At 32.5% G+C, this 63,960-nt stretch overlaps 3 protein-coding genes across 3 annotated transcripts; all 3 read left to right on the plus strand.

Moving 5' to 3' along the window:
* Positions 1-7,362: 7,362 nt before the first annotated feature.
* On the plus strand, positions 7,363-20,331 carry LOC139529744 (nucleoporin NUP35-like). The gene is made up of 11 exons (XM_071325616.1): positions 7,363-7,482; positions 10,408-10,517; positions 12,520-12,635; positions 13,427-13,532; positions 14,078-14,135; positions 14,474-14,585; positions 15,959-16,012; positions 16,684-16,753; positions 17,861-17,989; positions 18,419-18,577; positions 18,977-20,331. Exons 1-11 carry the CDS (start codon positions 7,455-7,457, stop codon positions 19,052-19,054), a joined length of 1,020 nt encoding a protein of 339 aa, XP_071181717.1. The 5' UTR covers positions 7,363-7,454; the 3' UTR covers positions 19,055-20,331.
* Positions 20,332-23,621: 3,290 nt separating this feature from the next.
* On the plus strand, positions 23,622-44,722 carry LOC139482567 (uncharacterized). The gene is made up of 2 exons (XM_071266479.1): positions 23,622-24,968; positions 42,582-44,722. The coding sequence occupies exons 1-2, from the start codon at positions 23,622-23,624 to the stop codon at positions 44,508-44,510; spliced, it is 3,276 nt and encodes a 1,091-aa protein (XP_071122580.1). The 3' UTR covers positions 44,511-44,722.
* Positions 44,723-54,510: 9,788 nt separating this feature from the next.
* LOC139529746 (uncharacterized) lies at positions 54,511-57,759 on the plus strand. Its single transcript, XM_071325620.1, has 2 exons — positions 54,511-54,604; positions 55,532-57,759. Exon 2 carries the CDS (start codon positions 55,532-55,534, stop codon positions 57,434-57,436), a length of 1,905 nt encoding a protein of 634 aa, XP_071181721.1. The 5' UTR covers positions 54,511-54,604; the 3' UTR covers positions 57,437-57,759.
* The last annotated feature ends 6,201 nt before the right edge of the window (positions 57,760-63,960 follow it).

The following is a 63,960-nucleotide window of genomic DNA, read 5'->3' on the forward strand; positions in this document are numbered from 1 at the left end:
TGAAAACTGCGCAGACTAAGAAATATGTTTACAAGTGCAAAATGTTCTATGATAGATAGAATTTTGTCAGACACTTTTCTTTTTTTGATTTGGTTCTTATAACATGCCAAAAATCTGTATATTTGATAGAGTTTAACATTAAATTAAGCCTTTTACTCTTAACAGACGTATAACCAACCCGATTAACAGACCAATCGCCCATATAGCCGCATACTCAATATAGATTAACCGACCAATCTCTCGGTTAGCCGAGTGTCGGCCGTGTAGTTGTCGTATGTTGATGTAGTTCATACATGTTCCTCGTTTCTCGTTTCTCGTTTCTCGTTTTTTTATTTATAGATTAGACCGTTGGTTTTCCCGGTGTTTTTTTTTTTTTGTTTTTTTTTTTTGGGGGGGGGGGGGGGGGCTTTATAGCTTGCTGTACGGTGTAAGCCAAGGCTCCGTGTTGAAGACCGTACCTTGACCTATAATGGTTTACTTTTATAATTGACTTGAATGGAGAGTTGTCTCATTGGCACTCATACCACATCTTATTATATCTATCTCTCTCAAAATCTGTCAAAATCAAAGTTAAAGATGTCTAAAATGTTTTCTTTTGAAATAAGATACAACGTATTATGTGCACATAAAAAGTATAACAACATTTGACCAACAAATAAAGGTACTAGTCCACACCCCACTATGCCAGACATATTTATTAGTAATAATGGCTTATTAAAGTTACTTAAACACTTAAATCCACACAAAGCCACTGGCCCTGATAATCTGCCAGCATATTTTTTACATAATTTTGCAGAAGAATTGTCTCCATTTTTGACATTCTTTTTCCAAAAATCTATTGATACTGGTAAAATCCCAAATGATTGGAAGCAGGCTAATGTTGTACCAATATTTAAAAAGGTGACAAGCATAACGCTATAAATTATAGACCAGTTTCATTAACTGCAATATGTTGCAAAATTCTAGAACATATTTTAACAAGCAACATAAGGAAACATCTTACACTTAATAATATGTTAAATGATAGTCAACATGGGTTTAGAAGTAAAAGGTCTTGTGAAACCCAACTTATCATCAGCATACAAGATCTTGCAAAATCATTAGGATATGGTAACCAAATAGATGTCATACTTTTAGATTTTTCCAAAGCTTTTGATAAAGTTCCCCATCAAAGATTAGCCCAGAAATTAGAATTTTATGGTATTAGAAATCAAAATTTAAATTGAATAAATGACTTTTTAGCTGACAGGCAACAGCAAGTACTATTAAATGGTGTTAAATCTTCAAAATTAGCTCTCTGGTGTGCCTCAGGGAACAGTTTTAGGCCCAACATTATTTTTACTCTTTATTAATGACCTACCCGAACATGTAACTTGCAATGCAAGACTTTTTGCAGATGACTGTTTATTGTATAGAAATGTAAATAATAGTTCTGATGCACAATTACTCCAAAAAGATTTATCTAGTTTAGTAAAATGGGAAGAGGACTGGCAAATGAATTTAAATCCTGAGAAGTGTTATGTAATTCATATTTCTAAAAAAAAGTAAACCTTCCTCTTTTGATTATATATTGTACAATCATGTTTTAGAAGCAGTAAAAGACAGTAAATATTTAGGCGTAACTATAAGCCATGATCTTGATTGGGGAACACATATAAACAATATTACTTGTAAGGCAAATAAAACCTTAGGTTTTCTTCGTAGGAACCTGAAAAACTGCACACGTAAGGTTAAAAACCTTACGTACACATCACTTGTCCGTCCAGTCGTCGAATACTCTTCCCCTGTCTGGGATCCGTACAAAAAACATCACATCACTCAGGTTGAGCAGGTACAGCGTAAGGCAGCCAGGTTTGTCTTCAATGATTATAAAGACAGATTACCTGGTGCAGTTTCAAACTTAATCAAATCTTTGGAATGGGAAAATTTAGAAATAAGAAGGAAAAAAGCTAGATTAACTATGCTGTATAAAATAAATTGGGGGTTAGTGGAAGTTCCTAAGGACAATTTAACAATATCTGATAGACGTACCAGGGGGAAACATAAATTTAGGCAAATATCTACAAATAAAGATTTCTATAAATTTTCATTCTATCCTCGCACTATTTCGGACTGGAACTCACTACCTGAAGCAATAGGTATGTCTGACACCCTGGAATCCTTCAAAAGTGGCATATCCACTCTAACACTTGAAGGATCCACAACAACTTATTAATTTAAACTATAAAGCCACTGTACATAATCACAGTGTAGATACTATTCTGTACGCAATCCGGAAGTCGCGATTTTCGAAGCGATGATTTCCAACTGGCTAACAGAACGGTTTTGCCTACGGTAACTTTTCTCATCATTTGTTTACTTCTATATCTATAAAGTGCTTTGAACATCTTCAAGGTATGTATAGCATCATAAATATGAGTTACTGTAACAAAAACATGCATTAGAATATAAAATATACGTGTGCATCACATCAACTTGGTAGAAAAAAGTGAAATCGATGGACAATTTTGCTCTCGTAGTACAAAGCAAATAATCTTTTATTGCAAATATTTGCATCAGTTTACAGTTAAATATATACTGTTTCAATATTCTTTTCGTATTTAAGTAGAATATTCGTATTTCCCATAAAAAAATATGTTTTCCTTGAGGATCCCAAAATAAATTACTGTACGATCAGTCTAGAACTGACTGTATTCTAGAAGCGATTTCAGATTTTTTGACTGTATGACCAGTCGTGATTTTGAAGAAAAAACAACAGCAATTTGAAGGTATATACGTGTATACATATGTGATATTATGAACTATCCAGGGAACTGTAACGTGTAATTACTTTCATCAGACAATACAAATATATATCTGATGAATTTTTTAGACGGCAAAATAATTGTATTTTTGTTCCATCAGTCTTATTTAAAATCAAATGCCTAAAAGGTAATACATGATTCGCTTGTGGACTTTGTAATAGTGTATCGTTACAGTTATCTGTTTAGCTATTACATTTTTAAAGATTATTTACACCGTCCGCCGTTGACTCCAATTGATGATAACATAAATCAAGCTTGTCTTTTAAAATAACAAAAAATGGTAAAAGACAGCTTTGCGTAGGGGGATAATTCATGTGATATAATTTTGGTAAGTTTACAGAAATAGAAGGTCCACAATGCATTAATCGAGTAAAAATGGAGCAATTTCAGAAAACTTTAATGATTGGTTTAGGAGGTGTTGGAAATACCTGATGGGTGCCCCCATATAATTTAATGTTCAAGTCCGTATCTTATATAAAGTAACCCCATTAAAGATTTTTACTAAAAATCGAAATAGACGGTACACAATACAGTCATTATCATTTATGATAAGGAATCCGAATAAGATTAATTAATAGTTATATCAGTGACGGATTCAAAAAAAGGGGATCCGGCAGTTTGAAACCCTTTTTAACTATCAATTCATTTGTATGGGAACATATATTTGGAATCCCCTTTTCTCCTGGATTGGACCCCTCTCCATTTAAAAATGGCCGGAACCCCCAATGTATATTAAGTGGTTTATGAGGAGATGCGCTTACAAAACCGGCGGAACATATTGTACCGGTCCAACGGACGAACGGAAAGACGGACTTCTTTATCACTATAACCCTCCGCTTGACAAAGTGGTGTACAATTGAGTGTCAAAGAGAGTTTTCTCGTTTGAATTGTTTTACATTGTCTTATCGGGGCCTTTTATAGCTCACTATGCGGTATGGGCTTTGCTCATTGTTGAAGGCCGTACGGTGACCTATAGTTGTCTATGTCTGTGTCATTTTGGTCTTTTGTGGATAGTTGTCTCATTGGCAATCATACCACATCTTCTTTTTTATATAGCTCTACATCTTAAACAAAGTGAAGGAACTGTGATCAATTATAGGCCTCAGTAAGGCCTCGAATGTGTGTAAATACATGCATTTTTATGTAACAACTAAATCTGTGTGTTTGTACAATTTTAAGTATAACGGAGGACATTTCTGAAACTTATATACTAGTATACATCAAACCTTCCTCTTATTTTAGCAACATTTAAACATCCTTATACTTAAAGTAGTAAGTCGAGTACACCCAATCAAGCTAAAACATGTTTCATAAGTTTTCAGGATGTGAATGTATTGAAATATATTTGTGTTATTTAGAAAAATGCCACCTTCTAATGTATCGTAAATAACTTTGAAATCACCACTAGAATACAGTGACATAAAGACTGATCATACAGTTTTAAAATAAACAAGCGAGACTGATCGTACAGTGAGAAATTCAAACAAGTGTAATTTTCTTATTTCTGGCTTCAAAGATCTGGTTGAAACTTTTACCACCACTTGAAATATACTTCATTGAGTTAATTAAGTCTGGTTTTACGTTAATTTGTACACTAAGAGGGTAAAAAGATTGTTTTTAGGTTCGCCGACTGATTTTTCTTAGTGATGCACTTGAAAATCTCTTGATTAAGGCAAAGACACGGATATTGAATGTGCGGAATTTAATTCTAAACCATTTGAGAATATCGATGTCGGCTGAATTAATCATTAAGCAATGTACAGATGATCAACTTACCGTTTAATTCAGTATACCCATCAAATTTAAAATGTGATCCAAAAAGTTCTCGCTTCGAAAATCGCGACTTCCGGATAGCGTACAGAATAGTATCTACACTGTGTAGTGTATATATGTTATTGTTAATGATTTTTCTTTGTCATATTATTTTTAAATTAAGTCCATATGTACATAGCACACAAGTTCCGGGAAGTTTTACACTCCTACCTAGGAGTCTACTCCCGTATTCGGAAGAAGAAGAAGAACTTCAAGCAGATGATGTATTTATTTACTCAATTGAGTTATTGGACATATCGATCCATATATATTCTATAGTCATTTCCACAACACGTCAAATCGTCTCTAGACAGATATATAAAGCGTTTTAGCTATCACGTCTAATCATACACCTTGTCATTTTGTAAAATTGCCGGAAATTCTTAAAAATTAAATTGCGTGAGTCATGAGTTTAAAAAAAAAGAGTTTTGAGTGAAATGTCTTCCTTGTACTGTTGCCTTGATAACTCTTTTAGACTATCTTGTTCCGCCCTTATACCACACTCTTGATTTCATTCTCTATGAATAATCTTCAATAATTCGGAAGGATCGCTAGAAAATTGACAACTAATAGTGTTTGGCGAAAGGTGCTTTATTATAATAATGCAATAATATACAATTATACCAAACATGGTATCAATAAGCAACAATGAACAAGTGTGAATATGAAGCACCTTAACCCAAACGAAGTCGCCAAACAGGAAAGAAAAAAAAACAAAAAAAAACCCCAAAAAAACATGTGTGTAATCATGATCCTGTTTAGTCTGACAATTCAATAGAAGAAGGATACCCTTCATACAGCTTGACATTGTACATGATAATAATTTCGTTAATCAAGCAAATGACAAATATGTAAAACTAAAATTTCATCAACAACATTGTAATTCATGTGTAATTCATGTAATTATTATCTTTGACAACAGTATCAAAATCAGTGCTACATCATGCATAATAAAGGCATCAAAAAAAATATGGATAATTTCAGTCATAAATAAACACCCTTGTAAATACAGCGGAGGGAAAGGGGGGACTTCTACACTACACAATCATGGCACTAGTGATCACACTATTAAACACTACTTAGTCTAGGTGAACTTATCGTCTCTAGACAGATATATAAAGCGTTTTAGCTATCACGTCTAATCATACACCTTGTCATTTTGTAAAATTGCCGGAAATTCTTAAAAATTAAATTGCGTGAGTCATGAGTTTAAAAAAAAAGAGTTTTGAGTGAAATGTCTTCCTTGTACTGTTGCCTTGATAACTCTTTTAGACTATCTTGTTCCGCCCTTATAACACACTCTTGATTTCATTCTCTATGAATAATCTTCAATAATTCGGAAGGATCGCTAGAAAATTGACAACTAATAGTGTTTGGCGAAAGGTGCTTTATTATAATAATGCAATAATATACAATTATACCAAACATGGTATCAATAAGCAACAATGAGCAAGTGTGAATATGAAGCACCTTAACCCAAACGAAGTCGCCAAACAGGAAAGAAAAAAAACCCAAAAAAAACATGTGTGTAATCATGATCCTGTTTAGTCTGACAATTCAATAGAAGAAGGATACCCTTCATACAGCTTGACATTGTACATGATAATAATTTCGTTAATCAAGCAAATGACAAATATGTAAAACTAAAATTTCACCAACAACATTGTAATTCATGTGTAATTCATGTAATTATTATCTTTGACAACAGTGTCAAAATCAGTGCTACATCATGCATAATAAAGGCATCAAAAAAAAATATGGATAATTTCAGTCATAAATAAACACCCTTGTAAATACAGCGGAGGGAAAGGGGGGACTTCTACACTACACAATCATGGCACTAGTGATCACACTATTAAACACTACTTAGTCTAGGTGAACTTATCGTCTCTAGACAGATATATAAAGCGTTTTAGCTATCACGTCTAATCATACACCTTGTCATTTTGTAAAATTGCCGGAAATTCTTAAAAATTAAATTGCGTGAGTCATGAGTTTAAAAAAAAAAGAGTTTTGAGTGAAATGTCTTCCTTGTACTGTTGCCTTGATAACTCTTTTAGACTATCTTGTTCCGCCCTTATAACACACTCTTGATTTCATTCTCTATGAATAATCTTCAATAATTCGGAAGGATCGCTAGAAACTTAAAGAAGAAATTTTATAGATAGCACCTGTTCTACTGACATATCGAAATAATGGATATACTCTCCAAAGAGGCGGGGATTCAAAAAGGAATAAGTTATCAAAGGTATCAGACTTTTAATTTAATAGATAAGATTAGTACTTAAAAAATAGATTAGTTCATAAAAAATAGATTCTAAACATGCTAAAGTCAGACAAGCTTTTTGGAAAGCATTTACTTATTTCTGTTGTATAAACATTTATACACGATGAATATTTAAAGATCACCTTCAACTTAGGACTACTCCTAGTTATGTAAATCAATGGTCAATAATAGACGTATTTACACTTGTATGCAAATTTGTCCGCCATTACGTAAAATCACACAGGTTCCCGTAAACTTTTACATCATAATTTAAATTATTTGACGTCACAATTTAAAAGTGATTGTTGCTTGACGTCAAAAGGTGATTTGGAGTAGATCTCAGGTCATTCGGAGGCAAGATTCAGCTAAATACCAAAAGTGTAAATACGTTTATTAACTAGGAAATTGCAATACAAATGGTCAGAAAATAATCCGGATAATTTTGCATCTCCATACCGACATATTTTTTACAGATTTCATTTCCTCCGCATGCGCACAAATTTCTGATCGAAAATTGAAAGTTCAAAAGAAAATAACTTTATTATTTCTTTGGATTGCTTATTAATAAGGAAATGATGAGTCATACTTTTGACAGTTATGGTAAAAAAACATAGACAAATTGATTTTTTATTTACTTTGTGATATATCGGACAACACCAAACAGGCACTGCACTGTCAGAGACAGAATGTTTGGCTGTCAATCATTAAGTCAACAATTTATGCACACTACATCCCATGAAAAGACATGTAGTGATGTAAAGTCATTATATGGTTTACTAGATACTAAACATACTGGTACTGAGCGGTTCCAGCCATTTTAAAAGGGGTTCCCAAACCAAGAATTAAAGATAAAAGAGGGGGTTCAACCATATGTCCCCATTCAAAATTGACAAATACATTGGTCTGTGACGGCATCACAGGCACTTGTTCAGTGTTCCAGCTAGGCCGTTTTCAGAGGGCGCGGCGCCCTGTGCCCTTTTTACAGTTTCCAGGGCGCCCTGCCTTTTTTGAAGATCGATTGCATATTAATTTGCGTATTGATATGATACGCTAATTACTAAATTTTACCTGGGGAAAAGATTATGACTTTGTTTACCACCCCAAGCTAATCAATGGTTACAACTGGTGTCATAATCTGTTGTTATAGGTAATCCGTTTATCGGATGGGTCATTAATGATCATCAACATTAATTCGTTCAAATAGAATCGGTCAGTCGGCAATTATCTTTGAAGAAATGTGCATACAACAACTTGGGCACAATTTGCGATGTTTACCGTAGTTTCATGGAAGAAACGTAATGACAGAAAGTTGGAAAACCATTATAAACTCGTTGAAGACATTGTTTTACTTGTTTTCTGTAAAATAAACAGAAAATTCAGACGTATTTGTCATTGACTGCCTTCATTTTTGATACGAAAATAACAAAATCGGCTGCCATATTGTGATCATATTTGCATCATATTTACGTACTGTTTATAATCCTCCAAAGAAGGAGCACACCCGAATAAAGAAAGATAACTCAATCTGATTTTTTTCCTAGCATTGAGTAACCCATTTACATATTCTAAAATGTGTCTCCATACTTCTTGCTTAAGAATATGTATGTTTAGGTATTTATTTAGAGTTATGAGAAAAGTTAAAGAGGGTCTTAGTAGCAGTGTTGGTAGGGTGCCTTGGTCATCTTTTTCTGTATTCTTTATTTTTGATACTATTTTTCACTGTTGCTTTATATCATGTATATCCTAAAATTGTGAATTTACTGAGCACAGCTGTTTTGTGCTGTATTGCCATCAAGCACAGCAGGGGTAGAAAGGTGAAACTGGTAAAATGTGGTAGAAACAGTATGAAACAGATCTCCTTTCAAAACATTCTGCATATAAAGTTCAACTGTGCCAAGCAATGATAAAAAAACTTGTGTGACAAGCTGCTTGACAAGTTTTTCAGCCTTAAAAGTAGAAAGATAGAGTTCTATATGGGCTAAAGATGTTGTTCTTGTATAACCTGTGATTCAACGAATAAACACAAATGTTTGATTAACATCTTTTATTAAAATATGCCCTTTTCATATTATCATATCGCGCGTTAAATGCCCTTTTTCAGGATTGGCACCCTGCCCTTTTGAAAACCTAGCTGGAACACTGTTGTTTCTATCCATACGAAGGTCGACTATCCATATAAATAGAAGAAGGTGGCTAACGAAATTTTTTTTAGGTCACGACAGTCTCCGCTTGGGACGCTTTTTCTACCCTTCAACTTAATGCTAAAAATCCCTACCTTATATGAATCGATTCAGTGAATATTTTCCTTTAACACTAAACTAATTTCATAATCCCCACAGTGTTCCTCTTCACGGTAATCTACTCTCAATTCACTAAACCATGTCCAAAAGTTCAACTACCATCTTTTCAATGTATCTACTTCCGGTTGACATCGCAGTAAATTTATTTCGTTTTCATTGACTCAGTTTCTTTCCCCTAATTCTTATGAATCTGAATACGTTTTTTACCTCCAAAATAAAAGATCGATGAAATTCTTTAGAGTTAATACCATATACATTCGGAATTCTCTAGTATTATCGAATTCATTCAAATTAGTTTCTGATTTTCTGGCTTTTTTTTATAACAACGATAAATGTACTTATTTCGGTGAAATTTCATCTTTAAAAATATATTGATAATGAAAATAATAAGCTGGTAATTTTACAGAATCATTTCGTTTTTAAAAAGATAGCATTCTTCCCACAACCGGAAGTAGATACATTGAAAAGATGGTAGTTGAACTTTTGGACATGGTTTAGTGAATTGAGAGTAGATTACCGTGAAGAGGAACACTGTGGGGATTATGAAATTAGTTTAGTGTTAAAGGAAAATATTCACTGAATCGATTCATATAAGGTAGGGATTTTTAGCATTAAGTTGAAGGTTAGAAAAAGCGTCCCAAGCGGAGACTGTCGTGACCTAAAAAAAATTTCGTTAGCCACCTTCTTCTATTTATATGTATAGTCGACCTGCGTATGGATAGAAACAAGTGCCTGTGGACGGCATTGCTACCCTTAGCTAGTAGATACTTAGACAGCTGTTAACGGTCAAGTTAAGGAAGTACTTCTTTAGCTCAGGAGGTTCAAGTGCTGCCTTGTAAGACGGATATTATCATGAGTCCTGGTGGAGACGAGCAATTTGGTAATAATGAAATTCATGCTTTTCCAGTTACATTGGGGCCCAACTGAAAAACCCTCAGTTGTTAGAGAGAAATTTAAGCTGTGGTATGTGTTTACGAGTCATAATGATACATGTATGATGCCACTAGAGGTGGGGGGAAGTGTGACTGGATTGCTTCCCTTCACTAGTAGACACTTAGTCAGCCGTACAATGTATTAATCAATCATGTGTCAGTCAGGGGCAGTGATTTCAAGATCACTTGAATAATTCAAATTATGACATCAAGAAAAAGACAAATTTAAACATACATTTGTACTTCATGATCATGTTTATCCTTTATTGTTTTACATTTTGATATATTTGCAGGAGAATCCAGTCCTATGATGATGGGATCTCCTAATAGTCCAGCTAGTCCCCACCAATCCCAGTTCCTGCCAGGTTTTCTTCTGGGTGAAACCTCACAACACGCTGGATCAGTAATTATCCTATAATCATGATATTAAACATACATTGACTGATTTAAGTGATTGTACATCATTTTTTTAAGCAATAGTCTAGATATAAGCCCAGGATCAGTTTTCAGTGGGTGCAGGTCGTTTCGTAACCTGGTCGTTTCGTAACCTGGTCGTTTCGTAACTAGTCGATTCGTAACTTACTAGGTCGTACCTGAGACGTTTTGTAACCGTATATATCAATATATAATAATAATATGAGTCGTAGGTTATACTTAAAAAATAATAAAAAGACCTATTGATGTACATATATATCTATATTTATTTATTAAATAATTGATTGCACATAATTTTACACTTTACAAGTACAGTTTTGCACACATGCGAATAGAACAGAAGAATTTGAATTGGCCATCATCATTTAGATGTACCCAGTCTTTATCAAAGTATTTAGTCTTCTGTCACGTGCTTTGATGTCTCTAATACTTGACACCACTCATCTTTATCATGTTTATGTTGCTGAGTTCTTTATTAATCTTTTTTTTTTTAATCATATGTTGTTTCTTTCATGTTTCTTGTTTTTAGTCTGACGATATTGGAGCCTACAACTACAGAAGGAACACCTAAGCTCTTGACATCTTTTGCAAGTTGTACAATCTCTAAATGCATTATTGTAGACCAACCCTTACCAACTGAACAACAACCTAGACCACTAAGTCTTGTAGCATACAGTGATTCAGAATCAGATCATGATTTTGTCTCACAGAGACCAGCCACACCTGTAGCCCATTTCAACGACTCAGACACAGGTTTGATGTTAAGCTTGCCAGATATAATATTTGGCAAACCAAACATTTTCAGTGACTTTGACACAGGTCAGGTGTTAAGCTCGCCAGATATACTTATTGGTAGACCAAACATTTTCAGTGACTGTGACTCCGACACAGGTCAGGTGTTAAGCTCGCCAGATACTTATTGGCAGACCAAACCTTTTCAGTGACTTTGACACAGGTCAGGTGTTAAGCTCGCCAGATATACTTATTGGCAGACCAAACCTTTTCAGTGACAGTGACTTCGACACAGGTCAGGTGTTAAGCTCGCCAGATATACTTATTGGCAGACCAAACCTTTTCAGTGACTTTGACACAGGTCAGGTGTTAAGCTCGCCAGATATACATTTGTACTTATTGGCAGACCAAACCTTTTCAGTGACAGTGACTCAGATTCAGTATATTGTTAGACGCTGACCACCACCTAGAGTCATAACTGAGTGTACGAGGTAAAAATAACAGGTGTCCAGCAGTGGTTAGCCAAATAGGTGACAACTTTGTTCCAGGCAAACTACAACATAATCATCCTTCTACACCTGGTTCAGTGGTTACAATTCCATCAACTGTCAAGGCACAATTGGCATTACAATATTGTTATTATTAGATGAACAATTTGATCATTTATAAATAATAACTTTAACTGTTTCATTTAAACTAACACTTTATAACCATATATAACTACACCAGGTACGAAACGTCTCAGTTACAAATCGACGTAGTTACGAAACTATCAGGTTACGAAACGACATGCATACTTTTCAGTATCATCAGCACGCAGTTGTCATCTCAGTCTGTGGTTTTGTTATATTAAATGTTTTTCTTTTTTCTATTGATACGATGAATTAGAAACAAATACCATTATGACTGCATTGAATTTGATAGTTGTTGCTAACCATGTACATGTACATTTTAGCATGGTTTTTAAATTTAAACTACAATTTAAAAATAAGAGATGTGGTATAATTTCCAATGAGACAGCTCTCCAGCATGGCAGCAGATACCAAATGACATAGAAGTAAACAACTATCATGTTTTTTTCTTGTGTAAACATTGATAAATGAAAATGAGGAGATGAGCTCAATATTATGATAGCCTTCAATACAAGAGAACTGATATATTGTTATTTTTGTACTAAATAATATGAGTATACAATTTGTAAATGAATATAACATGATCGTGTATACTTTTATTTACAGCCTAGTACACGTTTATGGTCAGCAGTTACAAGCCCAAGTCCTCCTAAGTCAGCACACAGAGGTAGCAATATAACTTCACCATTGAGTGCCAGTTATATCACATCACCAGGACCCAGGTAAGACATGACTTGACCCCTCTCTTGGTATAGCTAGATAATATCCATGTGCAATAAAATAATTATGTAAGTTCTAGTTGTTTAATGTCAGAAAGACCATGGCAGACAAGTCATAATCTGATAGTCACCAACACTTTGGAATACAGGTAAAATGTAATTTTGTCCTTTTTTCGTGTTTTGTATTGCTGCATGACCAAGGGATACTTTTAGGGTGTAATATTTGAAAAAGAAAGTTATATGATGCACTATCTTCATGACTTACACGTTGAAATAGGAACAAAGCTTTTATTACTTTTTCTTCTATAGCCTGCTATAAAATATTCTATGCCTTTCTTACCTGGTTCTTACCTGACATTGGTCAGGATTTAAATGACCTGAAGACATAAAAGATACCAATAAAACTTTTTAAAAAGTTTTAAAAAAGTGTAAAAAATGTATTATACTCAACTGAAACACTACAACCTAATACCATGAATACCAGACTATTCAAGTTATGTGTCTAGGAGAATGGTACGTTTGAACTAGCAAGTTAAAAATATGGCACTGCATGTCATTTTAGAAAAGGAGGGTTCATTTCCAAATGACGTCATCATATCCACCTGAATTTATATGAATTAGCCTGCCATTAAATGTTCATCAGCCATCCATCATAAAAGGCTGAGGTTAACATCAATGAGACCGCAACCTTACAACATCAAGAATAGACCATGTAGACATATTACATGTAGATATGACTGATTAGAAAGTGTGATTTAACCCCAGAAATAATGATATAATCATGATAATTGTAGAGAAACAATCAGACCAAAAGAAAGACCTGGTGCACCACCTACAAAGAGTTTGATGTCATATAGCAGTCCATCCACAGCTAGTCCATTCGCTACTTCATTCCATCAGGTAATTATTATCAATAACAAAAAGTGTGGGGTAAGAAGCAACCCAAGGCTGTGTCATACAAAATAGAAAAAAGACATCTTGTAAGGACTCCAACAATCATGGCAATAGACAATATGTCAAGTTATAAAACATCCTCAGTATAAAAAAAATAGATGAGAGAATTCAACTAAGACTATCTTGAATCAAAACACAGAATTTCTCACAGTACAATTAAAAAAAAATATATGATAAAAGCATACAGCCTTTAAGAATGAGAAAAACCAATACCTAATAGTTAGAAAAAGAAAAACAAGAAAACTGATAGTTTAATTTATTACAATACACAACTTACCAAAAAAAATATGACAGACATGAATCAATGACAACCACTAAATTATAATGTACTGGTATGCATGGCATGATGTAGTTTTCTGATGGAATTCCTCATTCTTAATTTGATTTTATACAAAACCTGAAGTATTGGAACAATTGATCCTTATTAACTTTAAGATAATGTTAAGCTGATTGTGTACATGATCTGACATATTGCTACATTTTATTTTCAGACACCTTCACGAGGATTCCATACACCTGGGACAAGTGCTTGTGCCCCACCACTATCAGGTATACTTTATTTAATGTAGCACGTTCTTTGGAATTCTATTTTTGTATTGTAAACCTGACCTTCCTATTAACATGATTAAAGTGAAGTTAAAGTTAGTATATATCATATATAACTTTATGCACAAATATAATTGTTTGTTATACATTGTAGTAGGATAAGAATAAAGGTTAGTAGGTCAGTTTATTTTTTATTTAGATGTTTTATAGAATTATTGTGCTAATCTGAAAAATACCATAATATCAGGTTGCCTTGACTTGTTTCAAAGTTAGGGCTACATGAATGATTTTTTTGTTATATCTTAAAAGAATAATTATTCTATTGATATTATTAATTTCAGGTCTTTCCTCCAGTATAATGGAAAATATGAATGACACGTCACAGTTCCATTTGGCAGCAAATACTAAACTACCCCCATCTCCTGCTCAGATGGACCCATTCTATACTCAGGGGTAGGTAAACCTGCTTAGATGGATTCATTCTATAATCAGGGGTAAATTAACCTTAATGGTGAATGTGTCAAAGAGACAACAACCTGATAAAAAATCAGAACAGCTGAAGCCCAGAAAAACAGCCAAAAGCTACCATTGGATCTTCAACACAGCAAGAAAATCCTTTACCCAGGGGTTGGCTTTAGCTGGCCCCTTATTTAAATGTGTACTAGTTCAATGAAAATGGATTTCACACCAAACTTCAAAACATATAAATTACTTCATATTAGAAATAAACTGGTCAGATTTATCAAAAGATTAATCACCCCCAAGGGTGACTGGGGAATAGAAATATGGTCACTTGGTCTTCTTCCGACCGGCAGTAAACGCTTGTCGAAGTGGGGCGTCTGTTTGGCTGTGAGGGATATATCAATTTCGCAGTCACGTCCGGTCAGATTAGGGACGTTAAATCTGATGCCTCGTGTTAGGAGAGTGCCACGCTCTTTGCACGTTAAGAACCCTTGCAACAACTCTTTGAGGGGTCCATAGGTGGCCTGTTGCAAGGGAAAATATCTGTCCCTATCCAATATACCCTCATTTGCCAGTGGCAGTCCAAATTTTCCCAACCATCATCCCAGATGGCCTCTATTATTTCAAGACCTACCTATTGTATTTATTGTGAACTTGTTCTCGTCCTGAATATGCATGAAATATTTGCCACTGGACGTTAAGCAACCAACAATCAATCAAAAGATTAATCAATGCTACTTTCACGCAAAAGTTTCTGCTCTTCATTAAATAAAGAATTTTTAATTTTCAGAATGGATTAAGTTTTTATACCCCCGCCGTGTGGATGGAGCATTAAGTTTTACCCTTGTCTATAGGTACATACATCCCAAAGTTGGTTTCCGTTCTCTAACTTTCGTTTGCCTCGCCCAAATGTTATGCAACTTATACTCAATACAACAAAACACAGATCTTTTGGTGGTGTCACTTTAAACGTTCTAGAGTTATGCCCCTTTTCAAATGGAAAAATTGCTGAATTTTTTGTTTCCATTCTCTAACTTAAAGTATGTTTACCTCAACCAAATGTTATGAAACTTATAAACAATGCCTATTACCACAAAACTCAGATCAAGTACAAATTTGAGAAGTGTCACTTTTACCGTTTGTCAGTTTTGTCCCTTTATAACTTTATATTATATGCAAGCAGGGGCATTATCTGTTTATTTACAATATGTATCACTTCAATTTTGTAACCATTCTTTATGGTATCTAAAATCAAATGGTCTGTGGTTATACTTACTGAAATATCAGAAAATCCTGCTACAAATTCTTGCTTCTACACAAGCCATAAACATGATTTATAATTTTTATATTTATTTGTTTTAAAGGGAAAGTTTGACATCAGAAGATATTTTAGATGAAACCTGGATTACAGTTTTTGGGTATGTTAAATTGTGATTAATGTTTAACGAAAATATTATCTAAAACACCGATAATAATGATAATAGCTTACCATTTTTTGATATTATGTGATTTTTTAGCTAAAACTCAACAACTTTCTGTATTTCATCCTTAGCTTTGACATAAGGTCTGTCAACTTGACAAATTAAGTCAGATTTACAGAATGCTAGGTCACAAAGTGACAGTTCACATGGACATATTTGATTGTGTTTTGACAAATTGTTGTCACTTCAAGCTAATCATTCTTTGTTTTTCTTCCCTTTTTCTTTGTGGTTTGTTGAGCATTTGTTACCATCAAGTCCATTGTGTAGGTTATATAGCCGACTAAATTAATACAGAAAGTATTGAAAATTTATCAAAGGTATGTTTTTTATATCTGATTTTTTGTTTGTTAATTTATATATTTGTGTAAAGAGCACAATATCAGGGGAGTTGATTTATCTTTTTAATGTATTGATAGAAGCAGAATTGTCTGGTATAAAAATAGGCATTCTTCTAGTGATAAGAGAAGCTTAACAGGGAAGCTAATTTATCTTTTCTGTATTTTGATAGCAGCAGAATTCTCTTTTGTACATGTTGTATACATTTAAATATGTTTTCTGAGCTATAAAGCCTGGATAGTTTTAACAGGGAGATAATTATTTTGTTTCAGTTTTCCACCAGCAGCAGCATCCTTTATACTCCAGCAGTTTTCTCAGTATGGAAACATTGTCAAACATGTGGTAAGTGATGAATAATAATGCTCAAAATAGTTTGATTAACTTACAAAAGTGTTTGTGAATATCTGAACCTTTGATTTCCATTTTTGTTGAGCCTTCAACTTTAGTCGAAAAAGCGAGACTAAGCGATCCTACATTCCGTCGTCGTTGGCGTCGTCCACAAATATTCACTCTGTGGTTAAAAGTTTTTGAAATTTTAATAACTTTCTTAAACTATACTGGATTTCTACCAAGCTTGGAAAGAAGCTTGTTTATGATCATAAGATAGTATCCAGAAGTAAATTTTGTAAAAATGAAATTCCATTTTTTCCGTATTTTCCTTATAAATGGACTTAGTTTTTCTGCAGGGAAACATTACATTCACTCTGTGGTTAAAGTTTTTAAAATCGTAATAACTTTCTTAAACTATCCTGGGTTTGTACCAAACTTAGACAGAAGCTTGTTTACGATCATAAGATAGTATCCAGAAGTAAATTTTGTAAAAAAATAAATCCATTTTCTCCGTATTTTTTTTAAAATGGACTTAGTTTTTCTGCGGGGAAACTTTACATTCACTCTGTGATTAAAGTTTTTAAAATCTTAATAACTTTCTTAAACTATCCTTGGTTTGTACCAAACTTGGACAGAAGCTTGTTTATGATCATAAGATAGTATCCAGAAGTAAATTTTGTAAAAAATTAAATCCATTTTTTCCGTATTTTACTTATAAATGGACTTAGATTTTCTTCCAGTTAACATTACATACAGTCTGCAGTTAAAGTTTTTAAAACATTAATTAGATTCAAAAACTATCCTGGATTTTTACCAAACTTAGACAGAAGCTTATTACAATCAAAAGATAGTATCAAGAGGAATATTTTTATTGATTTTTTTCCTCACTTTTGTTGAGCCTGCGATTTACAGCAAAAGTAGGCGAGATACCAGGTTCCGTGGAACCCTAACAAATTTTATTCTTAAGAATTTCAGAATAAAATCAATCATGGTCAGTTAAGTAGACGAGAATTTTGAGCGTGTGCACTATTTGTTTATTACTGATTTTAATTGTTATTTTCAAGTATTATTTATTAACACATATTGTTATGTATTTACATTTTAATTCTTGATTTGCAGATAGCTACTGAAGGAAATTGGATGCATTTACATTACCAGTCCAAATTACAGGCAAAAAAAGCTCTAAGTAAAAATGGTAGAATGTTTGCTGGTAATATAATGGTTGGCGTTACTCCTTGCATTGATAAAGTAAGTGTATTTTCATCAAAACTACTTGGGGGCTCCAAATAGAGAGAAAAGTCAATCTCAGTTAACCAAAATGAAAAACCCATTATAAAAATAGGGAGATGTGGTATGATTGCCAATTAGGCAATTATTCAGAAAAAATTGTGATGATGCTTCATTTAAGATTAAAAAAAATCTGCAGATGTTTCATGTATTTCAACCCTAGGCTCTTTTTTTCTATCCTTGTTATACATTTAAATACATGTATAAAGTATCAAGTCAGATTGATTGAACCAAATATACAAAGAAAACACCTTGTGTATGTAGTATCTAATTAATATCACAATCTAAGGGAAAGCATTCCTTCTTATATATCTAATTCATATCAAGATGTTTCCATTTATTAGGAACACATTATATATTTAGTATGAAACCAAACTTGTTTAATTTCAGTCTGTGATGGAAGATAAGGAGAATCCTTCTTTCTCTGGAACACCTGTATTAGGATTAATGGATACACCTGTAACATCAAAAGGAACACCTGGGACATCAAAGGGAACACCTATCAGACCATTGACAGCAGCTTATAAATCAGCAAGGAGTGAAAATGATGTAACTATAGGTTTTTTTGTATTTGTATTCAGTTCCTTTAACATTTTGAATTAAAAATATATTTATTTAGATTAGAAATCAATTGTTTGTCAGAGAAAAATTAAAACCACAGAATATTCAATGGTTGTGCAGCTTCTTTTAAATTTTTACAAAGAAACTATTTTTCTTGTATCTTCATCAATATACTCTCAAGCATAATTAAATTAACTAAAATTATATATATAAATTTCAAGATGTGCCAAAACCTTTTTTTATTATATATATTTCAGGTAAGTGAATATGAGTTGACATGCATATTGCCTGCTCTATGGTCGGGTTGTTATAGCTTTGACACATTCCCCATTTCCTTTCTCAATTTTATTAAGATTATTTCAAAATCTTTTTCTTTATTTTTTGCAGGTAGTAAGAAACAACCAAGTTCCTCAGAAGTCCAATACATTTGCCTCCAAGGCTATGGAGTATATGTTTGGTTGGTGACGAAGATAACACGGTGACATTATCACAGGGTTCTGTGCAATGGGGAAAAGTTAACATCGAAAACACCTTGATCTGCAAACTTTGTATTGTAGTGAAAAATGTCAGCTGAGATTATATATTATCATGTAAATCAATCAAAAGTATGAAGAGTTGATAAAGGGCTTTCATGTATTGCTAGAGTAGGACTAACCATGTATCAAAGATGATGTAAATAATGTTTAGTTGAATAAGATCAAATGAAGCAAGTAATAATGTATTAATGTAAACATTTCAATTATATAAGTATTGATTGATGGACATATCCTTTGTCAGAACTTTAATGCTGTATGCTGTTTTTTGCTATGTGCATCATCGATCATCATGGGTGTATGTAAGGGTTGGAGGCTGAGTATATAGAGAACTCTTCTGTTTACTGACCTTTCGTATGTTCACACATACTCATTAAGTTTTGCATATATTGTAAAGAAGCTACAGTCCATGTAAAAACTAGGTCAATTTGATATATATTTCATGCTAGAGTAACTCTTATAAATTAATGTCAGACACTGAGCTGTTACTTAATTGTAACTTGCAAGGGGTTACACCTTGTCCCTTTGGCACATTCCCCATTTTCATTCTCAATTTTACTTATTGAGAATTTTGTTTTCTTTTATAGGACAGTTGTGTCTTCGGCAAACATACCACATCTCTTTATGTTTTTAGTATTCAAATTATAATAGGTAATTTAAACTTTTTTCATTTTTCCCTGACTAATATGTTCGTAACACTGTAAGATGTACAAATAAAACCAGATGTATGGTATACATAAATGAGGGTTGGCTCATGGAAAATAAAACATCTACATTCTTTTTGCCTCCTAATTTAATATTTTATATTATTAAATCATGTATATTTTACCCAAGTTTACGTATTTCTTGATGTTAAATATGACAATATATTTATCATTCTTCCTTAGTTCATCTCATATTGAGGTTAATTTCCTTGGAAAATTGTGTAATTTATGTATGACTTTCCCAACTGTTGCTTAACAGTTTTTATACTTTGCTAACATTTATGGGTAAATCACCAGTAAGTGATATTTACTACACGTAAAAACCATATAACAAGAAAATATTTTTTATCTGATAAAACTTTAAATTTATGCTGGCTTAGATAGTATATATATAGCTATATTACTATACGAGGAAATAATGATTATTTGTGATAAAATATTCTTTTATATTTTAATGTATTGTATATATTTGAACAAATAAATGATTACCCGGTATATGAAGTAATATATCTCTTTGAATGTTCATAGTTATGGCTGTGTAGCAAACACAATAAGGAGAGGGAAATAAGGAGAAGAATATGTGTAAATAATGATAATGTGCTGTAAATATTTCTTAGACTGATTTTTGTTGGGGTGTAAGTGTAATGAATTGGCATTACAGGATGATATTGAGAATTGAAGAGCTAATTCTGAGTAAATGGTGACAATATTCACAATACATTCAAATTCTTTATTAATTTTGAGCCTCACAGCTCATCAGTGTATTCAAATGCAAAATAAAACTATACCATACTACCATTATACTGCAAACATCTTATGATACCAATGATGATGAGTACCAGTATTGTTTCTTTTATTCTGTGGTCTAAATTATCTATTTTACTGTTAATTAGATTGAGATCTCTAAGGACATGCAGGTTTATGTACATGATCTACGTCAGGAAACTTGCAAGTATTTGTCTATTGTCATATCCAAATCCTCTTTTGTAAGATATCGGATAGTTTTGATCAAGAGTAACACAACAGATGTGTCTTAGTGGATCATGAACTGCTGACTCTACAAGTGATCAGACATCACATCTGTTTTTTGCTAGGTTCATACTGTTCAATATTTATTTTTATGTGTAGAATTTGGCTATTGTTGTTATTTTTCTCATTATTCTTAGAAGGATTGAAACTTTCCCTAAGGCAACATTTTCTTCTTCCAAGATCAAGCTTCGATATCAACTGAATCTATTTACTCCGAAAAGTAGTGTTTTTTATTCTAGGTAATCAAGACTTTCCTCTACTCCTTGTTAATGTCATTAGTATGAAGGAAAAGCAGCAATACCATTTCGATTTATTTTATTTGATTTTTTTATACTTTTTAAGTAACTTATATATAAAGAAAGAGATGTTTTTAATACATCAGGGAGATAGCAGTTTAAGATCAAAAGACCAAGGGTTTGATTCTTGTATTATTTGTTAACATCATTAACTTTAATGACGTGATGTTTTGTACACCAGACAAGTCGGAGCTTGTCACTTGGTAAAGACTCATATTTTCGTCTAAAGACTGTTGGTGAATATTAGATGTGAGTTTTTAAATGTTTTTAAAAATTCTGAAACAGCATTTGCCTTGTCGTTCCTCCTTGTGTCTAATGCATTTTCCAGACTAGGTAAATGACATGTTAAAAAAAAAAAGGGTGCGTTGAAAAATGGCACTTTTATTGCAATGTTATAACACTAAGATGACAACATTTCATGACAAGAATTCAGTAAAAATAAATGCAAGAACATTCAGGTCTGAGAAATAAACAATACAATAGTCCATTTCGACATGCTAACCACAGAATAAAAACGAACACGTAAAACAACATAAAACAGCACAAAAACGCAGCACCAGATCTACAAAATATGTTACTTGTCTTACAATTGAAAAATGAACAATTATATCAAAACAAAATATGTATATTACATTTGGATCCAAAGAAAGATGGGGTTCATACTACCGTTAAATGTAATTAATACAAAGATCAATTATGCACTTCTCTATTCAGGCTGTTCATTGGGCTTATATCATATCTATTTAAATCAATTATACAACTGTACATTTTATTAATTATTTTGATCATTGTATATGGTGTCTTTATGCGATATCGTGCGTTTATATTTTGATAGATAATAGATCAAGTTGTTTGTAAGGTATGCTATATATTTTTTATAGTTTTCAAAAAATCCACTCATGATTTTAATTCATCGTTCCATGTGTATTATTTTCAATCGATCGAATCATTCAATGAATTGCAAAAGTGTCTTCATAATTTGTATTTTCATCGAGATTAAACCGTTATCGTAGGATAATATTACTGTCTTATATTGTATGAAATGGTTGATCTTTGAGTGTTCGTAAATTGGTTTAAGTGTATATCCTTCAAATGTTTTGAAAAAGCCATCTGAAGGTAAAATGGAAAGGGAGAGTGTGTCAAAGAGATAACAACCTGTTAAAAAACAACCCAATGTCACTAATGGCTCTTCAACACAGAGAGAAAATTCCTCACCCGGAGGTGGTTTTCAGTTGGTCCCCTAACATCTATATACATGTCTACAAATTCGCTTATTAGTCATTACACTTATTTCCGAAACATAAGTATGAACCATTTAGAAAAAATACACAAGACTAACAAAGACTCATGGGTCCTTACTTAGGTTAGATAAAAAGTTTGTGTCTGGGTTAAACATAGTTTGTCAGATCTCAACCCTCTCTCCTCACATCTAGCAAATTCGGAACAAACAAAAACAGACAGTAAATCCCAATAAAAATTAAATTAAAGTCCGATGTTAGAATAAAGAGATAACCCACTCAAAAACAACCCAATGCCACTAATGGTTCTTCAACGTAGTGCAAAAATTACTGACCCGGAGGCGGCCTTCAGTTGGTCCTTTTTAAAACATCTATATATACAAATTCGCTTATTGGTCATCACACTTATCTCCGAAACATAAATATGAACCATTTAGAAAAATACACAATAAAATTGAGAATGGAAATGGGCAATGTTTCAAAGAGACAACAACCCGACCATTGAGCAGACAACAGCTAACAAAGACTCATAGTTCCTAACTTAGGTTAGATAAAAAGTATGTGTCAGGTTAAAAGATAGTTTGTGAGATCTCAACCCTCCCTCCTCACTTCTAGCCAATGTGGAACAAACAAAAAGCACAGCAATACACACAGTAAACCCCTTTAAAAAGAAAATCAAAGTCCGATGTTAGAAAAGGCAAAACAAGAGAGTGAGCAAAATGACAATGATCAATATAAATATTAGGAGACTACTGACAGTAGCTTACATGCCAGCGTCAGATATAATTCTATAATTCTTTTTAAGGAAAAAAACTAGGACTTAAAAAGAATGTCATTAATGTATCTATTAAGCATACACCAATGGCAGTAAGTTCTTAGTATTGAAGACCTTGTCACTGCGATAAGCCACTAGTCTTAATGCCACCTGTTTAGAATGTCGATAATATAAGCTCGTTACATAGTGTTCTAGTTAACTAATACGACATGTATGGGGGTTAGTAAATTTCGATCTCATCTTATATGAAATTGAAATTTACTAACCCCTTTTGTATCGTATTAGATCACAAGAACACTATGTTACTAATAATATTTAGTGCCTCGAAAAGGAAAGTGTAAAACATAAATTTGTATGGTTTAGGAAAAGCAAGAGTAAAATATAACATGCAATCTGAACCAAAGCCGCAAAGACTGAAAAAATAAGACTAATAATATAAATAATTTATATATTGTAGATGTTAAGGCAAATGCTGTTCAAGAATTTTATCCACTTCAAAGAATTTCAATTGTTGACTTTTGAGAATGGTTCACATTTTTTCATTGGGGCTAATTCTTCAGGAAAAACAAGTGCATCAGAATTAATCAGAAGATGCATGCCATCCGATATCAACACTTCAATATCATCGTCATATGACGAAAATAAAAATGCTTATGCTTTTTGTAAATTTGATGTACCATCTGCTACAAGAATAGAAAACTTTAAAAACATATCCAGCGTCTACTCCGGTGTGGTTAAAACAACAGATAAAATTCATGTCAAAATAATATGCCTCCAAAAGCAGAAGTTCCATGGGTCCGTTATTAAAGTTATCGCTCATACTATCGGGGACAAAGACAAGCTTACAGAAATATACCAAGTGACAACCAATGCGGAAACATCGAAAAAACTGACTGAAATTCTAACAAGCATTTTCTCATCTTCGACAACAAATAACCAAACTTATTTTGAACAAAACTTTATCAAAATAATTTTTGGGTCCGGAGAGAATCTGCCGTCAATAACAGACGAGGAAATAAAAAGATATTGGACAGAAGGAAATATAACTGTTAGGAAATTCAAAAAGAATTTGGCATCTATGCAGTTTCTAGAAGATATAGAATCAATTTATGTTGCTACAATGGCTATGAGAGCCATTGGTCCTCTGCAATGGACGAAGAGTGATAAAATTCAAAACAAAGACGAAAATTATCGGGAGACATGTGTAAAGGCCGAAATTCTTAAAGAACTAATGACGTCAAAAGATGTCCGTAAAGAAAAAGAAAAGCGCATATTTAATTTCCTCACTCATCCATTTCAATACGTGTTTACTCTAATGCCTACAGGACTAATAACTATAAGAGAAAAACATTCTAAATTTGAATTTCCTCTCCTGAAAACCCCTGAAGGTATTATCGAAGCTAAACAGTTCTCGCTTATAATGGCGAATAAAGTTTTCCACACAATTTGCCTAGAAGAACCTGACCGATGCATGCATCCACAGATGGTCGAAAGGATGCGAGATACATTCCAAAGTGAAAGTGAGAACAAAGTAGTAATCATTATATCCCGTAATCCTTTCCTTATATACAGCATTACTGCAAAAACTACTAGTGTGTTCTTCCGAAAAATCCAACAAACGCCATCTCAAGTTCAATGTGGTATTATGTCAATTGAAGATATTAGTAGACAAATAACTGATGTGGATAATCTAAAGAAATTATTATTCGCAACTAAAGTGTTGTGCGTAGATGGTAAAACAGATAAAATACTAATTGAAGGTCTATTTGACCTTATTTCTAAAAGTCAAATTACAAACCCAATGAAAAACACGATATGATTAGCCATCAACTGATAGTCCTTGGGTCTAAAACATCTGATTTTCCAGTCAGGAACTTTTGTAAACAGACAAGTATGCCTTGTAAATTAGTTTTCGATAGGGACATCTATGTCCAATTGTACAACAGCAAAAACCAGACCAAACCAGTTAAAATTCACCTACATGGGGATGCTGAAGAAGACTACTCAAGATTTTTTAACAAACCGATTCAATAGTTTCTTGATCATTCAAATGGTTTCCATAAAATGTCAGAAGAATTATACAAAAAGGGATTTTCTTTTGGAAATTTGGCGATTTGGAGGACACTATCGTGGATGTTTTATTCAAAGTAACTCCAGAGAAACAAAGCCATATATTTGATGAACATTTCCCAGGATTGACCAAACAAAAAATTAAAAAGAAACTATAAAACATCACAGGCGACAAATTAGAAATTCTCGCGAATGCAGTTATAGAGAGTAAGGAAGGTATCAGTTTTCAAGTTTTCTAAAACTTTAATTAATTAGAACTAACGATAAATAAACTCGTCATAGATACCAGGACTAAGTTTTGTATATATGCCAGACGCGCGTTTCGTCTACAAAAGACTCATCAGTGACGTTCGAATCCAAAAAAGTTTAAAAGGGCCAAATAAAGTACGAAGTTGAAGAGCATTGAGGACCAAAAATCCTAAAAGTTTTGCCAAATCCAGCTAAGGTAATCTATGCCTGAGGTAGAAAAGCCTTAGTATTTCAAAAATTCTAAATTTTGTAAACAGTATTTATAAATATAACCATATCAGTGATAATTTATGTCAGCACAAAAAGCGCTGACTACTAGGCTGGTGATACCCTCGGGGAAATAAATCTCCACCAGCAGTGGCATCGATGAACGCACGCTGTAATTCAATCATTATTGGAACAAGAATTCGTCCAAAAATGCAACAAGTCCTCCAAAAAGGGTGGCATGTATTAATGAGCAAAGTAGAGCTAATTTAAATCCAAACCAAACAACTGTAATACTTGAAGAGATTACAATTACTAACAATTCACTTAACTGAAATTAAATTAATTCAATATGATTTAAAAAAATCTGGGTGCATATTGGACCGAGTATATTGTATATCTGATATAAAAAAAGAAGATGTGATATAATTGGAAATGAGACATTTCTTCACAATGACGATGAAGTTAATTGAGATTGTTATAACACAGCGTTAATAAAATTGAGACTGGAAATGGGGATTGTGTTAAAGAGACAAATGTATACTCGAATTGCATATAATGTTCAATAGAATATGACAAACTTGTAAGAGTTGTTGTGAAAAGGAATATTAAACCAATTTTAAACCTTTTTGTATCACAATTATTGTGAATGAAAAGTAAAATCACAAAAATACTGAACTCTTTTTCTTTTTTTCTCATTATCGGCTTATTAGTTAATGATTATATACACATGGAAAAAAGTATTACAACACCAAATTGAAATTCAAATTAAAAAAAAACTCTTTATTTTTTTTGTGATATAAATTGTTGAAATAGAACTAGGTAAATATTATGTAAATCTCACCTGAGTTTAATCAATAAATATTGAATCGATAAGTTCTTATCTGCACATGCAGCAACTGTACCCGTAAACAATAAAGATGTTTTTATCCTCATTGCTTTCAATATTTCAATAACCAAGTTTATAAATTTATGTGATTGACACCTTGAAATTGGTCTTATACAACTCTCAACTGCAGCAAGATGGCAGATTATCAGCATGAGAGAAGCAGCTATGTCGCTGTTACAATTGGACGTATTATTGGTCATCACCATTCCACTATAAGTCGTCTTGAGAATACAAATTAGGCAACAAACGATGTTTAAGACCTTCCGAGATAAAAAAAAAAAAGAAAAAAGACCCCGATAACTTCTGCTAGGGAAAATCAAGCATAATGAAAGTTAGTCAGAAGGAGTTCGAAACCAATACAATCCTCAAAAGAGAGTGGTAGTCATATAGGAGTCTTTAAACAAGAACTATTCGAGATCTACTCATCGCGACTGGTTATCATGCGATAAGACCATTTTTTAAACCTTTGCTCACGATCAGACACACAGTTGCCCTTATCCAATGTAGTGCAGAGCTCGCCAAAGGTGGAAATTAGCATCGCGGAGGAAGATCCATTCTTACAATGAAATTCTGTTTATCTTCCTTGGATCGATCGTAACCCGGATTTGAACCATATCGAGCATTTATGGGACACTATTGGGCGTAAAGTGCGCGTAAGGACAACCCTGTTCAAACAAGTCATGACATAAACAATGGCCTTCATCAGGAATGGTTGCTGCTACCTAAGCAACAAATAAGTCGACTTATGACATGAATCAGAAGACGTTAAGAGGCGGTTATCCGTTTGAATGGAGGCTGCTCACAAAGTACTAATTCTTTGGCGTATAACGATCAACGATGATGTGAACAATCATCTTAAGATTAATTTTGAAATATCTGAAATTGTAATGTTCGACTACAGTAAAAGTTGCAAAATGCATTTTTTTGTACAAAAAACACTTCCATTTGCTATATAAATTGTTGTTAGATAAACACTTTTTTTCATAAATTGTTTTGTTAGTTTTAATGCCAATGTTATCATTAACTTTGTTTCAATATCAATTTACAATTATTTTATCATATTCCATCCAAAATAAGAGGCTAATTTTTCATGTTTTAAAAATTCAAGGTGTTGCAATACTTTTTTCCATGTGTATATTTACTAGTAAATCTACTGTCCTGTTACTTTTAATCATGCCCACAGTGTACCCATAATAACATTAACGGTATCAATTTTTCTGCACCAGATGCGCATTCCGACAATACATGTCTCTTCAGTGATGCTCGTGGCCAAAATATGTAAAATCCAAAGCTTATATAACTGACTGTTGAAATGCATGTGTCCCATTGTCATCTGTGCCCATGATCCAGCAGTTTACTTAAATGAATCTGTAATGATATTGAAACAAACTTTCTAATCGATATGAATGAGGATTATATTTCCTTAATGATTTTTGCCGAGCCTTCGACTTTAGTCGAAAAAGCGAGACTAAGCGATCCTACATTCCGTCGTCGTCGGTGTAGTCGGCGGCGTCCACAAATATTCACTCTGTGGTTAAAGTTTTTGAAATTTTAATAACTTTCTTAAACTATACTGGATTTCTACCAAACTTGGACAGAAGCTTGTTTATGATCATAAGATAGTATCCAGATGTAAATTTTGTAAAAATAAAATTCCATTTTTTCCGTATTTTACTTATAAATGGACTTAGTTTTTCTGCGGGGAAACATTACATTCACTCTGTGGTTAAAGTTTTTAAAATTTTAATAACTTTCTTAAACTATCCTGGGTTTGTACCAAACTTAGACAGAAGCTTATTTATAATCATAAGATAGTATCAAGGAGTAAATTTTGTAAAAAAATAAATCCATTTTGTCCGTATTTTACTTTTAAATGGACTTAGTTTTTCTGCGGGGAAACATTACATTCACTCTGTGGTTAAAGTTTTTAAAATTTTAATAACTTCCTTAAACTATACTGGGTTTGTACCAAACTTGTACAGAAGCTTATTTGTGATCATAAGATAGTATCCAGAAGTAAATTTTGTAAAAAGATAACTCCATTTTTTTCTGTATTTTACTTTTAAAAGGACTTAGATATTCTTCCAGTTAACATTACATACAGTCTGCAGTTAAAGTTTTCAAAACATTTATTTGATTCATTAACTATCCTAAATTTTTACCAAACTTGGACAGAAGCTTCTTACAATCATAAGATAAAATCAAGAGGAATATTTTTATTGATTTTTTTCCTCATTTTTGTTGAGCCTGCGAAAAGTAGGCGAGACACTGGGTTCCACGGAACCCTTACAAATTTTTTTCTAGTTGCAATCAGATACAAAAGCTTTTCAAACTCAGCTTGATAATATAACCGAAGACGTATCATCAGAAATTAAAGATGTTTGTGCGTTTAAAGGGAGCGTACGTACCTTACTACTATCTTGTATCTGCTATTGATAATTGACTGAGGATTGGAACATCCACTAGCAAGTACGTTTTAAAAAAAAGTTTGAATTTATATTGTCAATATAATAGACTTAAATGGGCTCTTGTATATGTGAGAGGTTTAGCTATCTAAAATAGCAGTTTAATCCACCGTTTTCTACATAAGTAATTCCTGTATGTACCAAGTCAGACAAATACACCACACCTTCAGAACAAACTGTACAAATCGGACGAAATGAAGAAGTTCATGGATTTAGTTACATCTCTGGTGAAAAGTGGTTTCATTGACCATCATATTACATTTCTTAATTTTTAAATTCAATCACCAGATCAATCAACATTATTTGTTTTTCGTATATTTTTGTAGTTAAATCAAGTTTGTTTTTATACTCTTTTGAATTGTATTTGTACCCACTGTTCCAGGAAGGGTAATGTTGAGCAATCATAACCATGTTAAACCCCGTCATACTTTATATGTGCCTGCTTTAAATAAAGTACCTGTCATGTATTGGTTTTATTGTTTGCTGTCTACCATATCTGTTTTTTATGAATTGGGTTGTACGAATATAAACAAAAACAAAAACGCAAAGTACCGTTCATAAGAACGTCAGTTACGTCAACATTCTTTGCAGTATTTTCTGTCTGATTCAACGCGTAACCCATAGTAAAACTTTAAGTAATGCTGGCTTGTAAGATAATATGTATAGTTGTATTACATTACAAACAACAAAATAATGATGATTTGTGTGATAAATAATCTTATTTTTATATATTTAAACAAAAACATATTTATATCAGTTGAATGAATTCGTATTAGGGGAGGGAAGTAGACCTCCATGTCTATCTTTTCATAAACTCAGAATTAAACATATGGTAAAGAAGTTAAGTCTTTGATAAAAGACCATCTGGTGATCTTTTATATGTGATTTTTCAAATGTTTCCCGAAAAAAAATCAGATATATAGTCTTTGCATTGTGTCTTAAACTTTCCTTTATTATACTATCTTCCATAATCAAAAGAATCTTAAACCAATAAAAGAACTTTTGAAGAGGATGATTAGAAACAGATTGATCTTTGAACTGTTTTACTGAAGACGTATATTTTTAGATGAAATCTAATATTACTAAATATCAATGTGCAGTTTGGGGAAGGAATGTTGGTTATATATCTTCCTGTTTTATTCATTTGTTTGAACTTCACCTGTACAGCACAAAAGACGCACCTATTGTCGCACGAAGAATAATCTTTTAGATTTGATAGTGTTTAGTTCCATATAGTTTTAGAAAACTTGAAGCATTTAGAACATTGCACGATCCTTTCCTTTAAATTTCATTTATTGCATATTAAAAGTCAAGTGATAATTTTAATTTGACATTTTATTCAAACACACGTTGTCCGGAATACAAAGACCTTTTTATAACTCCTCATCCCAAAGTGATTCCAATGAGAATGGGTTCTATAATTGGAATTTTAAAACACGTGATGAAGAAGAAAAAGAAGAAGTTGGTCGATATTTTGATATGTATATCTTTATTTTAAATTGTTTGTATAACCGTAAAGTAATTTTTATATCAGTTGTCAATATTTAAACAGCTTGATACCAATAATATGTCAGTGATCTATATTGCAGATCGACATGTACATTGTACCTCATATTACATTATTAGAAACAAGGACTTGTTTATAATAACATTGACCTTGATCACTTCATGTTTACTGCGCATTTCACAGTTTTAGTAAACAAGGCAAATGTTAGCTTATTTTCATTTTAGCAATATCAGGTTTTACGCAAAAAGGAGCAACTAAATTATGCCCAAAATGTTTACACTCGCCACTGTACACGTATAGCTTACAACAATAACATAGCGATCATTGATCTACAATTTATTGCTCGAAAAAGGTAAAAAAAAAAAAGGCCTAATAAAGTACGAAGTTGAAGAGCATTGAGGACCAACATTCCTAAAAGTTTTGCCAATTACAGCCAAGGTAATATATTCCTGAGATAGAAAAGCCTAAGTGTTTCAAAATTTATAAAGTTTTGTAAACATACAATTTATAAAGTTTTGTAAACATACAATTTATAAATATGACCATATCGATGATAATTCATGTCAGCACAGAAGTGCGGACTACTGGGCTTGTGATACTCTCGAGGAATCAAAACTCTACCAGCAGTGGCATCGACCCAGTGGTTGTAAATAAACTCATCAAAGATACCAGGATTGAATTGTGTACTTACGCCAGACGCGCGTTTCGTACAACTGTGTGTGAGCAAAGCATAAGAATGTGAAAATGGTTTTTTTTTGTATTTTGATTTTCAAAAACAGATATATTTTCTACATTGGTTAGAGGTATAGGGGGAGAGTTGAGATCTCACAAACATGTTTAATCCCGCCGCATGTTTGCGCCTGTCCCAAGTCAGAGCCTCTGGCCTTTGTTAGTGTTGTATTATTTTAATTTTAGTTTCTTGTGTACAATTTGGAAATTAGTATGGCGTTCATTATCACTGAACTAGTATATATTTGTTCAGGGGCCAGCTGAAGGACGCCTCTGGGTGCGGGAATTTCTCGCTACATTGAAGACCTGTTGGTGACCTTCTGCTGTTGTTTTTTCAATGGTCGGGTTGTTGTCTATTTGGCACATTCCCCATTTCCATTCTCAATTTAATATAATGTAAGTGAGGGATATTTGCGAACAATACCATTCAAGGACATACCCTACCATAACATGTTATATTTCTTTAATTACAGCGTATATATTTTGATTGACACTCTCTGTACATGTGAAAGGAAATCATTATTTTTACTTATAAGCTGAAATCAATAAACATGATTATGCATTCTTTTCAGGAGTAGTAGAGGCTATCAAAGTACCGCAGGAATTATATATGTACGTATATGCATTAGCGCTGTCTTTGTTTAACGTCATATCCAATATATACGTTAGTTTATTCTTGTATAGCAATTCAATTGAACATTCGAATGGAGCAAGGTATGCATTTTACTATTGTTACGTTGAAATTAATTGTTTGCAATGTTCACAACGTTACAGCATGTTTTGCTGAATATTAAAAAAAACAAGAAGTTATATTAGCAGTAAAACAACTAATGAGACAACTTTAAGTAGGATATTGAATGACCAGTATATACAACATGTGAAATGATTCAAAAGAATTAAGAAACTAACATGATTTAAACTAAAAAAAAATAAACGAATATCGAATATAGTTGTTTGATCTGGTGATTGAATATAAAACTTAAAGAAATATAGTATTATGGTGTATCAAACAACTATTCACTAGTGATGCAAACAAAGTCATCATAGATTTCAGGAACAAAATTAATTTTGCGCCAGACGCGCATTTTGTCTACAAAAGACTTATCAGTGACAATCGAATAAAAAAAGTTAAAAGGTCAAATAAAGTACTAAGTTGAAAGCATTGAAGACAAGAAATTCCTAAAAGTTTGCCAGATACAGCTAAGTAAATGCACTTCTTCATATAGGCTGATTTTTATCAATTTTTATCAATCTATCAATAAGAAGTGTGTGGAAAATTTGTTGGTTATCTTTCTTTCTGTTTTATTCATTTGTTGTTGGTCGATATTTGATTGACATATCTATCATTTAAATTATTCTTATAATCGTAAAGTAATTTGTATATCATTTTTCAATATATAAACAGCTGAGTTTCAATACTTCAAACTGATATATATTGTAGATCAACATGCACATTGTACTTAATATGTCATTATCAGTAACAAGGACATATTTCTGATAATATTAGCCTTGATCACTACATGTTTACTGCGCATTTAAACAGTTTTTTATTAATAAAAAAAAAATCTCACGTAAGCTTATGTTCTATTAAGAAATATAAGGTTTTGCGTCAAAAAGAACAATTAATGCACTAAGTATGTCCAAAATTATTAAACATTTGCCACTGTTTACCATATAGCAATTTCAGAGGGATTACAGCAATTGCACCTACTCAAAAAATTGTAGAGATAACTTAAAAAAGAAAAAAATATCAAATCTAAAAACATTCAAATCCACTACAAAAGGTTTTGCACCCAAATCTACTGCATTGCGATGTGAAATTTCATTTAAGAATGAGACAGGTAGAGTAAAGATCCCAAATTAACTTTATATGTAGAATGATAAGATAGCAAACCTGCCTTTGGCATTGTAGTTCATACACATTTAATTATGCATTTATTTTAAAACAATCTTTATCATGTATATTATTTATCAACCATTTATATAAAAATGTAACATCGATACGTAAATAAAATGGGGCAATATTATCTCAATGCAACAAGTAGAGCAAGGAGTACGCCGATGTGTTGCTTCTATATTAACCATCAAATTCTCAGTGAAGAAATCGGACAAGCGACCGGTGTTGGGAAGATCTTAATTTCAGTTTCCAAAATTGATTCACCAGCATTGATCATTAGTAATCAATATCGTTAACTATTTGTTTAAAGCTTTACGCTTTAAATAGATGACATAGACTGGTTGCCTTGTATTCATGTACACCTTATGCTACGACTGCTTGAAAAGTACAGTCCTTTTGTTATGCGAATTTCATACTTATTGTGAGAAATAAGATAATTAAATTTGGTAGATGGGTATCGTGCAATATTTACATGACCGTCAGACAGGGTAACATTACTTCGAACTGGAATCATGGTTCCGGCATAATTCCATATACCATATACAGATGACCCTTTGCTTATAGTATCTCAGAAACGGACGTAATCGCGTAACTTGAACATGGTTATGTTTTTATAATTTAGTATGTATTTCAATTTCTTATAGAACAGGACAACCATATTTTGATTATGGAATAATGTCAGGTGTACCTGTGAATCTGGCAGGTATCATCCGACATTGAACTAATTTTTGTATGGTTCATTGGTCAACTTTGAGTCCTTGTGTATTGATATTTTTTTGTTTTCAATAACCATAAGCAATATTTAAACCAACTTTTTACTTCAAAACTATAGAATTTTATTTTATTACAAAATCATAACAACATATAGTTTTAATAATAACAAAATGGAATTATGACATGTAAGAAGCAACATGCATGTTTGTCACTCATATTCACTATGACTTTCTTTGTATGGAGCGCAGTAGGGTCAAATTGCGGAAATGAGTATAGTGTTATTTATATTAATTTCTCGTCCATGCTCCTCGTGCATCGATAACGGATTGGCAAGCACTCCAGTACCTGCCCTTAGTCAATGCACTACTCGTGTGGTCGGAATAAACTTGTCACGTGTTGACGTTAAGGAAAGGTAGCGCTCCTCCCTTGACGTAAGTTTTTTGGGTATGCCAGATCTTGGCCTTTCCTGCGCAATTTGTCGATATCTGTTTGTTAGTCTCTAAACTGTTGACTTCTGCATAAGACTCATCAGTAACGGTCATATCAAAATAGTTATAAAGCCAAACAAGTACAAAGTTGCATTGAGGATCCAAAATTCAAAAAAGTTGTGCCAAATACGGCTAAGGTTATCTATTCCTGGGATAAGAAAATCCTCAGTTTTCGAAAAATTCACAGTTTTGTAAACAGAAAATTTATAAAAATGACCACATAATTGATATTCATGTCAACACCGAAGTGCTGACTACCGTCGGGGACGAAACGGCCATTAGCAGTGACATCGACCCAGTGGTGTAAAAAGTTATCAAAGGTACCAGGATTAAAGTTTGTACGCCAGACGCGCGTTTCGTCTACATAAAACTCATCAATGACATGTACAGGTATAGAAGGTAAAACATCAATTACGCGTGCAAAGCGTAAATTTTGCGAAATCAATCACCCGGAAAAAAGTACGACTGTTTAAAATCAAAGGTAGACCTATAGAAGTATATCAATGGTGTGTATTTATTTTTTTGTCAGAAACAACATAAAAAAACATTTTTAAAAAAAGGGTTGCTAAAGTTTTTGGGCTCAGTATATAGTTGATGTATGGAATAATTGTAAGATGTACATGTCTGTTTATCAGGATTTATCAGGATTTATCTGACATTGCCCTCACTGGCATGGATTTTATTTTTAAATGTTAAGTTTATGATTGTGATCGACATTCGAAGTATAACATTTGGCCATTAAAGTAGGCGAATATTTCAGCATGCGCACTGTTGCTATATATATTGTCACACTCTTGATACAGGTATTTTTTATGTGGAATAAGTCAAATTAAAAATTTTCGACACTATTTGCGAGGATGGTTTTTAGGAACGTTGACAGTCCGTTGGAAGGAGACGATAGATAGCTGGCCCTTGTTATGAGAGAGAAATATTTCTTGCACGTAAAAGAACCTTTAAAGATGTCGCAAAAGAGCAGGCTAATGCTTCTACAAGGCAACACTCGAACTCTCAAAGTGGAAAGGGGGTTAAATTAAATCAATAACTTGTTTTCCAGACTTGTTTTTGTCTGTTTGCTAGTCTAAAATGTGCACACTTTTTATCTTTAGTCAATGCATAAACATATTCTGTCAATTGCTTATATAGGTAATCTATATTGAATATATAGGTAATCTATATTGCATATATAGGTAATCTATATTGCATCATATATGTACATTGTACTATAAAATTGCATTATCAGAAACAAGGACGTATATATAAACATCTGTCTTTTCACTACATGTTCATCTGCACTTCTACTATCCGCAATACAGAACATTCGAAAGCAGCAAGGTATGCATTTTACTTATGATATGTTTATATTGTCTGTATGCAATTTTTGAAACTAAAAATACCTAAGCGTTCTTACAAAAAGGCCTTACTTTCAAAATCAAACATACAAAATATGCTGCGTTTGCTGCAACTGTAGATTTTATGAAATCAAAATAACACATTTTAAAACAGAGGACATATTTAATTTAAATGTATTTAATGTACACTAAGATTAATAAAGCACATAATTATACGGGCTGCATATTGTGTCTCTGGCATAGTGATTTAGATTAGGAATACAATGCAATCGAAATTAAACTGGGAGTATATTCTTAATGTGTCGGATCATCCTTGTGTAAAAAAAAAAGAATACTTTCCAGACGATATTGTTTATTATCCTTGCTTAATTCTAACGTATTATAAACGCGTACACCAATAGATGATTTAGATAAGAAGAGAAAGTGTTTATTTTACTTTTGATGTCAGTTATGATCGCTTTTCCGACAAAATACCTTTTTTTAATCAAAGAATATCAGATTAAATATTGTTCGATTTGCTAGTTTCAAGGCTTTGTATAGTCTAACTATACAAATCCTTGCTAGTTTCAAACAATCTTAAACCAATGAAAAAAATAAAGGAATAGTTTGAAGAATATGGATTTTGAGTCTCATGTTTAAGTTAAGATATCGTCCCTAGCCTGTTGCCAAAAAATATTTTGGGGATTGAATCTAGTTGTGCAGAATGAAGTAGAACGGTTGGTTATTTTTTTTTGTATATCAGTTGTCAATATTTCAACCAGTTTGATATCAATACTATTTAAGTGATCTATATTACATATCAACATGTACATCAAACCTTATATTTCATTATCAGAAACACGGACATATTATATAATATATACCATTGATCTTAATAGCTGCGTGTATTCTCTGTACTTTCACGGTTATGATTAACAAAGCAAACATCACTTATTCGTTTTAGCAGTATAAGGGTTTATACAGGGAGGAGTAAATTAGGCACTAATCATGTTCCTTTCATTTTTTTGTTTATTTACACATTTGCAACTATAAAGTTTGTCCGTGGTGAGCAGAAAAAAAGCAGGTGGTCTTATTGCAAATGTGACAGGGATATATAGTTACAACAATGTTAAAAGACGCAATCTATCAAAGCTTCTATATTTTGGGTTTATTTTGGTGGATCTGTAGTATTCCTGCGACAAACAGATGTTCACCTCAAGATTGATTGGAAATTAGTTTCTATTTATTTGGGGAAAATTTAGGATGAAAGTTATTTGCCGTCCAACATTTAAAATTCGTCCGAACTCCTAGGAATATCCAATTCCGTATCCAAATGGCAAAATCACAGGCTCGAACACATCAAACGAAACTACTTTAACTTGAACTTTCAAACTCAAAAATATATAATTTTTTTGCAAAAAAGTGCTAAACTATGTAAAGGTGGTAAAACTAGTAAAAACGAGAGAAAAAGGAAAATAGTTCCTCTGCAGTGTGTCAGTATATATTTAGGATCTGTATCGTAGAGGACTCAATTAGTTGTCCTGTCCGTTAACAGAAAGTCCTTTTTGTTTGATGTTAACTTGTCTTTTAAATTTCCCTCTTTGTTTTTATTTTTGCCAAGAATTGGGTATATTTCAACATAATTTTAATATAAACATTTATTTTCTGTTTGAAAGTTTCAAATTTAACAAGCACCCGTTAATGAGATCCGTGGTGTTGTGGTAAGTGCACCGGAATACTAACACAAAGGTTCCTTGTTCGATTCCTGTTCCGGGATGAAAATTTCATGGACTGAATTTTCGGCTCTTCCTTGACACCATTTGCGAGTGTGGTCTTGAGGATACGATGATGGTCCGTCTGGAGGGGACGATAAGTGTCTGACTAGTTTTAAAAGAGAGAGCCATATCTGTTGCACATAAAAGACACCCGTGTCGAAAATGACAGGCTAATGCCGCTACAAGGCAACACTTGCACCTGCAAAGTGAAAGGGGATTGATATAAGTTGTAACAACTTGTTTTCCAATCTACTATAAGTAATTATGTTTAAGCTAAATTAAACCAAGGATTTGTATAGTTAGATATACAAATCCTTGCTTAAACTCTAACTATACAAATCCGTGATTAAACTAAATGTAATCAGCACACTTTTTGAAATTGACGTATTTTGTATCTATTGTAAATATTTTAAAAGTTTGAAACACCACTTTTAAGCTAATCTATAATGCAAATCTACATGCACATTGTACTCAATATTTTATTATCAGACTCAAGGACGGATATCTAAACACCCGTTTTTAAAAGTTCACGCACATTGTGCACTCTCCATACTGTTTATACACAACTGAAAATTTAGCACTTCAAGTGTACATCCAGAAGGAGCAAGGCATGGACCTAATCATGTTTCTTTCATATTTTTTGTTTACAATATGTGTCAATATACAGCATTTTTACTAGTTGTATATAAACTCATCATAGATACCAGGACTAAATTTTGTATATACGCCAGACGCGCGTTTCGTCTCCAAAGACTCATCAGTGACGCTCGAATCCAAAAAAGTTAAAAAGGCCAAATAAAGTACGAAGTTGAAGAGCATTGAGGACCAATATAAAAGCAATGGTATGATTGCCATTGAGGAAATTTTTCTTATTTTTTTTAAAGATGAAACATGTTAAATTACATAATGCATAGTGAGGCAACACATAGTTGCTTGAACTCATTTCTTTTGCTTTCCGGTGGATATTTGTGGCATTGTATAATTTTCCTTATTTGATGCATAAGGAAAACTTTCAGGATAACTTTCTTTTTTCACTTTTAAGTATTGATTAGCAGTAGAATATCATAATTTTCTTGTCATAGATATGAAAAATACTATTGTACAAAAAATGAATGAAAAAGTAAAATAACAAAAATACCAAACTCCGAGGAAAATCCTAAACGGAAAATTCTCTAAGCAAACGAAAGAAACATTTATGCGGTTGTCTTGAAATATTTGTGTATGGAAACAATGCAGTAGGGCTTTTAGCATCATGCCTTGTTCTTTTATAACGGTCAGGTATTTTGATGATTTCCTCTCACTCAATTATTAAAAGTTGTTGGTACTTCCTTTTTGTACATGTACATGAGTCGACAAGGTTAAAAACTAAAAATAAAAGAAACGTGTCCATTATCTTGAAATCCGCTATGAAAAGAGGAAATCTGTCTGACTGTAGAAGCAATGTTAAAAATGTTGAGGTCTACTACATTGTACTAGCAGTCTTTTATGTAAAAAAATTCAGACAAGTTGTTGACCTGAAACACCTAATTTTTCATATATTTCTAATTTTTGTCCCTTTTTTAAACTACATTGAATATTATCAGAAAACGATGAGCAAGACAAGACATAAAATAAGTCAATATGCTCGAATTCATCTTTAGTTGACTTTTCATTGGATTTTATTTCCCTTAAAGATGTATAAAATTGAGAATGGAAATGGAGAATGTGTCAAAGAGACAACAACCCGACCATAGAAAAAACAACAGCAGAAGGTCACCAAAAGGTCTTCAATGTAGCGAGAAATTCCCGCACCCAGAGGCGTACCTCAGCTGACCCCTAAACAAATATATACTAGTTCAGTGATAATGAACGCCATACTAATTTCCAAATTGTACACAAGAAACTAAAATTAAAATAATACAAGACTAACAAAGGCCAGAGGCTCCTGACTTGGGACAGGCGCAAAAATGCGGCGGGGTTAAACATGTTTATGAGATCTCAACCCTCCCCCTATACCTCTAGCCAATGTAGAAAAGTAAATGCATAACAATACGCACATTTAAAATAAGTTCAAGAGAAGTCCGATGTCAGAAGATGTAACCAAAGAAAATAAACAAAATGACAATAATACATAAATAACAACAGACTACTAGCAGTTAACTGACATGCCAGCTCCAGACTTCAATTAAACTGATTGAAAGATTATGATTTCATCATATGAAGATCAGGCACAATCCTTCCCGTTAGGGGTTTAGTATCATACCATCATAACATATATGAGAAGAACACAACCCGTGTCATGCCAATAACTGGTTTTTGAATAAATGTGTTTAGTTCCGATGCAAAGACCTTATAAGTGAATCAATATTAACGCCAAAATATGCAATCTTTAATGACCTGACAACAGTATTGTAACTATATCCCTTTTTAATAAGTCTATTTAAAGGTTTTGTTAGTTTCTGAGGTGAATACTGACATTTTTGTGCTTTATAAAGAATATTTCCATAAAAAATTGGATGTGAAATACCTGAACGTATAAGAAGTCTGCATGTTGAGCTATATTTACGAATGATGTCCTTATACCGATGATAACATTTAGTAAATGTATTGACAAGTTTGTGATATCGAAAACCCAGGTGTAATAATTTTTCAGTAATACATAAATTTCTCTCGTTAAAATCTAAAACATTGTTACATACACGAGCGAATCGTACAAGTTGAGATATATAAACACCGTAAGATGGTTACAAGGGAACGTCACCATCTAAAAACGGATAATTAACGATAGGAAATGAAAAATCATCTCTTTTATCATAATTTTTAGTATTAAGCTTTCCGTTAGTGATATCAAGATCGAGGAAAGGGCAGTGGTCATTGTTAGTACTAGCTTTATTTAAAGTAAGTTCAACAGGATAAATTTCTTTAGTATACATACTGAAGTCGTCATTATTGAGAGCCAAAATATCATCCAAATATCGAAAAGTATTAATAAATTTGTTTATCAGATGTTGTTTCGATGGGTCTTTGCTGATTTTTGTCATAAATTGAAACTCATAGCAATACAAAACCAGGTCCACAATAAGTGGTGCACAGTTAGTCCCCATTGGAATTCCGATAACCTGACGATATACGGAAACTCCAAAGCGAACAAAATGTTATCTAGTAAAAATTCAAGGGCATATATAGTATCAAAGCATGTCCAATTGACATAGTTTTTTTGTTTTTTGCAATTAAAAAATGACCTAAAAGAGTTTGAACATATATATTCACATTCTGACTTTTTAAATGCCCATTTAATTAGGTGTCTGAATTTTTTCTTAACGAGAATGTGAGGCAATGTGGTATACAGGGTAGAAAAATCAAAACTTTGAACAGATTCAAAATCACCAATATAAGCATGCATCTGGTGCAAGAAAATTGGTACCGTTAATTTTATTACTACCACTGGGTCGATGCCTCTGCTGGTGGACTATTAGTCCCCGAGGGTATCACCAGCCTAGTAGCCAGTACTTCGGTACTGGCATGAACATACGGATTTTCTGTGTTATTAAAATTTGCTGTTACAAAATATTAGAAATTATTATAAATTAAGGAATGTATCTCCCTCATGCAAAGCTCTGATTCCTTTTTACAGATTTGGCTATACTTTTTGGACCTTTTGGATTATAGCTCTTCATCTTTTATATACGCTTTGGATTTCAAATATTTTGGCCACGAGCATCACTGAAGAGACATGTATTGTCGAAATGCGTATCTGGTGCAAGAAAATTGGTACCGTTAATTTTATTATCAAGTACTTCCAACGAGTTCTTGACACTCATAAAGTAATTAATTCCACTATTTTCGAAGGCCTTATTTGAACAATTTATTATCAGGTTTTTGATTGTACCAAGTGTACTGGTAAGGAGAATAGACAATTTAGTAGTGGAACAATGGCTTGAAGACGAAATAAATCTATATTTGTAAGGGGTTTTGTGTAGCTTCGGAAGCCAATACATAGTTGGGACTTTCATTGTATTTAGTTCTGCTTGTAAAGCGGTAGCTAAATGTTTATGTTTGTTACAGATGTCGTTTTCTGAAAATGGAGTCAGATGGAATGTTGGTGAATTGGTAATTTCTTTTTTCAGAACCTCAATGTAAAATTTACGTCAAACAATAATAATATTATTAGCAGCTTTATCGGCCGGGACAAAAACAAATTCCTTGGCTAGTTCTTTGAGTTTATGTTTGATACGAGAAATAGGTTTATTGTGGTTATTGTTAATAGTAAAATGTTCTTTAAAATGTTGAATACGTATATCAACTATCTTCATTACTGAATTAAAAAAAGAGTCCAAAGATTTTTTGTCAGCTTTTTCCCGTTTTATCCATTTCATACAGTAAGTATGGAGTGAGTCGTGGATGATATTACGACACTCATTCCAATTAATAATAGACGGGGGACGATATTTAGGTCCTTTACTGAGGAATGATTTTAACTCTCGGTCTTTAACGATGTTAAGTAGGTGTATTTTCACTGATATTAACATCTTTACACAATTGGTTACAATTAAACACAAATTTCCGAGTAGTTAGATTTTTTGTAAATATAACAAATAAGAGGGAGCTCAGCATTGTCAAAATATCCAGTTCGTTTTTGAAACACGAAGGCTGTTCTACCTAAGAAATAGATTATCTTAGCTGTGTTAGCCAAAACTTTTAGGAGTTTCTAGTCCTCAATTCTGTTCAACGTCGTGCTTTTTATACTTTTTTTTATTCGAGTGTCACTCATGAGTCTTTTGTAAACAGAACGTGCGTTTGGCGCAATTGATTTTTTTTTCAATTGGTGTAGTTTTCGGCCTTAATCTTGGAAAGTGTAATAGATACAAATGAAAGATAAAACTTTTTAAAAAAACAATGATCAACAAGACATGACTAAAATTGTCAGTTTACTCTTTATAGAGGTATTGTCCGTTTATGGTGATCAACAAATTGCTTTTGTAGAAGATGCAGGTGCGCGACACGTGCACAGGCTCTTGATAAATTATGGTTTGTGTGTATATGACCGATGATATCAAAATGAATTCAATTGAAGACGGTAGGTTATATATTTATAAATGTTAATAAATCCCTGTTTTTTGTAGATGTTACGGCAAATGGTATTCAATAATTTTATCCAGTTTAAAGATTTTCAAAGCTTATCATTCAAAGATAGTCCACACTTTTTCATTGGTGCCAATTCTTCTGGAAAATCTAGTACATTCGAAATACTTCGAAGATGCATGTCAACTGATATCAACTCTACAATGTCATCATCCTATGACGAGGCTAAAAATGCCTACGCATTTTGTCAATTCGAAATCCCTCGGTCTAACAATTTAGACATCTTTAAAAACATATCTACCATATGTTCAGGCGTTGTTAAGAGAACAAATAAGACCTTCTTAAAAATTGTCTGGCTAAGAAATAGCATGCTGCCCACATCATCACTGGTTCAGGTCATTTATTACATCATCGATGAAAATGGCAAATTTACAGTAAAAAAGCAAAAGGTAGTTAATGATTATAAATCGATTGGAGAAGAAAAATTAAGTACAACAATGGACAAACTTGTGTCCACTACAATAGAAAGAGACCAGGAGAATTCACAACGTAACATGATTAACAAACTTAAGAATGATCTCCTTGAAATTATTCTTGACTCGGTAGACAAAATGTCACCTATAACAGATGAGGAACTGAAAGCGAATTGGACATCGAATGTCGATGATTTCAAAAAGAAGTTAGAAAATATGAAATTCATTAAATATTTAGAATCAACATACGTTGCGACAATGCCTATGCGAGCAATTGGTACATTACAATGGACTAGAAGTACAAAAATTGATAAAAAAGAAAAGAACTATCAAGAAGCGTGTGAAAGAGCCGAAATTATAAATGAACTCAGAACATCAGATGAGGTTGATCAACCGAAAGCGGAACGTATATTTAAATTTCTCACTGGTCCATTTAAATATGAATTTTATACGGATCCACAAAAGCCAGGACAAATATTAGTAAAAGAAACGAATTCAGCTGAATTTCCTCTTCTGAAGACACCAGAAGGTGTTTTCGAAGCTAAACAGTTCTCACTGCTGATGGCACATAAAGTTTTCCACACAATTTGCCTTGAAGAACCCGACCGATGCATGCATCCACAGATGGTAGAGAGGATGCGAGATATCTTTCAAAGAGAGAGTTTACATGAGAACAAAATGGTGATTGTAGTATCTCACAATCCTTTCCTGATCAACAGCATTACTGCAGAAAAAACTCATGTATTCTTCCGAAAAGTTGAACAAATGTCAACTAAGGTTGCCTGTGATATCCGGGCAATCGACGACATAAACAGGCACATAACAGATGTTGATAATCTTAAGAAATTAATTTTTGCTGCCAAAGTACTGTGTTTGGAAGGAATAACAGATAAAATTATAATCGAAGGCCTTTTTGAACATCACTTTAAATATTCTGATGACGATGACAATGTTAAAAATTACATCCACAGCCATCAACTGGTAGTCCTTGGTTCTAAAACATTCGATTCTAAAGTTATGAAGTTTTGTGAACAGACCAGTTTGCCGGCAAAATGGATGTTTGATCGTGACAAATACATTATATTAGACAAAACCAAAAAAAAGATAGCGAGATTTGACACAAGCATAGATCCTAATGGAAACTACTCACAATTTAAAGATAACGCGATAGAAGAATTTTTACAAGAACAAGATGGATTCCAGAAATTGTCTGAAGAATTATACAACAAAGGATGTTTTTTTTGGAAATCGGGGAATTTGGAAGACACCATCATATATTCTTTAAATCCAGCCCAACAGAAGGAAATATTTAGTATGACAGCACCAGATCTCACCGGAAAGACAACTGAAGAAGCAATTAAAGCGACACAGACATTTAAGGAGAAAATCAAAAATAGAATATCTCATATTGAAAGAGACAAATTAAGAGTCTTGACAACTTATATTTTTCAATCGAGCGAAGTTAAACGACTCTTTGATTTTTTGCGAAGGAGATAAATGATGCTTGAAAACGTACCTCTTTAAATCACCGAAAATGTTGAAGGTTTCTTGAAGTAAATCATTTGACAAAATGTAGACATATTTTTGTTCACAATGGACACGAGCAAGGCAGATTATAATTATGTCAATAAAAATCAATAATTTATATACAAGATAAATGTATTGTAGAAATAAAACAGCATGTTTTTTATTAAATTATGTTTACTCTATCATTCTTCATCTTTATGTTTCATGAACCAGTTAATGTATTAAATCATTAATAACTTATCGTATATCAACAACTGCAAAATGGACTAATGTAATAAAAATACTAAAAGTGCTCGAAATAAGACCTTGTATTAAAACTTATGTACATACTAGGGACTTTGTGTTGTACGTGAAGGGGAGTGGAACATTTGAGATGAGATGTTCTGTAAATGTATTAGCATTAGTAGGGTGCTCAGTATCGAAAAAAGGCGTCTATTTAACGAGTTAAAATTAACGGATAACACACGGCTATATGTATATGCAAACTATTGGAAAATCATTATATCTTCCAATCATGAATGTCGTCGTAAGCTCCCGTGGTCACGTTTTTCAAACTTTTGCGATTTTTTAGGGTACCCAAAGATACCTCATCATACAGGCCATCTTCAAAATGAAAAATAAGATTATTGCTGTCTGTGTTATTTGTTCAAATAATACTTATCATTTATAGCTTAAAAAATAAATTTATCATATAACGAAAACTGAAAAGATTTTTATAATTTAAGTATAAGTATTTCATGATTTTAGTAAGACTATTTGTTTAGCTGAAATTTACCATATTATGAACGAAAGAAAAGTTAGAGCGTGTTACTTTCAAGGGATTTTTACTCTGATTACATAAATAAGACATGGTTCATATGTGTGCCAAATATCTTTCGTGTAATGTTAATCGGTGAGAAGAAAATAGCAATTTAAAACACAAATTTAGTGATATTTTTGCGTTGATTCAAACACGCCTTTTCTCGTGCCGTTAATCATTTTGTAACTTACACTATCAGGTCATTAACTAGAATTATTGTCACTAACTTCATTTTTTTTTTGCTTGTTGTATGGTCGATTTGTGTATTTTGAATAGTCCAGTTAGATTGAAGATCGTTGTTTTGTAATTGGAAATATTCTTTTGTGGGTTTTTATAACTTTAATTGGTTTTTTTAATTGATAGTTTGTTATAATTGTAATATACAAATCAAATCCTTCTGTCACGTTTCAGTCCCGGAATATGGCACACATTCACGACCCTGTTAAACTATGCCCACCAAGCCCTAATCGACGTAGGAATGAACTACAATGGTATGAGTGCGTTAAATGTCAGGGTTCTTCTACTGAATTGCTTATTAATATGCAAGGAATTATCACAAACAAAAGCTTTATCGAGGCTATGGCAGCACGGAAAGATTTTAGTTTATTGCATGATGCTTCAGACATAGACCATCTTCGTACTGATGATTACAAAATGTTGTACCACCATTCTTGCTATAAATCTTACACTAACAGACACAACTGGAGTTATTTCAAAGCTGAATCAAGTTCTTGTTCATCTGTAAAGGTGTTTCAGGTAATATATAAAAGGTCGTCAAATTCCTGCCTGGAAAAAGGTTCTTTTGGTCAGTGGGAACCAGCAGGCCTTAATCAGATTTCTTTGCCAATCGATTTTTCAGCGTCATGGTAGTTACTGTGATACATGAGGAAGTCATATTCTAGATAGCACTTCCAAGGACCCTTTATCAGCTCAGAAGGAGTATTCAGGTTTTAAGAATTATTTCGTACGTCCAATGAAGTAGATACTCGTATGATGTTACATGCTATTCATGTAAAATAAGATTTCGGTGTGAAAGGAATCAAAGGTAGGATAATAATAAAGTCACAAGATACTGACGTTCTGATCTTATGCGTTCATTACTTCCCCTCCATGCAGCATACGCATGACCTATGGTTTCAGAAGTCTCGGGTTTGCCATCTGTAACTTTCTACCAGCCGCATATACTGTAACACGATGCGATACATCGTAATCGGCCCTGGTTGGGATCGGTAGGCGGACTTTTTTTTTTTAACTTGAAGGACAACCCAGATGATTTCACCAATTGTCAAAACTTTCTTATTGTGACATCGATTTACAATTCAGATCACCGTAACTTCTGGTAAAATATGACTTCTTGGTCAAGCTATACACAGAGCTTTATATTCAACCAAGTTCGACGTTAATTTCGAAACAAATCATTTATATATACTCTTTTAGTTTTACACCCAATAACAGAAATTTTATATTTACCTAGAACTTGACGAATACCTTACTATCAAAAGACGTGAAAAACACATTTTGTTTTCGACAAATTATTTAATTAAAGATCTAAAAACATCTTAACAGCTGTTTGGAAATTTCAAATTTGCACTCTACTTGCAAAAAAGTTAATCTAAAGTCAATGTTGGCGATAGAAATAATAAAATAAGTTTTAAATGTAGATACACGCGATATTTTTCTATAAACTACTTGTTTTTATTTTGCTCCAAACGCATATAAGTAGGAAAAACAAGCTATTTAAATGTGACTGTGCATTTTTCTTGAATTTTTGCTTTGACCTTTGACCCTGATTTAAAAAAAACGTGGCCACGGCAGACAACGACGACAAGGCTATTTCGATGAGGCTTGTTCTTCTTTTACCAATGATATAAAATATAGCCGTGTGTTATTCCGTTAAGGCAAATCAATCAAATTTGTTGACTGGGCACCCTACTACATAGAAGTATATACTTGTGTGTGGGTAGTGCATCCCATTGAATAAGCGTACACAGAAAATGTTAGAATGAAAGGATTAACATGCATTGTTGGAGCGGAAAATTGTTTATATATAAACTTGGAGGTTTCGCTGGTTTGACTGTTCGATAGGTTTAGAATAGCTGATTGAAATGCCACAGTTCAATTATAGTTGATGAGTTTCTCTCAGTTTTTGTTTGTGACCCTGATTTGTTTTCGCTTAATCGATTTATGACTATTGAACAATGGTATACCACTGTTGCCTTTATTTAATTGGCAATTTTGAAAAAAGGTTTCTAAATATTGCGCGTAGTCTTTTCTCCTGTAGGGTGTGCCTAATTAAGGTGTTAATCATTTCTGTTACACTACTTATATTATGATATCTGTTGCAGACATATATGAATTATCGTCTTGGAAATATTTTAAATTTTCAAGTCTGTTCAACTAATTAAAGGTCAAAAACTGTATACCTATTTTCTTTCTTGTGTCGAACTTTTAAATGGCATTGTCCGTTTCTTTTTGACTTTGAGTTTGATTATATATTTGTATCTTTCGTTATTCTTTTGTGACCGATATGGTTGACTCTTGGTGTGTCTGTTTAGTTTAAATTCATTAAATCTTAGCGATTTGTTTTTGTAAGCTATGATGTCCCCTGTATATTTTTACAGTTAAGTCGGCCTCATATCTTGACTTACATCTAGAAATTGACAATGAGGGTCGGTTGAAAACAAAACTTTACGACAAAAGAGATGATTTCAGCTTTCCAATTGTGAATTTTCCATTTCTAAGTAGCAACATTCCAGCAGCACCTGCATACGGGGTATATATCTCCCAATTGATACGATATTTCCGTGCTTGCATTTCCTATCATGATTTTCTTGATAGAGGGTTGCTGCTCACAAGGAAGCTATTAAACCAAGAGTTCCAAATGGTGAAGTTGAAATCATCCCTTCGTAAATTTTACGGACGTCATCACGAGTTGGTTGACCGTTATGGAATAACCGTATCACAAATGATATCGGATATGTTCCTTACGTCGTAACTACAATCCCCTTCCCTTTCCTGAATGTGACCTACCGAATTAGACTATTTACCGGATTTGTTATCACATAAGCAACACGACGGATGCCGCATGTGGAGCAGGATCTGCTTACCCTTCCGGAGCACCTGAGATCACCCTTAGTTTTTGGTGGGGTTCGTGTTGTTTATTCTTTAGTTTTCTATGTTGTGTCATGTGTACTAATGTTTTTCTGTTTGTGTTTTTCATTTTTAGCCATAGCGTTGTCAGTTTGTTTTAGATTTATGAGTTTGACTGTCCCTTTGGTATCTTTCGTCCCTCTTTTACATTGTTTGTTGATTATGTCAGCTTTTTGCTTTGCTTCTCTATTTTGTCAGTTGTTAGACACCTGTGTTTGTGTATGCATTGTTTCTTACGTTTGTTCTGATTATGTTTTGTCGGCCTGGATCATTTAATGGTAGATCAAATTTATAAGGTGTTGCTTTCAATTTCCTGGATCAGAGCCGACAATGTGACCGATATTGAAGTCACCACTTTTGAGTATGTTAGCTTTTTGTAAATGTTTGAGTTATGCTTCTTTAGTGATAATTCTAATAGACTTATCCGTTATCTAATGATATACTAACAATTAGCCGGAATGTTTGGTCCTCAGTGCTCTTCAACGTCGTACTGTATTCGGCCTCCTTAAACTTTTAAAACTACAGCGTAACGGGTGAGACTTTTGGAGACGAAACGCGCGTCTGGCATACAAATTATCTCCAAGTACTCAATTATCATTTACTAGGTCGTACATCGTACATTTCATTCTAATTGTAAGGGAACTAAACATGAAGTCGTGCATATCCTGCTTCATTAGTTAATCGACAGTAACTGTATTCGTGCAACCAAAGATTTGTAGTGGCATAACTTGCGACAACAGACTCTGTATTTTCTCTGCAACAGCCTTTTTAAAAAATCCCTTGGCCATCTTCGGGTACTATGTGCAAACTTGACGCAACCATTTTACCATGCAAATGAAGGTTACGGCAAGCTTGCTGCAAACAAAATTATGCAAATGAGTCTTGCCGCAAGCTTGCCGCATTGTTTGCTGCAAGCTTGCGGCAATTGTTTGTTTCAAACTGGACGCAAACTTGAAGGAACTACACATATCACAGGCAAATTTTGTTCACGTAAATATCACGTGAAATTCACGTGAATTTCAGGTGAAATTTTTCACGTGAGATTCACCTCAAACGAGCTTATACATGAAACTCACGTGAAATTTTTCACGTGAATTTCACGTGAATCTGATGTGAAATTCACGTGAACTTTCTATTTTAGTTTATTAGTACAATAGATATGAGGTAAACATCAATCGGACAGCAATGAATACTACAACCAAAAACACCTGAAGGCATTTAGGTTCTAACATGCAGTCCTCAACAAAAGACCGGTGTCTTAAAGATATGCCACGATCTATGAATCGAGAATAGCCATCAACATCAAATTCTTTGAATATTTTCTTTTAGTTAAGATGAAATTTAATACAACCACTGAAACGCTTTCTGGCTTTAAATGGGTTCATGCATATGTTGCGAGGTGAACCGTTTTTCTTCTTTAAAACCTTCTTAAAAAGAATTGGCATCTTGTGCAGGTACTTTTCCATATTATGTGATTGGTTTGTATCAAAACTGATGACCACACAATATGACTTATTCATACATACATAATAAAAATCAACTGAAATGAAATATACATCAATGCAAACATCTCCTATAAAGTCCATAAATCATTTACAAATAAGGATTGAGACTCCAACACAACCAAAATAGTTCTAGGAGTGAACTAAGGTGCCCTGGATATTATTTATAACCTGTGATGATTTTATTGCTTTCTTCGTTTAAGACTAAAAACATTTGGAAACAAAGAAAGTAGAAATAGGATGGAAGTATGTACATGGTCAAGACTAAGAAGAATGTTAAATTAGCTCAAATCCTGTGAAATATGTGTGATTAAGGCTGAATTCACTTTAATTTCATTTTTTTTAAAAGAAGCTCGATTCACGTTAATTTCACGTGAAGGCTCAATTCACGTGAATTTCACATCATATTCACGTGAAATTCACGTGAAAAATTTCACGTGAGTTTCATGTATAAGCTCGTTTGAGGTGAATCTCACGTGAAAAATTTCACGTGAAATTCATGTGAATTTCACGTGATATTTACGTGAACAAAATTTGCCTTTGTACACCTTGGTTTTGATTGTTATTGCTTTTACTTTCTGGCAATTTTACAGCAAACATTGAATGTTTCTGCAAACTTGCCGCAAGCTTGCAGCACACCAGCAATGTTTGCAGGAAATTGCAACTAGCAGCAAACATCTGCAGCAAACATCTGCAAACACTATTTTCTGTGTTCCTGCAAACTTTTTAAATGCCACAAGCTAGCAAGTCTGCTGCAAGTTTTTGGCAAAAATTTCTGTTTCATAAGGGAATGTTTACATTTTTATAAATACAAATTCTAATATGACGGGCTTCTTTCGCTTTGTGAACAAACCCATGCTCTAAAAACAATGTGTTTGCACATGAGTATATTGGCTTCTTCAGAATAATGAAGTTGATCAAATTATCATGCACTTAATATATTTCCTTAACTTTAAAACACTTTCAAATTCTTAAATGGTGCACATGATGTTACTTATTAATTTATTATGACGGTTATGTGTTGCATTCCAAAATTGACATATTTGACCAAGATACGACAACCGTTCATGCTGGCTGTTCAAACTCCTCCCTCTAAAAAATCACAGTGCCATCCGTTTGCTTCGTTACAAACAAAAAAGGGAGGTTCATGAAAACGCTTTTACACTTACACTTATCGGACATAGAAAGTACCTTAATTGTCCTATTTAGAATCGAAATATTTGATGCAAGCTATACTTTATTGTAGTTTTAACATAGGTAGGCATTATATTCGTGTTATTTTATCCCTCACTATCGCTCAGGCAAAAGTAATATATATGTTGTGTACAAGTTGTAATGTTGTACAAATTATTATTTGTACAGATTTTTTGTACAAGTTATTAGTGTTTTGTGACCTGCTGAACAAAAATGGATGATCCAAGCACACAGTCTTTTGCTTTGCATATTTCTGTCATATTTTCACAACTTCATGATACAGTCTAATACTAAGCATTGATACAAAACCATTATAAGACCACACAAAGATTTTGTATGGATATGAATATGGTATATGGAAAATAATAAAAATTAGAATTTAAACCATTCAAGTATCCTCATTTCCAGTTTGACGACAAGGAGAATATCACTAAATGTTAGGTTGACGAATATTTTTTTGAATTTAAAACATTACACTGGTACATTTTATAAGATTAACCTGTATCACCTGTTGCAAGAAGGTAGGTGTCAAAAAACTTATAACTTGTACAAAAACCCTGTACAAATTATAATTTGTACAAACTTACATCTTGTACACAACATATATATGCCAATCCATGTTAAAAAAAACCGAATAAAGGTGGAAAAAGTTGTAACATTATAAATAAAGTTAACAACAAAAAGAAGACATATAATGAGATAAATTGACGAAGTAGCGTAGTTGTTATTTGTGGTATTGGTCACTGGTAACAATAGACTATATAAAGGTATAATCAAGTGGTCCCGTCGATTAAAGTAAAGACCTATTGATTTGACTGCATTATCGATGTGTACCAAGATACAATTAATGCAATGGTTGTTGTTGGTTTTCTGTCTGTCATAACTGTTTTGTAGAACTCGTTTAAGTATAAATCATGTCCTTTTTTTATTATTATTTCACTTTTTGATAGCACATAGCCTTTCCTAGCTACAGCTTACTATACAGTGCAGGTTTAGTTATTCGATAAGATTAAACTATGACCTATTATTGTTACTTGCCTCATTCGCGTGATACCACATCAATTTGTTTTTATGTTAATACCAAGGTAAATGTAAAAAAGGCAAAAACTAATGATTGTTTTGAAAATTAAAAATCGCATGTTAATGAATAAAACAACAAGCCCTTTGATATAGTTGTGTAAATATGCATTTCTCCATCAGTGAATATGCAAACTTTCAACTAACAATAATAGATGCAGTTTTGCGAAAATAGTTTGGTTATCTTTTGTCCTGTTTTATTCATTTATTTACTATGTTTTTGGTAGATATTTGATTGGTATATCTTTCATAAAAATATTTTAATAATCGCATAGTATATGTTTATCATATGTCAATATTTAAACAGCTTAAAACAAACACTTAAAATGATCTATAATTGCAGATCAGCATGTACATTGTACCTAAAATTGCATTACCAGTAACAAGGACATATATAATAACATTAGCCTTGATCACTTTACTGCGCAAACAAATCAAACATTAGCTTATTTTTTTTTTCAATCATATAAGGTTTTAAGCAAAATACGTTCAAATACAATATTGATAATAGAAAAGGGGGATGTAAAACAATATCAAAAAGACAACTGTAAACTGCTTCAGATTAACAAACAGTAAATACCTATTTGTTTTCGTCTTAATGTTATACTTGTAGTATATTAATATATAATTAATTCATATTTATCTACAAAAACACAAGTAGAATAACATAATAATTAGTTTTCGATTCTGTTTAAGATCAAGAGAAAAACAATAGTAGTAAGGGTTATTAATATTTGGTAAACCGTTTGCTCTTTGGTCTATACATTTTAAAATGAACTCTTGTATGTGCACGACAGAAAATTTCACTATTTTTTCACTCCATTATACATTCATGCACGTATAAACGTATCCAAACATTTACCTTTATGAATGTAAAAATGTATAGCGATATTTTTTTACATTTTATTCATTATTAAGGAATGCAGTTTTTAAAATTTGAATGATTTAATAAAATTAAGACAGTGTTACTAAACCCGCTGGAAAATCAATACATTTCATCATTTTGATTTTAACTGTTAGTTCCTCATTGAAGTTCTTGTCAAATGAGCTGAATGCAAAATTGTTTTGCTTTAGTCTTTTGATATATTTAAGAACTGGTAGATTTTATTAGCTTTTTTATTTACATTTTCTTTATGGTGACAAATTTTGGTATGTTGAATGAAAATTGAATTTTAGACTGTTTAGTTTTCTTATTGCAAGTCTCAAATATGCATATTTTGTGAAAATTACTCTGGCTTATCTTATATATTAATGTTTATATTTTAACAGTTTGACACACCACTAAAATCTTTTTCTATGGCCGTGTTCACATTGATCACACATTGCTTTAAAAATCTTAACTAAATTCTACCATAAATATAATTTTTTGAAGTTTGGTTGTAGGTTGCAATTTTTAAATACAGATGTTTCTCAAACCTTGCCTCTTTTGGGGAGATTTAGAATATTCAGAGAAAATTAATTTTGTTTATATACTGGTTCCCAGTTATGCTCTCTGTGTTCCATCTCATAGAGAAATAACTTGGGAATGTAACCGGTACATATACACGTGCATGTTGTTTACATTGAAATCTGTGGTAACCCTTCATTCGAGGTAGGGGTAGTTAAGAAAATTAGTGTTAGTTTAAACTCTGAAAAGTTCAGGGCATATAAACGTTGAAAATATGCCGCACAGCCTTATATTTTGACCTTTCTAGGATAAGATTTTTTTCAAAACTTCATAGTAAAAGTGTTACAGTTTTAGCCGTAAAAGGAGTTCCTATGGGAAATTGCATTGTCAATATTTACAGAAATGCAACCTGTCCCTGTTAAACGTAAAAAATCCTATTTTTTACAGAGAAGATGCTTACCGATCCGGGTAACCTTATCGATACTTTAAATAAATTTATTCTAAAAAGTTACCTATTCAACATTATATTTAGATCTTTGAATTTGAATAATTCTTTTATTGGTTTAAGTATAGATTTTGTTATCAGTAAACTAAAATAAAACTAACTATTATTTTCATATAAACATATGACCATCCGTGGCTCTACAATCTGTAATATCTGTATCTTAATTGGCATTGCAGAAGGTCATGGTTTTTTCATGACGTCTTTACAGTAAAGCCATTTTATATTTTATTAATGGGGTAATATTTACTTTAAATATACTTAATATATACAAAGATCAATAATGCACATAATTATACGAGCTACACATTGTGTCTCGTCGCAGTGATTTAAATTGTGTATATAATGCAATCTTTAACTGCATATCATTTCTTAATTATTGAAATCCATTGTATATCTTGTCGCTATGGTGCGTTTGAATGTATTACTAAAAAGATCATTTACAGTTGCAAGGTATGCAATTTATGCTTATGTTTAATATAAAGATTTGTTTTATTCGCTTCTGTTTCTAGTTTTCTCATTCGTTTGTATTAATTTCAATTCTTAGTTGCAAAAGTGCATGAATAATTTACATTTATACCATACCTGTGTGATCCTAATTTAAGTATTCGATACTTTTGTTTTTTTAACTTCGTGTCGGATATTCGGTATCCTCTTGTGTCAATAAAAAATTTACCGGTACCCCTACATTTTTCTTGTTTTAATAACATATAGTGAAAAAAGTCATTTGTGAAAATTGTATAAAATCCTTGTTATGTTTTCATAGTTGTATAAAGAAAAAATGTGACAATGTTTGATGTATGAAAAAGTACACGAACATCAGGCAATTGTCTGTGTGCAAGTACCATAACTTCAACATAAGTCACCCAATGACAGCACAACGCAAAAAAATTATATTGATAATATATCATACTAGTATATATTTTCCAATCACTTCAGTTTCTAACAATACCTTCTCTTTTCAATTGTCTATTGGGTGTCTTTATGCTATTTCGGTTTTCTATGTTGAAATGTTTTTATGGGTTTTTATAACACAATGATGACTGCTGTACCCCAAGTTCTGCCATATTGTTATTTGTTTTGCTCACACATAGTTGTCAATTCAATGGAATTCTAATTGACTGTCTTACACCTGAGTGTTTTAACTAGCTATCAAACACGTTTTAATCCACCATTTTCTACATATTAGAGAATGCCTGCACAGAGTCAGAAATATGACAGTTGTTTCCCTTCGTTTATTGTGTTTAATATTTTGGTTTTCTTATTTGATGAAGTAGCTTTTACTTGAAGTTTGATATGTTTGTTATCATACTTTTTTTATTCCAAAGCCGACGAAAATTAGGAATGTACTGCCTATGTATATATATCATAATTTTGTAGATGTTACGGCAAATGGTATTCAAGAATTTTATCCACTTCGAGGATTTTCAATGCTTGACCTTCGAGAATGGTTCATACTTTTTCATTGGTGCTAATTCTACAGGAAAGACAAGTACATTTGAAACACTCAGAAGATGCATGTCAACCAATATCAACTCTACGATATCATCATCATATGACGATAGTGAAAATGCTTATGCTTTTTGTAAATTTGATATACCACTATCTACAAAAAAAAGAATCTTCAAGAACATATCTAGCATATATTCGGGAGTGGTGAAGACATGTACAACAGATAAAAGATTTTTCAAATTCATATGCCTCCAACGGCGCATATCGCCATCGTCATTGATTAATATTATCTCTTATAAAATTGGTGAAAATGACGATCTTGAAAAAATGAGTCATGTGACCCTTAGTGCTGAAATATCTCAAAGGCTAACAGAACTTCTAACCAAACTTTCATCTACTTCAACATTAGACGAACAAACTTATTTTGAAAAAAACTTTATCAAACGCGTTTTGGAGTTCAGTGAGGGATTGGGTTCTATAACAGACGAGGAAATACAACTATATTGCACAGACGAGGGTATAACTGCTAAGAAATTCGAGGATAATTGGGAACATATGCAGTTTCTAAAAGATTTAGAAAAAACTTATGTTGCTACAATGGCTATGCGAGCAATTGGTCCTTTGCAATGGACTAAGAGTACGAAAATTGCCTGTAAGGATGACAATTATATTGAGGCGTGTAAAAGAGCCGAAATTATAAACGAGCTACTGACTTCTGTAGAGGTTGATCATGATAAAGCAGAGAGCATATTCAATTTTCTGACCCATCCATCTGAATATAAATTTGAGTCAACGCAAAATCGGAGCCATATATTTGTAAAAGAGAGAAAATCTTCTAAATTTCATCTTCTTAAAACACCAGCGGGTATCATCGAGGCTAAACAGTTCTCACTTATTATGGCACATAAGAATTTCAACACAATTTGCCTAGAGGAACCTGACCGATGCATGCATCCGCAGATGGTTGAAAGGATGCGGGATATCTTTCGAAGCGAAAGTAGTGACAAAGTAGTAATTGTAATATCTCACAACCCATTCCTGATAAACAGTATCACGGCAGAGAAAACACACGTATTCTTTCGAAATAAAACCGGACAAAACTCAGATAAAGTTTCCTGTGGAATTCATGCAATCCATGATCTAAACAGGCACATAACGGATGTTGACAATCTAAAGAAACTAATTTTTGCAGCTAAAGTACTTTGTATGGAAGGGACAGCAGACAAGATTCTTCTTGAAGGTTTATTTGACTATATTATCAAGTCTGCAGATTTAGATCGCTGTGTAAAACAAAGTATCCTTACCTATCAAATGGTAGTCCTTGGTTCTAAAACATTCGATAATCCAGTCAGTAATTTTTGTGAAAAAATAGGTTTGTCTGCAAAATGGGTTTTTGATCGTGACAAATATATAAAGCTGAAGGATAACAAAATAGATAAAATATACACAATGGATGGCGTTCTTGGCGACTACAAACTATTTGGGAATAAATCTATCGATTATTTTTTAGAAGACCAAAAAGGCTTTATGAAATTTTCGAACAAATTAGCAGAAAATCAAATTTTCATTTGGAAATCAGGAGAATTAGAGGATACGATCATAGATTCTCTAGACCAAACACAACTCAAAGAAATATTCAAAACTGATAACCCTGGCAAGCCGATCATTAAAAAGATGCTTACTAAAATAGCAAGAGACGAAATGCAAACACTTGCAAAGTACATGTATTGTAGTCAACGATCGACAGACGTTAAGCGATTTATCACATTTCTAGAAAGTGAGGAAAAGATATCGGGTACAATGGCTAGTCAGTTGTGCAGTGATTCTGATTAAATATATTAGGTACGGAAAAAAATAGTAAAGAGAGAAATATATATCGTTTAAAAGGCATTCAACGGTCTCGGTTATTGCCCATTGTGGAACATTTGCACAATCTAACAGTACATAATTATCACGCAATATATATCTAACACACACATGCACAAACACTTTTTATACATGTATATTTTTGATCTAAATCAGACTTCAAAATTGTGTAAATAAATTATTTGAATTTACAGTCTATTGTAAAATTACACCAAGTTAACACCAACAAGATCGATAGATATAGATTCGAACCACTGCATCGAGTGTAATATGATATTTATCCACTCGAGACAGTTAAATTTGCAAATTTAAAACGCGAGGCTTGTCTGCGCGTTTTAGATATTTAAAATTTAACTGTCAAGAGTGGATAAGTATCGTATCACACGAGATTTGGTGGTGGAATCTGTTTCTCTAATGATTTTCTAACATTATGCAGGCAAACTTATTCCTTCTTTTCGAATGATCTGCAAAAAGATGTGTTCTTTCTATGTGACGTCATCAGGTATGGGCGCATTGTTTTCATGCCGTCACAATAGGAATTTCAGAGGAGAGCGAGAAAATTCGACGTCATAATCGGATTTTAACCAATGAAGTACTGAGATCAAACGAACCACACGTTGATTAAATTTTTTTATACAATGGGTGCAGAAAGGGATAAATTGACGACGAATTAGAGAAACCAAAGTTATTGTATTTTACAAATCACTGGACGACAGAAAAATATTATACTATGCATAGGAAACAACATTTTATCATGTGTACAGAACTACGCATTCTAAGGAATAGGCAGCATCCAAAAAGCAAACAAAAGAACTTTATCACAAAGGAATGAAAGCTATTTTCAAATTAAGGAAGACCTTTTTCAGTGGAAAGCCCATAACCTAGTAAATGTACTGTATTAAACATCTAATACGATACAATCCGACCCATCTCGTTGTATGGATCTCAAATTTGGGGTTATACACCACATAAGAAACAAAAAACATATTTACAATAAATTCAGACAAACAATTACAAGATTAAGAACATGACGACGAACTTCGTTTTCTTTTAAAACGACCTGTTTTAAAAGATACTAGATCTCAATATATGTCTTACTAATGCTCTTCAACTTTGTTCTTTATTTGGGCTTTTAAACATTTTTTGATTCGAGCGTCACTAATGACACTTTGTAAGACGAACGCGCGTCTGGCGTAAATATAAAATTTTGATCCTGGTATCTATGATTATATCAAAAAGAAGATGTGGTATTATTGCCAATGAGACAACTCTCCACAAAAGACCAAAATGACACAGACATTAACAACTATAGGTCACCGAACGGCCTTCAACAATGAGCAAAGCCCATTCCGCATAGTCAGCTATAAAAGGCCCCGATAAGACAATGTAAAACAATTCAAACGAGAAAACTAACGGCCTTATTTATGTAAAAAAAAACTGAGAACGAAAAACAAATATGTAACACATAAACAAACGACAACCACTGAATTACAGGCTCCTGACTTAGTTTATTTAATTAAATTATAAAGACCAAAAATCAAAAATGTTTCAAAATCATCATATGAAATGAAATTTGTTTGGATTTTTTCATCTGAAGATTTGTTTGTTACTTCAAACTTATCTAAATTATTGCACTCCCTTTTTTAGGAACGAACGATACTCTTAGAAAATATCAATGTAGTTTGAAAAAAATAGAAAGAAAGACATTAAATAAAATCGATGAGGAGTTGTATCCAACATTCCTATAAGTATATTTGTTGTCATTGTCTCAAAATTAAGTGAGACAACGTTTTGTCTGTGTTGAATAAATCTCAATCATGTTTTGGATAGTGTATTTTTTGGGTTGAATAAATCAGAGACATATATACACATGTGTATATATGTCTCTGAATAAATGAAATGTTTTGATTAGTTTATTTCTAAAATTTTATTTCATTGTTTCAAAATAAAGTGAGATTCTGACAACGTTTTTTTTTTTTGTGTTGATTAAATTTTAATCATTTTTGGGTAGTGTATTATCAGTTTTTGTTGAATTGTTTCAGATCAAAGGGGCCAAGCTGTTAAAAAACAATTATCTTTTGTGTTTTTCTTTTAAAATTTTCAATGTTTTACTCATACCAAGCTAAATACATGCAGTATTTATATCAAAGCAATTTGAAATAACAATCATGATTTTTTATTATTCAACTGGAATTTGATTTTAAATTGGGTTTGAACGTGTAGGGTGCGAACTTGCGAGGTGCGAAAGTGTAGGGTGCGAAAGTGTGTTGGCGCTTACGGACTTGATACCGTCTCCAATAGACCTAGGACTATAAAATTATGGTATTTCTCCGGGTCACAGTGGCTTCCAAAATAACTTTGACGATGATACCCTCCGGTGTTTAATCAATAACATGGTTTATAATCTTTAATAATTGTTTATATATTGTAACATTGATTTTTTTTTTTTTTTTTGATAAATCAAGTCACAACTAAATATATATTTCAGTCCTTTGGTCGGGTTGTCTCTTTCACACATTCACCATTCCCATTCACAATTTTACTATCAGAAAAGCCGATCCTACATCTTGCTGTTACTGTTTACCTATATTTAAGCATTGCACAAGTTCTGTGTAATATCGAACTCAGAAAAAAAAATCAAAACTGAAAGTCCGTAACTCAAATGGAAAATCAAAAGCTCAAAACACGTCAAACGAATGTAAAACAACTGTCATATTTCTGACTTTTTCTTATGTAAAATAGAATATTGTGGATAAAATCTAGTTTTATATGAGACTGATTTTTATGTTTTTTATGTTGTGCGGTAGCACTGCCGTCACAAACTAGGACGTACGGAAACTAACAGAACATAATAGTCCAATGTTAAGATGAGTATCACTCCAATTGTTTGGTGGGGCTCGTGTTGATTAGTCTTAAGTTTTCTATGGTGTGTCTTGTGTACTATTATTTGGCTGTTTTTTTTTCTTTTTTAGCCATGTCATTGTCAGAACATTTTCGAACTATGGGCTGTGACTGTCCCTCTGGTATCTTTCGCCCCTCTTTTAATTCAATATTGATCGTTGGTTTATGTTTTATGTTGTTTGGTTTGGTTTTTTTTTAGCAAATTGTATTGTATCAATTATGTCCTTAGCTTTGTTTTTAATGTTTAACACTTTCCATGTCAGCTGACTAAATCATGTTTTTCCTCCTTTTTTAAGGTCATACGATGACCTATAGTTGTTTTAACGTCCGCATTGACACTCTAATGGGTAGTTATCATAATTTCAAACTTACATCATCTCTTTTTTTTTTTAAATAGAATGCATTTTTTTTAAATGAGTACACACTATCCACAAAAGTCTCAAATGAGGTAAATGTATGCAATTGTAGGCAACCTTGCCACCTTCAACAATGAAAAATACCCATACTGTGTAGTAAGCTGTAGGTAGAAGGCTCTGACTTGAGATATGTGACACAATTCAATTGATAAAACAACAGCCTATTTCTTTACAAAATATGTTTTCCAAAAACACATGACACACGTGAACTAACGAAAACCACTGAACTAGTAAATTTCAATCTGATATAAAGTATTTGGGTAAGCATCCAGAAATAAAAGTTATTAACAGACTGACGTACTGAATAATTGACATGTCAAACACTATGTGTTCCTGCTTCTTCGTAGCTTTGGTGTTATTTAGAAGAAGAGAAGTATACAATGCAAATGTACATGGTCAAAATGGAAAAAAAAATGATGAACACAAACATAAAACTGCAGCATCATGCAAGAAGAAGAATCCTTTTGAAAATAAAAAATACAAACAAACATAGATTAACCAACCATACTAACAATAAAAATCCACAAACAAAAAGAAATTTAAGTGGAAGTAGGCGTACGATCATCAACGAAGTTAACCACAAAAAGTAGACATATATTGGGATACATTGACAAAGTATTTGTTATTTGTGGTGTTGGTCACTGTTAACCCCATATTATCTGAAGTTACAATTGAGCCTCAAGGCAAATAAAATTAAAATCTATTGATTTGACTGCATTATGAGCTGTCCCAAGAAAATTAAATCAGTGGTTGCTGTCTATCACAATTGTTTTGTATAAATCAGGTCATTTGTTTTCTCTAATGAATTATTTAAGTTTATTTGATGGCACATAGCCTTTCCAATATATAGCCTACTATACAGTGTAGGTTTCATTTAGTTGTTTTATAAGACTAAACTATGACCCATTTTTGTCACTTGTCCTATGGTTGTCTCATTGGCATAGATACCACATCAATTTGTTTTTATGTTAATGCAGAGTCCCAGGTAAATGTAAAAAGAAGGCAAAGAAGATTTCTTTTACCATATATTTGTTTTGAAAATTAAATCTCACATGTTAATAAATGAATCAAGACCTAAGGTATGCATCACTTAAGACTATAAAATGTATGTTTAACAGGATATAGTTGTGTAAATATGTATTTCTTAATTAGTAAATATGCATGCTTTCATTATTTTGTGAATGAATTATGACATTAGTTTTCTTGTTAGAATTGTCATTTTGTGGCCTTTTATAGCTGACTATGCAGTATGGGCTTGGCTCATTGCTAAAGGCCTCAAGTTGTTAATTTGAGTGGCATTTGGTCTCTTGTGGAGTGTTGTTTCATTGGCATTCATGTTCTTTATTTTCCAATAAATTTTGAGTATTCATCTTATGTACATTCACCCTATGAGGTAAAGATAGGTTTGAACCACACATCAACCCTATACATGAAAGTCTTGACAACATTTCATGCAACAACTCAAAATAGTCCTTATATTCCAAATCATGAGGAAGAGAAGAAATATTCTCAAAAGAAATAAATCTTATTTATTTTATTCTTATATATTTAGATATAAATGTAACGAAATGATATAACTGTATTGTCCCTGATGGTAGATAGTATTGCAATAATCATGATAACAAACATGGACATCACATGAACAATAATGAAAGGTAGTATTTACTATCTGACCTGGTTCCCTAAAAAAGTAATTTTCAAATGTAAACAGTAATTGTTCTGCTGCATTTAAATAAACTCATCATAATTACCAGGATTGAAATTTTGTATTTGTGCCAGATGCACATTTCATTTACAAAAGATTCATCAGTGACTCTCCAATAAAAAAAAATATGAAAAGGCCATAAAGTACAAAGTTAAAGATTTTTATCATTCAAACTGATCTTATTTGAAAACGAGTGCATGGACACCTTTTTTTTAAAACGACATTTTGTTTCATTTTGCAGGAAAATTATGTGGACCAAATTTTATAAAATTGTAAATAGTGGAATTTTTTTAATTTTGATAAATATACAGCAAAAAATTACGTTTTTTTCTCAATTCATGACAATTTGATAGATATGAGTTATTTCTTAAAAAAAAAAAAAATGCATAAATTTTTAGGATACTTATAAAATTCAGAAACTACAAATTATTTAACAAAAAACAATTTGTGCTTATCTTTTAAAACAAAAAAGTTAAGGCTTTCATTCGAAAGGGAAAATATGGCCACAAACCCGAATTTTGAGCAAATACACAAAAAAAAAATTTCAACCTCATTTAACTCAAAAAGTAGCACATGAAGGTATATTTTTTGTTACATATTTGATTTAATCAGACAAAAAATAGCCTATATGGAAATTTTCATCAAACTGTAAATACGGGATCAAAACTGTATTGTATGCCCTTAAGACACAATATATCAGATCTTGAAAATTTTTAAAATAAAACATTGAGTATCATTAAAAAAAATGCATTATGTTTTTGTGAATAGAGAAGTGAAACTTCTAACTTTTCTACTTTTGTATAGAGAAACAAAAATATATGATTAACAATTAGAAAATAAAATACACTTCATGTCAGTGTTCAAGTTTAGGTATAACCAGAATGTAACATTTCTCAAATTAAACAAGGTTGAATATTATTCTAGATATGAATTGTCTCCCTTAGATAACTTACACCAATGGTTAAAGTAAAAAAAAAGGGAATGAATAAGAGATCTCCATTCAGAAGCAGAACAATCAATTAAATATTTGGTGAAGACAAAAAATTACCTAATGAAAATAAATAATGGCTTATAATGTTAGATATATCACTAACATTTATGAAGATGAAATATTTATCTAAATACAAATTTTGATATGAAAGAATATATTCCATGGCAAATTAACATACAATTCAGCACTTTATTGTTTAAATAAAATAATGATATTTGTATATATGCAGATTTATGTGTATAAATACAAAACAAAAATATGATAAAATGTCTGAATATTTGATTAATATTTGGAATATTGATGACTTCAAATGAATCAATTTCTTGTGTCATAATCTTTTAATGATATATAAAAATAAATCAATGAATCTTAGTAGGAATGTCCCCAATAAAGGTTTGTTGTATTATCCCTTTTCCAAGTGCACTCCAAATGAAACAATTTGGACTTTGTGTGAAATTATACACCATATCCTCCTTTT

This window comes from Mytilus edulis, chromosome 7 (assembly GCF_963676685.1).
Source record: "Mytilus edulis chromosome 7, xbMytEdul2.2, whole genome shotgun sequence".
Classification (NCBI taxonomy): Eukaryota; Metazoa; Mollusca; class Bivalvia; order Mytilida; family Mytilidae; genus Mytilus; species Mytilus edulis.

Coding starts and splice junctions, on each gene's coding strand:
- LOC139529744 (XM_071325616.1), top strand. CDS start 7,455: ATGATGAGTCATACTTTTGACAGTTATG. Junction 13,533..14,077: donor TCGCTACTTCATTCCATCAG/GTAATTATTATC, acceptor TTTTATTTTCAG/ACACCTTCACGAGGATTCCA. Junction 14,136..14,473: donor TTGTGCCCCACCACTATCAG/GTATACTTTATT, acceptor TATTAATTTCAG/GTCTTTCCTCCAGTATAATG.
- LOC139482567 (XM_071266479.1), top strand. CDS start 23,622: ATGTTAAGGCAAATGCTGTTCAAGAATTTTATCCACTTCAAAGAATTT. Junction 24,969..42,581: donor GTCAAATTACAAACCCAATG/AAAAACACGATA, acceptor TGTTTTTTGTAG/ATGTTACGGCAAATGGTATT.
- LOC139529746 (XM_071325620.1), top strand. CDS start 55,532: ATGTTACGGCAAATGGTATTCAAGAATTTTATCCACTTCGAGGATTTT.